This window comes from Euprymna scolopes, chromosome 6, assembly GCF_053919585.1.
Source record: "Euprymna scolopes isolate OS-2025 chromosome 6, ASM5391958v1, whole genome shotgun sequence".
Lineage (NCBI taxonomy): Eukaryota > Metazoa > Mollusca > Cephalopoda > Sepiida > Sepiolidae > Euprymna > Euprymna scolopes.
Window position 1 is genome coordinate 176,359,309 of NC_136487.1, and position 67,565 is coordinate 176,426,873.

Genomic DNA, 67,565 nt, shown 5'->3' on the forward strand with positions numbered 1-67,565 from the left:
GCATTCCAGTGTTGAATAGTGGGATTCTGATTATATTGCGATAATTTATTTACAACCCATGAAATATCGGGCCTGGTACAGGTAGAACTAAACGCAGTAGCTTCTTTAGAAAAAAATAATTTCTGTTCACATGGTGTTAGTCTGGGCTTGCAATCTAACGTATTAAAGTTTTCCATTACTTTCTCAGCATATGCCTGTTGGCTCATTTGTATTTCATCGGGTTTGATTATGAAGACTACACCAAGAAATCGAGAGATCTGACCTAAGTCTTTTATATCAAACTTTGGATTGAGTTACTCTGCCTAAGTTATTTGCGGCAATCAAGATCTCATCAATCCATACTAAAATAATAATTATTTTAGTATCATCAACTTTCACAAACATGCATGCATCAATAATGCTTTGGTTGAAATTTCATGGAGAAGTTATTTGCTTAGTAAGTTGTTCCAATTTTGATCGCTCTGTTTGGTCGATTATCAATCCATACTGCACAGAAAGTTGCGTTAGGATTCGAATAATGGTCATTTTTGTGGCGGTGCATATTCCATAATAGTCTACAACTTTTATCTGGTTGCATCCCTTGGCAACATATCTAGTTTTGTATTCATCATTATTTTTGTTATCTTTCTTAATGTATTACACCCATTTACCACCAACCACCCTTTTGTTTTCAGGGAGCATTGTCAGAGTAAAAGTATTGCTTTCCTTTAAGGAATCCATCACCTTCTCCATGGCCAATTTCCATTTGTCTGCATCTGAGCAATTAGTACTAAAAAGATTTTCAACCAGAACTAGCGCCTATACTTACAAAACTGATTAAACGTTATCTTAAGGAGAATTGCTTCTCATCACCCTGGAAAAATCTCATCAGTATGCCTTGTATTTAAGAATTCAGGTGATCGCTCATCTCCCTCTCAGTACAGGCCAATAAGTCTCCGATGTGCCATGAGTAAGTTGCTGGAATCTGTGTTAAATAGAGAAGTAATCAAACATCTCAGCAAAAATAACATTCTTAGTGACACACAATATGGTTTCCGTGCTGATAGATCTACAACAGATGTACATACAGTTATATCTCATAGTATTAGCGAATCTCTCGACAGAGGCTACTTTTCTAGGGCAATGCTCTTTACATATCAAAGGCCTTTCGTAGAGTATGGCATAAAGGTTTACTTCACAAGATCTCCAGCTACGATATATCTGGAAATGTATTCTCAATTATTAAATCATTTCTTTCTGATAGATTCATAAGAGTAGTGGTTAATGGGCAGAAATCAGAAGCTTGCGGTATTATTGCTGGAGTCCCTCAGAGGTCCATCCTGAGCCCAACTCTCTTCCTGATCTACATTAATGATCTTCCAAATCACATCCTTACATCATTCGTAGACATTTATGCTGATAACACTACTATTTATGGTAGCACATCTAAGACCGTAAACGACAATGTTCTCTCTGATACTCTCTCCTCTGATCTTGAGCAAGTGGTACAATGGGGAAAGAGGTGGCTTGTTACTTTTAATGCATCTAAAACCAAGCTTTTATCTTTACATCATCAACGCTCAGATCCCCATCTGCCATCAATTGAAATGAATGGATCTAGTCTTAGGGAGGCCTCATCTTTTGACAAGCTTCTGAGCTTGACCTTTATTCCTGAATTGAAACACATACATTAAATCCGTTACCAATGTCGCTGGAAAAATAGCGGGATCCTTCTATCGATCCAGTTGATATCTCACTGCTGATGCAATTCTTTATCTATATAAGAGGCAGGTACATCCAAAGATGGAGTACTGTTGCCACATCTGGGCAGGAGCTGCTAGAAAGGACTTATCCTGCCTTGATAGACTTCGTAACCTCATATGGGATGTGTTTTCTCTTCCCTGCAACCTCTTTCTCACAGAAGAGATGTTGCGAGTTTGTCTCTGCTTTATCGTTATTTTCATGGCAAATGCTCAACTGAGCTCCAATCTATGGTCCTCCCTCACCAAACTTTCACAAGAAACACCCGTCTAGCAGAAAACACTATTAATAATTTCCCCCACTCTTTATCTGTGTCTAAACCTAAACGTAGATTCCATGAACAAAGCTTCTTTCTTAGAACTGCACGCCTATGGAATTGTCTTCCGTTTATCTTCTTTCCAGCTGACTACAATATGGTTGTGTTCAAGTCTAACGTAAATAAGTTCTTGATGAGCCGTTCTATATAAGTTATCAAATTTACCAAATTTTCATTACTAATGATTACTATATTGTCCAATTTCTACTGTACACTCTTTAACCCTTATCCTTGAGTGGCCTCTTGGCCTTGATAATGTGGTGATGCCTATGTAAAAAGATGTAAAAATGGTTGTCTTCAAATCTAATGCAAACAACTTTTTGATGAGTCGTTCCATATAAGTTAACAAATTTACTGAATTCCATTACTAACGACTGTCTACTGTACACCCTTGTCCTCGAGTGACCCCTTGGCCTTGATATGTGGTGATGCCTATGTGAAAGAGATATTTTTATTTTACAGGAATTTATACCTTCTTCATCAATTAGGTTATTTCCTGTGACATAATTTTTTTTAATTAAGTGGGTATTTTTTTTTTGTCTCAGTGGGTACATTTGATATTTGTTTTCTCATTTCTCCTGTTAGTCTCAGCGGTTATCTGGTCCCTAAGTTGACTGTTGCTATTATCTATATCTTTCTTGTGGGAATAAGAGAGAAATTCATTTGTTCTATCCTCACCAACTGTGTGCTCACTAAATTTATTTGAGTTTATCGATGGGATTAATTTTTATTTTTTTACACAGTGGTCACCACTTATCAAGGCCCGGAAGCCACTCAAGGATAAGGGTTATTGCAAATACATTACGTTAGTGTGGAGAGTTGATGAAGTGTTTACTTAAGGGGGCGGTTCCTTAGGAATTTGTTGACGTTGGACTTGAACACATCCAAATTGTAGTCAGGTGGGAAGCAGGCAGACGGAACAGAGTTCCACAGGCGTACAGTTCTAAGAAAGAAGCTTTGTTCATGGAATCCACGTTTTGATTTAGGCACATATAAAGAGTGGGGGAATTTTTCACAGTGGATTCGGCTAGACGGGTGTTTTTCGTGAAAGATTAGCGAGAGGGGACCAGAGACTGGAGTTCAGACGAGCACCTGCCATGGAAATAACGATAAAACAAGGATAGGCTCGCAACGTCTCTTCTGTGGGAGAGAGGTTGCAGTGTAGAGAAAAGGGCATCCCCCACTAAGCCACGAAGTCTATTTTTACTCTGTTAAGGCAGGATAGGCTGTTTTTAGCAGCTCCTGCCCAGATATGGCAGCAGTATTCCATCCTTGGACGTACTTGGCTTTTATATAGATAGTGAATTGTATCAGCAGTGAGATATCTTCTGGAGCGGTAGAAGGATCCCACCATCTTTCCAGCGACCTTGGCAACAGACTTGATGTACGTGTTCCATTTCAGATCAGGAGTAAAGGTCAAACTCAGAAGCTTGTCAAAACACGGAGCCTCTCCCAGACGAGAGCCATCCATCCCAATTAATGCCAGGTGGGGATCAGAGCGTTGATGATGTAAGGATAGGAGTTTGGTTTTAGATGCATTAAAGTTAAAGTATTGAAGTTATATATTTTTTTATAATCTGGGATAATCTGAGTGGTCTCCCTTGCATTGTCATTTTTTTGTGAACATCACTATTTTTTACGTATATCTTTTCATTGAAATATACGAACTAGGCTGGATTGTATTTGTCGTATCCTACGAAAATCCCCTTTTCCGACCGGGGATTTAATTTTGTTTTATATTGCACATAAGCATAAACTCTTGTGCCAAAAAAGTTCATATTTTCAACATATGTTTTTTTTTCTTTTAATACGTTATAAGATGTTGATTTCATTTGGTGATTGTAACATTTATTTCGGATATAAATGTTACATTAACCGCTGTCCTTTATCATGTAAGTAAGAAGGTAAACTAGATAAGTGAAAATGATAGTAAGATGAGGTTAGAATCGAACCCTGTAGGCAAGTGTTAAAGATAATAGAAAAATGAAATATTAAAAATTCAGTCTATTGTTAATCCTATTAGAAATAATTAAATACTGTTTATATCGAAAAAAGAGTCGATTGTCTATTCTTTAGAAATCTAGAGGTTAAAAATGTCAGTTAAATGAATTCACAATGCGAGATAAATTATATTGTTTAAAATATGTTAGAAAGATTTGAGGATTCTTTTGTTTGCCAAAAATGTGCTTGGACAAACATATGTAAAGCCACGTGAAAATTAGTCACGTTTGAAAAACACACTTCTGACGCCATGAACATATGAATTTTTCAATATAGGAATCTTAGGGTTCGGAGTTAGGGTCAGTTGATCAGAAGAGTTGATCAGACAGAGTTAAAAGTCGAAAGTTGATGTAGAGAGTTCAGGAGAGAAATTCAGTTGGAGCGGGATCCCCTTAGAGGAGAAGAGTAGAACGTTAGACCATGTAGATCCAAGTTTGAATTCCTGACGTCATCGACCGGCCGACCAGATAAATAAAGAAATCACCATTTATGTTTTGTAAGTGTTGACTTGTGTCGTCATCCTTTACGACAGAAAAGCTTAATGTGTTTTATCATCATCTTGTAACGAACACTTGTACAACCCTTTCAAATAATGGGTCCTTGCTACCATCATAATAAGTGAAGAATCTCCATCTCCTCTCTATATGTGTATAAGAACTGTTGTATCATATATATCATGCAGTCCGTATTAATATGAAACCTCCAAGAATTGTCACAGCATCGTCATGGTGTAATATATATGTTTTCTCATCAGAATTGTCATCCCCATCCATCCGTTATATGCATCCCCGTATTAACCCGTTATAAAGTCCCAAATATGAGCCCCTGATACACATAATATTCGTTGATTTGAGTGCCGTGATTATTTTATTCTGCAAGAATAAAAATCGAAACTCGGTAATGCTCTTGAACACAACTAAGGGTCCTTTGAAATGAAAAAACAAACAGACAGACAAAAACAACGTGAAGTAAAAACTGCTAGACGAAACTCACACATAAACACGAGAATCAAGAAGAAAAAAAGGAGAAAGAGAAACACACCCACAGTATTAGCAAATGTATATACTTTAAAAGAAAAAGTCACAAAATACGGTCCTTAAAACATAGGAAAAAAGGCTCGACCATTTATCGTACACACACACAATGTAAAAAGAGAGAAAAAATGAAAAGAATCATATACTTACACACGAAAAAGTGTACTAAAAAAGAGGTGATATTCCACAAAGAAAAAACAGCAATTATAGAATAAATAAAACGAAAAACACACACACGAATATCTATTAGAAAGGTACGAAAAAATGTTAGACACAAGCACGTTCACAAAACGAACAAGTATAGTAAAGCGATTGGGGTCATTCATTATTGTTTCGAAATTGTATTGTAAATAGAAATTGTTGAATTAAGGTTGTCAATCAAAGGATTTTTCACAAAGTCGCATGTACTTTTAAAACAGCGTGTGTGAAGGCATATTTATCGAAAAAGAATTTCGTGTTTATAGTTGACTTTTTCAGATGTTTTTTGTTGTTTTCCTTTTTTTTTAAGAAAAGAGGGGCAATAGAAAAAAAAAGAAAAAAGAGGGGGACAATATTGAATTACGAAATTTTTTTGTGTATTCCAGTATTTTAACAGACTTTTGTTGTTATTGTTGTTGATTACAGAAAAAAAGTTGTTTTTTTTAGAAAAAGTTGTAACTGGAACGTTTTGTTTTCGTCGTAGTTAAATGTGTTATGCATGAGTAAATGCAATACACTAATGTATTTTGTTTTGTCGTCAGTAATTCAAGCCATAATTAAGTAGATAAACTAAAATGAACAAAAAAGTCATAACGATAATTAAGACAAATGGTTGGCCTAGAAATAAATTAGAATTTTAGAGGAGGAACAAGAGAAAATTACGTAAACGGGTGTTTTGAGAGTTTTTCGGATGTGATAAGCCAAAAGAGAGAATTTTTCTTTTCGTTTTTTTTAATGCCCATAACATGTTTCACAAGAAGAGTAACTTGCTAGGGACAGCATTAGATATGCTCCTGTTAGGAAAATATAGATGAGAACCTGCGATATTCTGTGCTTTTAAAGCATGCTGCACGTAACAGCTTCAAGCTGAATTATAAGTCTCGGCACACTAAATTAAAAATACAGGCGTGGGAAAAGATACGAGAATTAGCTTACCAAAGGACTATAAGAGTCAGTACAACGGGCAAATCACATATAGTAATAAGAAGGAACAACAGTAAAATATGGCGTAAGTATGTAGGAAGAAAAGATATAATCTCCTACTTTTTTTTTTAGATGTGTATGAAATCGGGATATCTCTGTTTGGGATCTTGGATGCTCTAATGAAAAAAAAAACAAAAAAAAAAAAACAAGAAAAATTGCAGAAATCTGGGCCATAGTTAGAATTCAGTGCGAAAATAGGAATTTTGGCGCAAGGGTTAGGGGTTATTTAGTTAAGAGTGATGTTTTCTAAGTCTTTATCTAGTTTGTTCGAACATGTTTTTCCTCACATACACACACCCACATGTACGCACGCACATACGCACACATACGCACGTATATACACATCTACGCACACACACACATGCACGCTCGTGCGCGCAAACATCCACACAGTGGTGACGTCACTTCCTTTTAAGTGAAATCCAGACATGCGCAATCAGAACACTGATCCCAGTATAAAAGTCAACAACAAACGTTCAACTTCCAACTTCCTCTTTCTTTCCTTTTGCTTTGGTTCGTCAACCAGACAAGTTCGCGTCCACAGCTTGTAGCCTGAAAACACTTCCACGTGGCCGACTACTACCATTCACGCGCGGTTTTACTGAGGTCAGACCTCTATCTCTCTTTCTTTTTCTACATGCTGGACTGCTATTTCCCTTTCTCCTACTTTATTCTGCTTTTTCCATGCGCGTAGTCGTCAACAACTGAATGAACACGCGTTCCACCTAAACCATTTATTTTCTACAGATAATAAACATGTTTATTTTATTCAGCAATTGAGGTTTTTTTTTCTCCTATCCAATCGTTTCATTATTTTCTTTTGTAGCGAGTTAGGATTATTATATCCTGGTCCGCAACAAGTTCCAGGAGTCCAAGCAAGGAAATCCGAGTGAATCAGTGTGATGAAAAGGTATATCTTAATAATTAGAAGCCAACCACAAAGTTTTAAGTAAATGAGTTTTGATGTATATCCAAAAAAATAAAGTAAAATAGTTAGAAAATTAGACAAAGCTCTAATTAGTAGAACAACCATGCGGAAGAAAGGATCAGAACACATTTGGACGAATTGTAGAAGAGGTAAAATGGAACCTCGGTGACGGCATAAGGGTGGCTAGATGGAACAGCTGATCTGGATCATAGGAGGTACTCTCCTACACCCAAAAAGGAATGTGAGAGAGATCAAATAGAGATTCGGGTTTAAATAAAATTATGGAGTCAGTTGGAAAAGGGCTGACTAAAGAAGGTTTTGGGGGGTGAGTCTGATCTTTTTCAGCCAAGTAGTTGAACGGATATAAAGTAAAAATGTACTAGAATTTAAAAATGCGTACATTTTTCTTAATTAGGAAAGAAAGGAGTGTGGTATATGCGAAAGGGGGAAAAAGTGCCGTTTAAGGCTAGGTTATGGTTAGAAACAAAAACAAGAAAAATAAATAATATACGACGTACTGGGCGTATCTGCATCGCTCTTTGGGAAAGAAGAATGAAAAGATTGCTAGCTCATTTATATAAACGAAAGGCATCTTGAGAAAGCAATGTATAATGGGAGAAGCTTTTTTTGTTGTTGTCTCTTCCTTATTATATTTATTTATTTTTTTGATAGGAGGATATAAAAGCCGGGAAAAATTCCTTGCTAAGAACACAAAAGGAAAGAGTCGTGAACATCTTATCTTGAAAGGTATTCCGTGTTGCTGGCGTTCAGATTGTGCAGTGTGACATTGGTGGCGAGAGGCCAGGTGTGGTCGATTGGAAAAGAAGAGGGCAGAAACGTGTTGTCGAGAAAGTGACTCCCTCCTTCTCGAACCCCAGAACCGAATCCTGATCGTAACCTCACAGTTACATGAAGGGCAGTCCCTTATCATGTAAGAAGATATACAATATAAGTGAAAATGGGATTAGGATAAGGTTAGAATCGAACCCTGTAGGCAAGTGTTAAAGATAATGGAAATTGGAATGTTAGAAATTCAGTCTATTGTTAATTCTATTAGAAATAATTAAATATTGTTTATATCAAAAAGAGTCGATTGTCTATTCTTTAGAAACCTAGAGGTTAAAAATGTCAGTTAAATGAATTCACAATGCGAGCTAAATTATATTGTTTAAAAATATGTTAGAAAGAATTGAGGATTCTTTTGTTTGCCAAAAATGTGCTTGGACAAACATATGTAAAGCCACGAGAAAATTAGTCATGTTTGAAAAATACACTTCTTACGTCATAAACGAAGGAGATTTCTCAATATAGGAATCTGAGAATTCGGAGTTAGGATCAGTTGATCAGAAGAGTTGATCAGACAGAGTTAAAAGTCGAAAGTTGATGTAGAGAGTTCAGGAGAAAGATTCAGTTGGAGCGGGATCCTCTTAGAGGAGAAGAGTAGAACATTATACCATGTTGATCCAAGTTTGAATTCCTGACGTCATCGACCGGCCGATCAGATGAATAAAGAAATCACCATTTATGTTTTGTAAGTGTTGACTTGTGTCGTCATCCTTTACGACAGAAAAGCTAAATGTGTTTTATCATCATCTTGTAACGAACACTTGTACAACCCTTTCAAATAATGGGTCCTTGCTACCATCATAATAAGTGAAGAATCTCCATCTCCTCTCTATATGTGTATAAGAACTGTTGTATCATATATATCATGCAGTTCGTATTAATATGAAACCTCCAAGAATTGTCACAGCATCGTCATGGTGTAATATATATGTTTTCTCATCAGAATTGTCATCCCCATCCGTTATATGCATCCCCGTATTAACCCGTTATAAAGTCCCAAATATGAGCCCCTGTTACACAAAATATTTGTTGATTTGAGTGCCGTGAGTTGAAAGTCGAAAGTTGATGCGGAGAGTTGAGGAGAGAGAATCAGTTGGAGCGGGGTCCCATTAGAGGAGAAGAGTAGAACATTAGACCATGTAGATCCAAGTTTGAATTCCTGACGTCATCGACCGGCCGATCAGATGAATAAAGAAATCACCATTTATGTTTTGTAAGTGTTGACTTGTGTCGTCATCCTTTACGACAGAAAAGCTAAATGTGTTTTATCATCTTGTAACGAAATTTGTACAACGCTTTCAAGTATTATGTGTCCCCACCCCCACCATCATAAGTGAAGTATCTCCTCCTCTCTATATGTGTATAAGAACTATTGTGTCATATATATCACGCAGTCCGTATTAAGATGAAACCTCCAAGAATTGTCACCGTCGTCGTCATGATGTAATATATATAAATGTCTTCCCATCAAAATTGCCATCCCCATCCGTTATACGTATCCCCGTATTACATGGACCCGTTATAAAGTCCCACATATGAGCCCCTGCTACACAACATAAATAGCACAGAAAAGCGTATGGCCAAAGCCCGTGAGTTTAATTAGACTTAATTAGCATGCATCTAAACATTTCAAATAGTGTTCTCCATCCCCGTTCTTCACTTCCATTTTGGTGTGGAGAATATGGCACTGACGTTTTGTGTTGGATTTTATTTTGGACAAGAAATGATTTTAATTCTCTTGATGTGAATTCTAAACGATTACTTCTTAATCTTCACTACTCCTGTAAGGAGCACTATCGACCAAGAATTGTTTTGTAGCGTCCACTGTGTTACTTTTCTTCTAGAGAAAATACGCCATCACATAGCCTGAATAGTCGCCAGTGAATGTTATGACAAATTTAATCCATCCATACTAACAGGTTTTATTCCGCAATCACAATGTCTTAGTTCAAAGGAAACCTAGCCCTCTCGTCTGGTTACATTTTTCATTTTCGCAAGAATACAAGTTTCACACGGTGGTATGGTATTGTCTTTTTCAGTAATGGTCATTCCTCAACAATGGTCGGCATTTTTCAATATTTAATGTTGGAAATATTACAATGGTCGAAAATTTTAAGTCATGTGTTCAGGTTGTGTTTTGTGTCAACAACATTTGTTAATACCTGTTTAGATTATACGGTTTCCCATTTTTCTTTATTTTAAATTTAACACCGTCTGTAGTGGTTAGCATAGCATGAATTTTGGAGAATTTAACCTTACAGCCTTTACCTACAACAACTTGCACAGATAATATATTTTGCGTAAATTCCGGTATAATTAAAAAATCTTTTTTTTGAATGAACATTGTCTCTTATTATTTGTATTGTGCAACGTTATTCTTGCGGTTCCGTTCTTTAGTGCTATATTAATGTTATTGTAACAGTCATCTTTTTGGGTACGGGCAAAAATGGTGGAATAAAGATAGAAGGACATAATTTTGAAAATCGATTTATCATAATTTTTTGTAGGTTTCCGACTACTTTTTGATTGTATTTGAAAGATTAAAAACTAAAGTTAATTTCCAAAAGGAAAAACATATTTTTACACGTGAAAAAAAAAACAGTTATGAAAAATATTTTAATGGCGAGCTAACTAATTAAGCTAAATTTAAATAAATTAATTGTAAAAATCCTTTGAAAGATAAAGATTATTTTTCTGGGTCTATTTCAAAGAAAATTAGTAAAGTCCTAAGATACTGAATTAAATAATTTACCAAATTATACCTGCACTATTATCTAAAATAGGTAAAATAATTTACCAAATTTTACCTGCACTATTATCTGAACGCAGAATATAATTTACTCAGAAAATAATTTACCAAATTATAACTGCACTAAAATAATTTACCAAATTATACCTGCACTAAAATAATTTACCAAATTATACCTGCACTATTATCTGCACTCAGAATATAATTTACTCAGAAAATAATTTACCAAATTATAACTGCACTAAAATAATTTACCAAATTATACCTGCACTAAAATAATTTACCAAATTATAACTGCACTAAAATAATTTATCAAATTATAACTGCACTAAAATAATTTACCAAATTATAACTGCACTAAAATAATTTACCAAATTATACCTGCACTAAAATAATTTACCAAATTATACCTGCACTAAAATAATTTATCAAATTATACCTGCACTAAAATAATTTGCCAAATTATACCTGCACTAAAATAATTTACCAATTTATATCTGCACTAAAATAATTTACCGAATTATACCTGCACTAAAATAATTTACCAAATCATACCTGCACTAAAATAATTTACCAAATTATAACTGCACTAAATAATTTACCAAATTATACCTGCACTAAAATAATTTACCAAATTATACCTGCACTAAAATAATTTACCAAATTATACCTGCACTAAAATAATTAACCAAATTATAACTGCACTAAAATAATTTACCAAATTATAACTGCACTAAAATAATTTACCAAATTATACCTGCACTAAAATAATTTACCAAATTATACTTGCACTAAAATAATTTACCAAATTATACCTGCACTAAAATAATTTACCAAATTATACCTGCACTAAAATAATTTACCAAATTATACCTGCACTAAAATAATTTACCAAATTATAACTGCACTAAAATAATTTACCAAATTATACCTGCACTAAAATAATTTACCAAATTATACCTGCACTAAAATAATTTACCAAATTATACCTGCACTAAAATAATTTACCAAATTATACCCGCATAAAATAATTTACCAAATCATACCTGCACTATTATCTGAACACAGAAATACGCGGCTTTTTTTCTGTAGAGTATGCATTACCTTTAGCTAGTCTAAACTTAATACGTAACCCTAAAGGTATTACTCTTAACCAGTTTTTTTAAAACAAGTTCTTCAAATGTAAATTATTAGAAAATAACCAGACTTTCCAATTTGATAAAAGTTCCATTATAGCATATTTAATATGGGGTGGAGCTGGAATGCTCGAACGTTCTAGCTCGAGGTAGATAAAAGTGTTGAATTAAAAGAAATAAATAAAAATACAGAACCCACCAATATTCCCCCATTACCACCGCCGCCACCCCACATATCCTTTAAGTACCGGAATAAAACCAGACTGGCTGGCTAGCATCTCCTTTTTACGCTATGAACTCAAGAAGGCAAAGTCAAACTCCGCAGACCCAAAGCTAAGAAATGTTTTTATCCGTAACTTTTGAAGTTTACTAACCTAAAATTCACTAACATCTGTATATTGCAAACATCTTGTTTTATTTTTCCTCGTTCCAGCTTTGACTTTAATCCTGAACATTTTAAGTATACTTGTCTTGTTTTCTTTTTATTTATCTTTTTTTTCCTAAATCTTCTTGTCAAATATATTATTATTAACCAATACTTTTTCTTATATTTAAAACAAAAAGTGTCCCATGAAAATGAACATTTACCAAATTATACTAACTTAGTATAAGTTCGTTGCCCCATTCCCAGTTTAGGATAGTACTTGAAGATAGTCTCCCCTCCCATATTAATGCATGGAAATTTTTTTTCCTTTATCTACCTCGAGCTAGAATGTTTGACCATTCCAGCTCCACCCCATAATAAATATGCTATAATGGGACTTTTATCAAATTGGAAAGTCTGGTTATTTTCTATTAATTTACATTTGAAGAACTTGTTTAAAAAACTGCTATACGTAACCCTAAAGGTATTACTCTTAACCAGTTTTTTAAACGAGTTCTTCAAATGTACATTAATAGAAAATAACCAGACTTTCCAATTTGATAAAAGTTCCATTATAGCATATTTATTATGGGGTGGAGCTGGAATGGTCGAACATTCCTAGCTCGAGGTAGATAAAGGCAAAAAGTATCCATCCATTAATATGGGAGGGGAGACTATCTTCAAGTACTATCCTAAACTGTGAATGGGGCAACAGACTTATACTAAGTAGATATAAATAAGTCCTCTCACCTTTTTTTTTTAATGGAGAGTAGATAATGCATGTGGATGTGTTATCGGCAGCCCCAGTAACTCTCGCTTGTCCTTTTTTGTCCTTCAGTCCTCATTTCCAATGAGTGATTTTTCTGACAAAGGGTAAAGAAAAAGCTGTTTTACAGGTCGGTAGTACTTCGTTAACAGTAGCTTAAGATGTCGGAAATTTTCTGTTTCTATGTCTATCCTTATGGTCATGTCATTAGTAAGGGTGCTGGAGGTAAAAGTTTCCTCTGGGCTGACGCTATCCGCCTGATAGTCAGGGACCCGAACCTTGGATTAACCACTAAGGAAGCTGTCCTATCAGCAGGGGCAAAGTACCGGGGCTGCTGTATTGCCATTTGGTGAATGGATTCTGAACTATGGAGTAGTTTCTAGTAGGGCCTCTCGATGTCATACTAGTGGGTAATTGTTACGGCTTTACCTTATCATGTGCTGCAAAAAAAAAAACATTCCTGTCTTTTTCTCTCTTACTTTCCCTCTCTGTCCTGCTCCAAGCAAGTCTATCGACCTGTTCCACAAATCCTAAACCTCAACATGACAAATCTCCAGAAAAAAAAAACACGAATAAACCTAGAACCCCATCCTCCAACGTAGACCCCTACTACCATGTCTCCTTCTCCAACATCAGGAGTCTACGTTCCAACCTTCCGGAGGTTGAAACACAATTACAGGGGACGAAACCGGACATATATCTTTTTCAGTGAAACTGGCATAGGGCCGACCACTTCGCTAAATGAGTTCATAATTAAAGTATACTCTAACTTAACATCTAAATCTGACCCCCAAGATCGCCATGGGTATGGAGTGTGTGCCTACATTAAAGATGGCTTTTTATGTGGTAGGGATATCTCCAGAGAAGAACCTAATTTACCTTATATGTGCTTCCAGGTTGCACAAGCTTACACCACTGCATTTATATTTGCCCTCTATCGACCCCACAACAGTGGGGATACTATCTGAAATGGAACACGTACATCAGGTCTGTTTCCAAGGACGCTGGGAAAATGGTGGGATCCTTCTACCGCTCCAGAAGATATCTCACTACTGATGCATGTCTCTATTTATATAAAAGCCAAGTACGTCCACGGATGGAATACTGCTGCCACATCTGGGCAGGAGCTGCCAAAAACAGCCTATCATGCCTTGACAGAGTATAAAATAGACTTCATGGCTTAGTGGAGGATGCCCTTTTCTCTTCCCTGCAGACTCTCTCCCACAGAAGAGACGTTGCAAGCCTGTCTTTGTTTTATCGTTATTTCCATGGCAAGTGCTCGTCTAAGCTCCAATCTCTGGTCCCCCTCGCCAATATTTTATGAAAAACACCCGTCTAACTGAAACTACTGTCAATAATTTTCCCCACTCTTTATCTGTGCCTAAATCCAAACGTAGATTCCATGAGCAGAGCTTCTTTCTCAGAAGTGCATGACTGTGGAACTCTCTTCCGTTTACCTGTTTCCCACCTGACTACAACTTGGATGTCTTCAAGTCCAACATAAACAAATTTCTTACAAACCACTCTCTTAAGTAAGACACCCTATCAAATATCCAATACTAATGATTACTACGATACTATGTCATTGATTATGGTACACACAATAACTCGAGTGGCTTCCGGGTCTTGATAAGTGGTGACCTTCATGTAAAATAAATAAATAAATAAAAAACTTTTTTGTACAAAAATAGTTTAATTAGCTCCTAAAAGCGAGAGATTTTCGCTTCGTTCAACCGAACGAAAACAAAGTCCTCATCCCATGGATTATACGGAAGCCTAAAATTTCAGAGTCGAAAGGTTGTCTGAAAATGACGTCAGGTAGTTAAAGGGAGGTACGGAGTGCTGTTTTTCTTTTTTCTTCCAGATGTGTATTCGTACATTCATATCATAAACATTTGTCTAATTTCTACTATTTTTGATATATAAACACGTCAAAATATCAAGAAAGGTCCACACAATATAGCAAACATAAATAGCAAACAGGAGCTTGAACAGAAGTGTGCATTCTATCCCACCTATCATCAATGGACCTGAGGTCATCTCGTCAGCATCAGACAAGGCCAGACTATTTGCCAAGAACTTTGCAGCTTATTCTACCCTATGCGACAATGACCATCAACTCCCTGTATTTCCTCCTATAACAGACAACATGCTATGCAACATACAAATATCTGTGCGTGAGGTCGCCAAGCTAATCAAGAACCTTGATTCTAGTAAAGCAACTGGCCCTGATGGCATTCCAGTTATAGTGCTGAAAAAGCTCCAACCAGAACTTGCCCCCATACTTACAAAACTGTTTAAGCGTTGCCTTAAGGAGAAGTGCTTTCCAACACCCTGGAAAACCTCATCAGTATGCCCTGTATTTAAGAATTCAGGTGAAAAGTCATCTCCCTCTCAGTACAGACCAATAAGTCTCCTCTGTGTTATGAGTAAGTTGTTGGAATCCATATTAAATAAAGAAGTAGTCAACCACCTCAACAGAAACAACCTTCTTAGTGACACACAATATGGTTTCCGCTCTGCAAGATCTACAGCAGATGTGCTGATGGTTATATCACACAGGATTAGTGAATCTCTTGACAAAGGTTTCCTTTCCAGGGCAATTTCTCTTGACATATCGTAGGCCTTCGATAAGATATGGCATAAGAGCCTACTACACAAGATTTCCAGCTACGGTATTACTGGAAATGTTTTCTCAATCATTAAATCATTTCTCTCCGATAGGTTCATAAGAGTAGTGGTTGATGGGCAGAAATCAGAGATCCACAGTATTAATGCTGGAGTCTCTCAGGGGTCCATCCTGGGTCCAACTGTTTTCCTGATCTACATCAATGATCTCTCAAAACACATACTTAAATCATTCGTTGACATCTATGCTGATGACACGACCATCTATGGCAACACATCAAAGGCCGTAAATGACAAAGTTCTCTCTAATTCTCTCTCCTCTGATCTTGAGCGCATGGTTCAATGGGGGAAGAGGTGGCTGGTCACTTTTAATGCATCTAAAACCAAGCTTCTATCTTTACATCATCAACGCTCTAATCCCCATCTAGCATCAATTGAAATGGATGGCTCTCGTCTTAGAGAGGCTCCATGTTTTGATAAGCTTCTGGGTTTGACATTTACTCCTGATCTGAAATGGAATACGTACATCAGGTCTGTTGCCAGGGACGCTGGGAAAATGGTGGGATCCTTCTACCGCTCCAGAAGATATCTCACTACTGATGCAAGTCTCTATCTGTATAAAAGCCAAGTACGTCCAAGGATGGAGTACTGCTGCCACATCTGGGCAGGAGCTGCTAAAAGCAGCCTATCTTGCCTTGAAAGAGTACAAAATAGACTTCGTGGCTTAGTGGGGGATGCCCTTTTCTCTTCCCTGCAACCTCTCTCCCACAGAAGAGACGTTGCAAGCTTGTCTTTATTTTATCGCTATTTCCATGGCAGGTGCTCGTCTGAGCTCCAACAATCACTCATCCCCCCTTGCCAATCTCTCACGAAAAACACCCGTCTGGCTGAAACTACTGTCAATAATTTTCCCCACTCTTTATCTGTGCCTAAATCCAAATCTAGATTCCATGAACAAAGCTTCTTTCTTAGAATTGCACGCCAGTGGAACTCTTTGCCGCTTGCCTGTTTCCCACCTGACTACAACTTGGACGTCTTCAAGTCCAACATAAACAAACTCCTGACAAACCGCCCCCTTAAATAAGGCACTCTATCAAAACCCCCAATACTAATTATTACTACAATACTATCTCATCGATTACTGTACACGCAATAACCCTTATCCCTGAGTGGCCTTCGGGCCTTGATAAGTGGTGACTCTCATGTAAAAAAAAAAAAAAACACAATGGGAGATAGGTTTTTCACGTTTTTATTTTCTGACAGTTAATCAAAAAGAGAACGAATAAGACTTCAAAAGAAAGAGACTTCCAAATAAGAGGACATCACTCAGGATATCCACAGTTTGCCCTTAACATATTAAAACAACTTTATGGTGGACATACATGAAAGAGCAGAAAAATACAAATAGAAAAGGAAGTTACACCAGTACCAATACAACCCATCATTTTAGAGGAGACTGAAATAGTGGTTTTCTGATGATCGTGGTACTTGATCCAATTGTGGAGGTGGTAGCTGATGGGCACTATGGATGCTGCTGACAAATTACTGTCTGGAATACAGGCATGTAGTTTAAAACAAAAACAATTTGGTCTGACGCGATTCATTTAAAAGAAAGACACACTGGAAAAAAACGAATCTGAAGGAAAACATTTATTAGAGACATTTTTATTGAAGTTTATGACATATTTCCTTATTTTTCAAGTAAGACTGTGGAAAAGTGAATATTGTTCACATTTTTTTTCCTATTATTTTTTCAATCATTCTAAACATTCATATGAACAATTAATGTTTGCAATGATTGCGATTAAAATCAATTGTAGAGAGAGACACATTTATGTGTTAAAACGGTCTTATTTCTATTAAGGTACTTCTTTTTATTATAATCTTTGGTTAATGAATTTAATCGTCCTTTAGGAAACAAACTCAGGTGTTAGGATATTCTTTGTTAAATAGCAATAAAACTATTTAGATAACTTTTATTCCCATCTATTGTTTTATATTCTTGTTCTTAACACGAATTTTGATAATAAATTGTATGCCTCTTTTCATGAATTATTTTCAACATATGACAACAGGTTGGTCCATCTTCAGCAATGGATTTGAACACATAACTTTGTCAGTTTGATTTTTGAGAAAAGGTTAGAACATCTACTTTACATAAAATAAGTTTTTCTTTCAATTTTATTGTTATAGTTAAGGATGATGCATGTTTCCTATGCCAAACATTTAACTTATATATTCCGACTAAGAGAATCTTATTTTAAGATTCTAAGTGAAATTATTTGTATCTCTTTTGTTTCACTAGGTATATTTAGCAAAAAAGTTTTTTTTTTTATTTCTGTTTCATGAGGCCGATTGCTTCTTTAATTACCAAAATGATGGAGATTCCAGTTTCTATCATGCAAGTAATGTTTTCTTATACCTTTTCGGTATTGAACATTTTCTCATTACTCTTGTAACAATTACTGTAAATAAATGCATACAGGTTGTAAATTATAATCTCGGTGCATTCGTGTATTCATTCTTAGCCGACCATTATAAATTATTCCTCTACACACCAGGGGATCAGTAACTCAGAACCACAAGAAGTGCAATTATTTAGTTTTTTTGCCAATGTGTGTTAAGTTATGTCTTTTTAAGTTTGATTTATTTGAAAATCTTGAATCACACACGTCACAAGAATAACGTTTCTCCCCAGAGTGTGTAAGCATGTGGCGTGTTAAACTTGTTCGGTGTGTAAATGTTGAACTACACACTTGACACAAATAAGGTTTATCACCCGAGTGTGTTAGCATATGACTTTTTAAGAGAGTGTTTTGTGAAAATGTTGAAGCGCATATTCCACACGAATATGGCTTTTCATCAAGGTGTGTGTACATATGTGTTTTTAATGTTGATTTGTGTGAAAATTTTGAATGACACTTTTCACACGAATATGGCTTTTCACCCGTGTGTGTAAAGCAATGAATTTTAAAATGAGATTTTTGTGAAAATGTTGAACCACAAATTTCACATGAATAAGGTTTTTCTCCAGTGTGTGTGAGTCTGTGACGTTTTAAACTTGCTTTTTGTGAAAATGTTGAATTGCAGACATCACACGAATATGGCTTTACAGCAGCATGTGTGAACATATGCGTTCGTAAATTTGATTTTTGAGAAAATGTTGAACCACACACTTCACATGAATAAGGTTTTTCTGTAGTGTGTGTAAACATTTTATGTTTTACTTTTTAAATTATAATTCTGCGGAAAAGTTTAAGGCAACACTGCACATGTATACGATTTGTCACGTTTCTCACCTGAATTTATTTTTATGTCCCTGTTAAAAATGCGGAATGACACACTTTATATGAATAAAATATGTTTTTATTAAGAATGCTGAATAGAAATTATTTATTTGTCAGGATCTATTATTGCAAAATAAATAAAAAAAGATAAAATGCCACATTACCAGTTAATAGTAGCACAAGTAAATTTTATATGTCCCTGCTGAAATGCGCTTTGTAAGAAATTGCACACGTTTAATGAGTTTTTGCTTTTTTATTTGTTGTTTTATTAATTAGTCACCAACTATAAGTATGTTTTTTTTATTCTTAGTCACTGGATGGGTACCATGTGCACTTTTACATTTGACCTGTTTAAAAGCCAAACCCAAATTTACTTTTTATTGTCATATTTAACTCCTTTTTTTACAAAGTAGAAAAAAAGATGAAATGGCACGTTACCAGTTGAGAGTGTAACAAGTATATTTTATCTTTTTCTTTTTAGGCTTTAGTTAAAGTCAAATTATAGTTATTTCTAAATGATTTTTTGGGCATAATTTGATCGAAGTAAGATTAAATTTATGTATATATAAATAGCCAGTACCAGATAGGTGACCATTTTGGAAGGCTAGGTGCTGTATGTACTAAGAAATTCCCTGGTTGGTATCTGAGGGCGCATTAATTCATGCACTTCCAGTCTTTGTTAAGACATGCATCTAGAAGAAAAATTTTTATGTAAAAATGCTCTACTGTACTAGTGGACTACTGTATGCTCTGTCTTCTGGCAGTCATCTGCACCGACAAAGATTAGCAGTAATAACAAAGCCTTCACCACTATAAACAAATCATCTGTATGGATTTCCAAACTTAGTTGTTGTAGCAGAACCTCATTTGTTGAATTCAATGGAAAAGTGTCCATTATATATATATATATACACATATATATATATATATATATATATATATATATATATATATATATATATATATATATATATTATCCCAATCAAAGTGAATTCATCATTTTTCCAGTTGCAACCTGAAAACAAAAGGATATTTTAATTGTATCGCTTCAAAGAAATTTGAATCAGCACACACATATATTAAATAGTTATACACATCAAGCCTAATTGTAGTTGCTTTCAAATTAAGAAATCTTTAAAATTATTTGAAAACCAGAAAATGCCAAGGAAAATTTTATTAAATAATTAAATCATTTTTATTTTTAATTTTTGTTAAATAAAAGCAAGTATTACGTTGATAAAAGTGTGTTAACATTAAACATCTCACACAAAAAAAAGATGATTAAAAAAAGATTTTATCATTTAATAAAATTTTTCTTTGGCATTTTCTGGTTTTCAAATAATTTTTAATTTACCTACGAAATATCTTTTAAGATTTGACAACATGTCTCTTATTTAAGAAATGTTTGCTCCAGATGTCATCAGAATACAACAGAAAGAGAAATATATGTCACGGTAACATATATTGGTGGCTTTCTAACAGTATTTTGTATAATTTTTAAGTCATCAAAACTTTAAATATTTAGGTGTCAATTCAAAGTCAATTTTCTTGTTCTCACCTAATGCTAGACACTGTGTTTTTCGTATTGAATAAATGTTTAAACGTGAGTAAAACCACTAAAAACTTTTCTAGATAGGTAGAAGAGTAACTTAACATTGTTATATATTTATAATTTTGCCACATTTTCGTAAAACAAACACCAAAAATGATTTTTTGCTTTAATTTAATTATTTTTACTGCGCAATAATTTATATCAGTCGATTACTAAATTTTAAAAACTATTTTTTTCATAGTTTTTTCAAGTTAAATTTAGTTTTTACAACATTTTGTTTCTTACATTTTTTACGTAATTTGCTGGACTAACTTTTTAAATTTAGTAATCAAGTAAAAATGATGTTTGTTTTACTTTAATTTTTTTTTTATTGTGCAATAATTTAATATTAGTTTGAAATAAGTTAAACATAAAAAATATATTGTTAATGACCGCTTTCGTACAAAAACAATCCATTGATGCTGGCCCACTGTTACGAATTTAGAATAGGGGCATGTGAGTGAGGAAAAGCGAAAGCACAATCAGGGAGACAATAACCACATGAGAATTTTTTTTATAGAAAATCATTTCTTTTACGTTTTTTTTAGCAATTTTTATCATCATCATCATTAACATTAATTTGAGAAATAATTTCTTTTGTGTTACTTTCTTGGCTCAAATTTCATTTAATTCAGAATCTCCAAACTGTAATAATTTCAGCTTTTAATTTTCCACATAAATATATATTTTAAATCATGCACCGATGTTTAGTACTTTTGCATAAACTAAATGTGTTTTTAATTGGCACAAAATAGTACATTTTCACTAAGATTAAGAAAGACACTTATTTGTAATTTGAGCAAAATTCAGAAAATCGAAATAATGAATTTCAAGTAAAACTAATGGCATCTATTTGTCATGTCGCAGTAATGAACATATCCAAAAATTACAAAAAACGATAAGGTTGTTATGTCAGCAGTTATTCTGCACTAGTGAGAGTTGTCTCCCTTTGTTTAACATGTTTAATGTAAACTCACGCCTATCGTGAATAAAATGGAACAGCAGTTAGCCATTTTGATCTGAACCTATATGTTTTGTCTTATCCTATTTTCCCAATAAAAATAAAACAAAACAAGGGATTTATGAACGAATGTGAACAAAATACAGGGACAGAGGCAAACTAAGCATCGAGCTCAAAAGTCGTACAAAAAAAGTAAATTCCATAAAAAAAACAATATGACCATCCATGTGATCCTGTCAGAACCCTTGCCGTTTGACCAATCTGAGTTATGGGAAAAATGGATCTGATAGGTCAGCCGTTACCAGACAGTGTTTAGACTTGATGAAAAACCAAGCCCTTGTAAGGTGGACACTTTGATATATTGCATGGGTGATAAAGCTGAAGACATTGTCGTCACATGTAAGCTTTCATCTGAGGAAGACTAAAACTCTATAGTGGTATCAAGATTTAAAGGCATCACAAATTATTTATCTGTGTATAAATTCTGGAAAATTAACTTTCATTTTGATCAATGTCAAGATTCTTTCGAGCTCCCAAAAAATACTTTATGATAACAACTTTTATAGGTTTCTAATATCCATCTCCACAGCTTTGTGTAAAATGTTAGCGTTTTACATAATAACAGCAACATCATCATTTCGTGTGTTTTCTATTTTCTGTGTAAATTTCTATGGATGGGTATTGGCTCTATAATGGTTAATGGAAGTAACGTTTTTCTTTTGCTATATTGTTTATATTGTAAAACAAATAGATTTTTATTAATAAACTATACAGATGAAAGAAAATAAAATAAATTTTAACGTCTTCTGTTGGCACTTATGTATTTAAAGATAGTGTTGCTTAAAGGCCTCCATACTTTTTTTGAAAAGGGCGCAAAAAAATAAAGTTCACCCTCTATCAATTGAAATAGTTACATCAAAACGAATTTTTTTAGGCCGATTTTGGATTTGCAATTTTTTTATCTCAAGAGCCATATATTCAATTATATGAATATATTTTTTTTATTATGGGAAACCTGTTATAAAAAAAATCTTTGTTTAAACTACATATCACGTAATATTTGAATTTAATACCATTTAAAGCTTTTTAAAAATAATTATTTTTTAAAATTCTGTTTTTTTTTTGTTGTTGTAATTTAAATAATTATACAATAAAATCAGACAACCACGCAAACAAAACCAATACGCCTCCACCTTTGAGGCTTGTTTTCACAAATATCCGTGGGCTTAGAGGTAATCTAGATGATGTAGAGTCTTACCATTTAGTAAACTCCTCGGATATCTTAGCATTAAGTAAAATAAATTTACACTCTTTAATCCCCTCTAACTACTTTAACATCACAGGATACCTCCCTCTTTGCTGTAAGAACTCAGATAGATATATGCACGGGCTTGGAGTCTATATCTGTAGAACCCTCCCTTTTAAAAATCTTGAATTGGATGAACAGGCTTTTATGTGCTTTCGACTAACATTTCATCACTGCATTAGTTACTTATATTTTATCGACCGTTCTCCCTCATGTAAGGATTGTACCCTAATCGATCATATCTCTGATAGATGCAGAACTCTCCTTAGATAGTAATGCCCAAATACATGTGTTTGGTGACTTAAATGTCTACCATAAAAATTGGTTTGGTTTCTCAGGTTACACAGATGCAGATGGATGCTCTACTTATAGCTTCTTTATAGCCCATTCCCTCACACAGACAATGTTCCCAATCCACCTACCACATTGTGAACCTTAGCAGGCTTCACTTCTAGATCTATTTCTCATGACAGTACTTGAGAATTATGTTACTAATGCCCACAGTTCACTTGGAAATGCAGGCCACCTAGTGGTATTAGTTGACATCACATTTAAATCCCAACATTAAAGTGAGGAACCATTGCTCAAAACAACAGGGTACTACAACAGGGCTGAAAGAAAGCATGCTGAAATAATCAGGAAATGCATAGAATCGCAAAAGAAAAGAACTCGTGATTTCTGGAAAATCTAAAATAGTGTAGTGAATAAAGGACAATCAGTAATTCCTCCACTGAGCAACAACCAGAAGGTTGCATGCAGAGCAATGGAGAAGGTGGAACTGCTCACCTTCAACTCCACCTTAGAGCAAACAAACAACTCCTTCCCAAATTTCCCTATGCAGACTGAAACCACATTAAAAGATGTAAAAATCACCCCTTCTCATGTCCGCGATATCATAAAAAACTTAGACACCTGAAAAGCCTATGGGCCTGATCTCATCTGTTATGCTAATTACGAAATTTTCAGCCAAGCTAGCCCCCATACTTTCCAAGCTCTACAATAAATGCCTTGCTGAATCTTGCTTCCCTAATAGATGGAAGATGGTCTCTGTGACACCAGTGTACAAAAATTCAATTATCGCCCCATTAGAGTAACTTGCCCAGCTTGCAACCAGCCCTCAGTGCAACCACTTTGTGTAACTCTGTTACCAGTGAAGTTTGAAGGGAATAAGTTCGTTGGTGGCTTCCATTGATTTAACTCTAACATCATTTTTCACTTCCGGTTCTCCATTGGTGCATATGCTAGGCACAAGTTGATCTGAAGTTCTGGTTGCACAAAAACATCGCTCAGCGAAATTTCGGTGAGTTTTTGACAGTATCATTTTTGCACATGCTTATATTTTCTGCCTGTACATCAACTCATCCTGTTAATGGAATGTTAGTAGAAGTGTTATTTATTCATGTGAATTATATGGAAGTGTTATTTATTCATGTGAATTATATGGAAGTGTTATTTATTCATGTGAATTATATTCATGGCAGTAAATAGCCACAGAGAGGCAGTGGTTGCACTTAGGGCATGACTGAAATCAATATTGCCCACTTGCAACCAATGTGGTTGCAGGGAGGGCAGAAGAAAATATTGCATGTCCTTTGTGCAACCAAAAGCCAGTTTGTAGTCGTTTGTAGACTCTAGTAAGTTGTTCCTGCCCCAAGAGCTCAGAAACATTATAATCTAGATCTAGATCTACCTGTATGGCAGAATTCAAATCTGCACAAGACAGGCCACCTCTGACTCATTGAGGGAGAGAGAGAGAGAGAGAGAGTGGTGTGTGTGTGCATATATGGTTAGTGTGTGGGTGTATGTGTGTGTGTGTGTGGGTCCCTGTGTGTGTCTGTTTGTCTCTGTGTGTATGTAGATCTATCTCTCTGTGTGTCTTTGTGTGTGTGTGTCTGTGTATGTATGTCTGTGTGTTTGTCTCTGTGTTTGTGTATGTGTGTATGTATGTGTGTGTGTATAAAAAAGATTTGACAAGGTCTTTTTATTTTTTCTCTCCTCTGTTTGTTTAGGTCTACAATGAAGCCAAAGTGGACCCAAGAAAACTTGCAGAATGCCCTTTAAGCAGTGAGCAATGGCATGTCAAAGAGGGAGGAAGCATCTACTTTCAACATTCCATGGGGAATATTTGCCTGTAAAATAACTGGCAGAAGAAAGATAGACACCCCAGCACCCCAGACTTATCTCACACCTCAAGAAGAGGGAGAAATCGTCAAGTTCATCAAAGACTCATCACATCATTTGAACAAACAAAACAGGAGCTAATGTTGACAGTCCAAAGCATGCTGAACGCAAGGGGGCGAACAACAAAATGGCCAGCCAACATGCCATCTGAAAAGTAGTACCGTTTATTCAAGAAAAGGTATCCAGAAGTAGTTCTGCGTACTCCTCAAAAACTTGGAAAGCAAAGAGCTCTTGTCAGAAAATCATCCATAATGAAGTGGTTTGTTGATTTCCAAGCCACCGTCACTGATATTGATGCCAGTATTTTGCTAGATCCATCAAGGATCTACAACTGTGATGAGTCTGGCTTCAGTTTAGACGCTTCCTCTGGGAAAGTTCTGTCTTTTGTGGGACAAAATTTGTTTATCAAGTTGGCAGTGAACAAAAGACAATGATTACCGTTCTTGTATGCTGCAGTGCGAGTGGACACTTTGTGCACCCAATGATGATCTATCCTGGCACACAGTTCAGGGGATTCAGACCACAGGAAGTGTTTGATGATTCATTCATCACAAAGTCCAAAAATGGATTGACAAATCAGTCCATCTTCCTGGACTGGTTGCAACAGGTCTTCCACCCCCAAACAGCCCATGTGAAGCGGTTCATCCTCCTTCTGGTCGATGGACATATCAGTCACCAGTCCATTGAAGCAGCGACTTTTTGCAAGGACAATGGCATCATCCTGTATGCCTCCACATGCATCCCACCTTATGTAGCCATTGGATGTTGGGGTTTTCAAGACAATGAAAGCGGAATGGCGGAAATCCGTCAAAAAACAAAATGAACTGGAAATTGTCACCAAGCACACATTCGCACTTGTTTTCAAAGAGGCATATGAAACTACCATCAAGTGAGATCTGGCCCCACAAGCTTCCAGGAACAGTGGCATATATCCACTGGATCCAAACAACATTGAGTGGCAGAAGATATTGCCAGACATCACAGCAGAGGATCAAACCAGTGCTTCAGTTCCACAATTTCCTGCTGTGTCATCTTCATCATCAGTGCCAGCACCTGCATTGCCAGCGCCAGCATCATCTTCACCATCTTCCCTACCAATGCCAACACCTGCACCACCAGCAGCATCTTCATCATCAACACCTGCATCGTTTTCATCATCAGTGGCAGCATCTGTATTGCCAGCTCCCGCATCATCTTCATTATCTTCCTTGCCGATGCCAACAGGAACATCATCTTCATTGTCAGTTCCAGCACCCAACCTCACAGCAAGCACAAGTGCATGTTCTGATGAAAGATCAAATTTGTCTTCAATTGTGAGGAAATACTCAATGATCTGTGCCAAGATTGGCGAAACAACATTGAACTTGTATTTCAAAAGACTTGAAGAAGGCCATGATTGCCCAAACAGCATCTTTTCCTTGTGGAAGCAATACCATTCGGTCATTGTGAGCCACTCTGTTCATGTGACCACATGGAATCCTCAGAGTCAAACCACCATCAGTAAACAGGCCTACTGAAGACCCGCTTACTGTGCCAACCATCAAAAAAGGCACTGTGAAGCGGAAAGTACAACAGCTGCCTTCATTGATAAGTGGAAACAAGTTCATTGAACACTTGAAGACCAAAGACAGGATGGAAAAAGAGGAAAGGGAAAGAAAGGAAAAAAGAAAACTGGATATGGAGAGGAAGAGACAAGAAAAAGCAAAAGAAAATGAAGAAAAGAAAAAGAAAAGAGAAGAACTTGCTAAACTGAGACTTGAGTGAAAGAAAGAGAAAGAAGTGGAAATTCAAAGACGAAAGGAAAGCAGGAAGAGACAGATGGAGGCAAAAGGAGCTCAAGAACGAAATGTGGATTGAACCAAGAAAAGAAAAGTCATAAGAAAGAAGGTCATTGAAGAGAGTGACACTAGTGCAGATGAATCTGAAATGGTTTTAGATGGCAATTCAGACTTCGACTTCATTGATGAACGTTTTGACAACCTTTTGGAAGATGACACTTTGGAAATAGAGAAAGCAATCACAGAGGCAGAATCCACGGACATTGTCGTTGACGAATCAACAACCACTGGAAACAAGAAAATAACTTGTGACAAATCACTTTGGGAAGCATTCTCTGTACAAACTGGAACTGGAAGCGAACATGTTTAGACCCAAAATTTGATGCATACAATACAATCTTGTTCCTTTTTGTCTTCAGCCCGGTTACATTCTGAATGATAGGTCTAGCCTCAGCAGCTGACTACTTTGTATTTGGGGATTTAAATTCAAAATATACAATTTTGTTGAACACAACAGCTGTGTTTCAATATATTTCAAGCTTGTATCCAGATGTCTTGTATATTTTTGGGGGTCATTGGCCCATGTGGTTGCACTGTAGGCACACACGTGGTTGCAACCAGGGCACGTGGTGGCAGGGAGGGTCGCTAAGTTGTTGCAAAGAGGGCATCTCTCTGACAAGTCATTTTACTTCTTAAATTTTTACTAATGTTGTGCGAGTCTCTGCTGGCCCCAGCATGCCCTCAGTGAAACCATTTTGCCCTTGTGCAACCACTTGGAAATATTTTATTGGACCACACGGAGATACAATTTAGACTTTTTTGCTCGTGGTTGCCAGTGGGCGTGTTACTCTAGTCTCCTCCCCCTCTTTGCTAAAATATTTGAGACCTTAATTAATCAAGCACTAGTTCACCACCTTGCAAAAGCAAATCTTCTTTCTGACAAACAGTATGGTTACAGGCAATGTCGTTCTACTGCAGATATTTTAACAGTCATCTCTGAATACATTTACCATGTACTGGATAAGGCAGGCAAAACCAGGGCTGTGGCCCTTGATATATCCAAGGGCTTTGACAAAGTCTGACACAAAGGGCTGCTAATGACAATTAAATTGTACGATATAACTGGACGTATACTAAATATAATTAGATCCTTCTTAGACAATAGAAGCATATAGGTTGTCATTGATGGACGTACATTCAAGTAGCCTAACATTAATGTGAGAGTGCCTCAGGTGTTGATTCATGAACCATTATTATTCCTGATATTCATAAACAACCTCCCTGATAATATTGTATTGCTGTTGACACAATGCTCTATAACATGCATGAAGGAAGAAAAGATGTATAAAAATCTAAGACAATGGCAGAATCATTAGAAAATAACCTCCAGACTTTTTTTTTTTCAATTTTCACCCCAAACAAGGCACAGTGCCACTTTGAAGTAGGGGGCTACTATTGGGGACATAAGTTGCAGGCGTATTATGAAGGGAGATGAGTAGCAAGATGTCTGTTCACATTACACTTGAACTTCTGCATGTCAGTACAGTTGGGAAAATAGAATCCTGGAAGGGAATTCCAAAGTCTAGCAGTTCTGAGGAAGGCCTTCTAACACCAAGGGATCTCTACTGTGAAGTGGTTAGCGGTTTGTTGGGGGTATTCACATCTAGGGAGAACAAGTGTTTGTAGTTCATCAGAGCATTCACCATTAAAGTACTTGTAGAACAGACTATAGTGGAATGGGGCCGCAAATGTATGGTAACATTTAATGCTAGTAAATCTAAGCTACTCTCCTTTAACAACCTCTCCAGCCGCCTATATCCATGACAAATAACACCCTAACTGAGAATTCTACCTTTTAACTCCTCGGAAGTTAGAAGGATGTCGAAAACTGACAAAATAAACTTTGTTTTCGTCCTTTTTATTGCGGACAATATAAACAGGAACAAATACATAGAAGACATTGCAAAGGCTGCTGCAAAGAAGATGGGTTCCCTCTATCGAGCTAGAAAACTACTCACACCTGAGAGTATCCTGTACCTCTACAAGGCCACCATTCACCCATGCATGGAGTATTGTGGCAACATCTGGGCTGGTGCATCAACCACTTTTCTCTCCCTCTTAGATAAAGTCCAAAAAAGTTGTCAATCTAATCAGTCCCACATTATCAACAAATATCCATCTCCTGTCCCATCGCCGCAATGTTGCATCACTGTGCCTGTTTTACAAATATTTTAATAGAATGTGTTCTGATGAACTTGTTTCACTTGTACCCCTCGATGTACATATCCCCAACAAACCTGCTTAACAATAAAATCTCACCCCTTCACTGTTGAGGTCCCTAAATGCCAGAAAGCTTTCTATTCTAATAGTTTCTTCCCTCGAACAGCTAGACTTTGGAATTCCATTCCTGCTGCCTGCTTTCCTGGCTGTACTGATATGCAGAAGTTTAAATGTAACATAAACAAATATCTTGATAATCTTTCCTAGACATGGCCCCAAATAGTAGCCCCTTACGTCCAAGTGGCGATATGCTTTGTAAGGGATAAACAGGAGTAAAAAAAAAAAATTATATAATTGAGAAAAGAAAATATCAAGAAAAAGTGCTTATTTATTTTTAATATAATAACAATGATTTTATATCCAATTTTATTTACAACTTTAAGGTAAGTGAAATAAATAACGGGATTATATATATATATATATATATATATATATATAAAACAATTTTTAAATAATTTGATCTTTTTAGCTTTAAAAAATGTTGTAATTTTTATGAACCTACATTTATTTTGCTTAGTTTTCGGAACAATGAAATATAGGGGGGGGGAGAACACCTAAAAAAATTCTCTAATATATTGAATGAAACCTACTTTTATTATGTAAGTTTATTTAATAATGAATAAATATCGAAAATTTCAGGAAAATAAGACTATTATTTACTAGATTTTTAAAACATGAGTATGTTTATGGCTTCAAAAACGTCACTACATTGGAACGTTGTTTTAAAGCGTCGATATAGTAAACACGATTTTAGTCTCGCATTTTCATCATTTTTTATGCTGTAAAAATGTTTTGTTTTTTTTTAATATTAGCAGTTTATTTGAAGCTTCTTTTAAATGACAAAAAAAAAGCTAGGATGATAATATTAAATTAAATTACAGTTACATCATGTAACATATAGGGGAGTTAAAACTGTCGCGTGCGTTGGCGGTACGTAGTTTTCAGGTATGCTGAAAATAAATACTGCATTTAAATTTGCCGCAAACAAGTAGCTTTCCGGATATTAAGCAATGTAATTCCTTATGTTATCAGTGGTAGCAATTGTTGTACACACATACGCACTCATAATTTTTGACGCGCGCCGCCGCTGCGGCGCGTACAATGGCAACACTGCTAACATAAGGAATTACATTGTTTAATAATAAAGCGCTTTGCGGCAAATTTAAATGCGGTATTCATTTTTAGTATACTGAAACCCTATAAAAGCCGTCATGTAAATTTTTTTCGGAGTTGGAAAGAATTTTGACATTGACCATTATTAGTTCTTTTTTTTTTTTTGGTGCTAGTGCAGAGAGTGATCCGCGCTATTTTTAAAATCGTATTTCCAAGTTTAATGATATATTTTTTTATTCAATTGTAAGGTTGAAACATCCCCATGTTAAGAATGGCTTTTTAAATAATAACGTTATTATTTACGTCCGGATCACTCTCTGCACGAGTACCTTTTTTTTTTAAATACAATTTTTGTCTCACAGTAAAAATGACCCCATTTTACCCCCCCCCCTTTTTAAAACCTAACCTTTTGTTTTACTTTGACCTAAAAATACATAATGTCATGAATTACAATAAAATCGATGAAAATCTAATTTAAAGGATTATCGATTATATTTTAAGGAGACAACGAACAAGAAAACAACAACTTACTGGGAAGAAAGAAACTTATGTATTGTTCGTTCGTAGAAAAATAAATCGTTGATCTAACGATTCCCGCTCAACCGCTAGCGTTTTTCTTTTTCTATATATGGATGACGAAAACTGACAAAATAAACTTTGTTTTCGTCCTTTTCATTGTATGATAAAATCGTGTAAGTTCCATAAACTCGAATTTCATTTCGTTCAGAATCTTAAAACTAATAATTTACCCTATATTTTGAAATAAAATTTAAAACAACATATTTATCCGGGCCGTAATTCATTTAAATAAAATTTAGTGTCTCTGTGAATGCATGTGATGTGTTTTTGTTTTTGTTTTTGTTTTTCGCATTTACGTGACGCACGCGTTCGATTCTATTTGTTACTAGATCGATTTTTATTTTTCTTCTTGAAATTAAAATGAAATATTGTAAAATACTAAAACGGATTTTTAGAAAGGCTACGTAAAAATTAAGTATTAAATGAAATAAATCAAAATGCATTCCGATTTATTCTGAAACAAGTCAGCCATTTTGCTGTTTTTAAGTATGACACTAATTGTCGACACCCTGTTTTTAAAGAATCTATTATCGACACCCATAAAAAAAATACAAGTAAAAACTAATAAAATGGAATTAAACCATCGTAATTTTTACTATATAAAGAAGAGAAGATCAGGGTTTAAATCGCATATAAACTTTGAGAATTTAATTTTATTAGTAGTAAATGTGTAGTTTAGCGGCGTAAATTATTTGACAGACAAAAATTATTTTAAAAAAAAACTATTTATTTTCATATAAAACACATTATTAGATTCCAAGGCTGAAATAAAACTGGGGGGGGGGAATTTCATTTTTATTATTTTTTCATTATTTTTATTAGACTAAATGTACGACATTTGAGGCCACCATATTGCTTTTAAAATTTGGCTCTTCTATGGTTTGTCATTGAGATTGTGAGGTAGAGCTCTGGTCATATACAAGCAACAGTATGAAGCAGAAAGTAGATGCAGAACAGATCAATCAGGGCCTTATAATTGCATATGCTACTAATGTATTTAATGCATATGACCAGTTTGTCACTTGGCAACTTCACCCTGATGAGACGGTAGATGAGTTTTTTGTTGAACTGCGATGTCTGGCCAGTTGGTTGGGGGACCATTGCCCAAATGTTGATTAACATGCGCATTAATTTCTGGACTATCAAAACATATCAGACATATATTATAGGCTTCATCCAGAATGGAAACAATGAGTGCAGAACAACTGTTGACCTGAACGAGAGCTGTTATGACTGACAACGAAGGCTCTGCAGAATTGGCTGTGGCTGCCTCCACCTGATAAACACCTTCAGAATCAAAAGTGCAAATGAGGGAAGAAAATTTGTTTGCTACATGTGTGGTGGTTCCAACCACTTGGCAAAAGAACTGCTTACAGAATTGCCAAGAGAGACCGGACAGTTGTATGCGCAAAGTCCATCGTGAGATATGTTGCTCCAGATGCACTGGCTTTGGATGTATAGCATTCCAGTGACAAGAAAACGCCAAAGAGGAGGAGGCATTAACATTAGTCTCCTCTCCGACCAACTGAACTCTAAGAAGCTCCCCTCCATGAAAGTACATGTAGATTGGCAAGAGTGCATGGCGTTGATTAATTCCAGGTGTTCGCAGACTCTAGTGAGTAAAGCCATGTGTTGCTTTTGGAAGCGGAAGTCAGCAGGAGTACTAACAGCTGAGAGAAAGACATTAGATTACTGAGGATATGGCAGAATAAATGTAGAGGTTGGCAAAGTTCCAGATGTTGACATTGAGGCGTTGGGCTTCAATCAACTGTTGGGGATTGATGCAATCAAGAAACTTGGAGTTTATTTCACGGAATCAGGAGAAGCACGTTTCGGACTTTAGCGTGACTAAAGATCACAGTAACAAAGATTAGACTGCATCGTGGAAATGGGCAAATGGTCAGTCTCCCAGTGAACTGAGTAACAGTGTGCAAGAATACACAGTACCTTGTTCTGCCAGCGATGTGTATGAAAATAAGATCCATGCTGATTAGCGGCAAAGCCCCACTTCTAAACTATGGAGGTTCTTGGAAGCAAAAAGATTCTGTATTCTACTAATAGTTTCTTTTTTAGGAGCGTTTGTCTTTGAAATTATCCCCCTGTTTCCTTTTTACTCAACTATACCAAAATGCAGACATTTAAATGTAATGTGAATAAGCACCTTGCTTCTCAACTTCAGTTTGCCCTAGGCATTTATTTGAATGTTATTAGTCTTCCTTTGTATTTCTGTAGAAATGAGTAACTTAGATTTTCCACCGAGCATAGACATAAAAAAATTGGGTTGGTTTCAGCACTCAAGGATTTCAGCAGAATTAAGTTTATTTTTGGAACTTGTTTGAGAATGGTAAAAATAATGGAAACAAATTATGTTTTTCCAATATTCGCACTAATAGTCATATAAAATAACGTAAAAAAAAAAAGAAGAAAGAAGACCTCTCAAACTGGAAAGTTTAAAATATGAAAAAGAAAGAAAAACGTATCAATTAATATAGAAAGAAAACGACTCATTATGGAAATAGACTAAAAAATTATTTTTAAATTCATTTAAGATGGTAAGTGGGAGAGTCTGATTTGCTAATTGTTTTCTGCTTTCTTAGAAACATTCAAAATGCTTTTGGCCGGTAGTTTTTTTACTCATTAAATTTTGTGTGACGGGATGGTTGATATATTTATTTACATATTAAATATAAATAGATACACATTCTTTATTATTTGTATGAAGTTGAGTATTTTTATTTAAATAAATATATAAAATATCTCGTCAGACATAAGTTAGTGAGTACTGATGTGTCATTTTCTATCCTCTGTACAAAAGTGGTGAGGGGGAGTGGGAAAGCAAATAATAACTCAGACAACGCCATGCTGTCTGCAATGAATTCAGAAAGTGCGATGAAAGTGCAATGAAAGTGCGATGAAAGTGTAATGAAAGTGCGATGAAAGTGTGATGAAAAAGCTCAAGTTTGAAAAATACTTGAAAAAAGCTTGTTACTCCTTTTGTTATCTGAACGAAATTTATTCTAAAGAAAATGGAATTTTTTTGTCTTTGTGTCATCGGAAGTGATAATAATTTATATATGAAAAAGTAAATTACCCACAAAAGTCGATGATTTTATATGAAAATTATTGTGGAGAATTGTTTTCTGTCATTTTTAGCAAATGGGTCTGTACGAATAATGATAACAATAAATCAATGACGCCAAGCAGCTGCAGACAAGAATATAGAAAGAATATCACACAAGCCCAAGAGAAATGAAACTGCTTGAAATCTCATAAATTGATATCTGTAGCAGACGAACATTATAACAACAGCAGGAGCGAATTCTCGTAGCTGGAGATTTTGAAATCAATTCCTTCCTAGCTTGTCCAATCAAAGGCCAGCTCAGTCACATAACCAAGTGGATAAAACGTTTAATAGACCACAGACTTTCTCTCTTTCTTCCCAGCTCTTGCTGACAGCACACTCCTTGGTTGGAGCGCGACATTGCCTGGGCTATTCGGCCCCGGGCTAGCATGAATACAAACATGGATATTTCTACATGTGATACAAACACAAACTTTCTTTCTTATGCTACAGAACTGCCCTCGTCCATACATGTACACACGCTCCTACTACCAACTTTAACACGTATACAATGGACTTTTCTCTCTTCCACACGAGAACACGTTTAACGACTAACCCATTTCTTTCTTATATTCTTACTAATGAAGATAACCAATAAAGTTGCTTTTAAATGTTAGAATGATATTTTAACATTGGTGACCCTGGAATATGAAGCCTTTGGTGACTTTGGTTATCTTTGTTTTTCTTAGCCTCTTAAAAAAACTTTCATTACCACTGATTTTTGTTTCTGCAGGATTTTTTACTTTAAAAAATTTGGTTTAACTGCATCCTCGTCACAAAGAAAATAAGAACGTTTAAATAAACAGGCATACTTTTCACAGAAAAGCAAAAACATTCTATTAAATACTTGTCACAAAAAAGGCGCATGTTTCAAAAACAAAAAACGTACACACTTTTCACTGAAAAGCGAAAACATTTTCAAACGTCACTTACTCATCACTGAGAAGTCTCTAGAATGTGGTTCTACTACTGGATATTCTTTTCACCAAAAAGAAAAACAGAACATTATCGCCAAATACTTTAAACTTCAAAACCTGATACATTTTCAAACAGACACTTGTCACAAAAAAAAACTAAAAACGTTTTAGCTGAAAAACATTTCACTAGAAATGCTGAAACACATTTCAAGCAGATATATTTCCCAGAAATGAACAAAACAAAGAAAAAAACATCTATTCTTTCACAACAGCTAAAAAAGCTAAAAAAAAAAAAAAAAAATTAACGTTTTCTTCAAGTATAAAAACACTAATTCCTGGCCTGGACTTTCGCTGTTTTCATGCTGCCTCTATTCTGTTACAATCTCCCTGCCATAAATGCGCACCTCAGATATTTAAACAAACGAACAAACAAAAATTGGTCAACTCAATGCCTTTAAATGCACGTGGTGTAAATATCCATGACAATAAAGCAATCTTCCTGTATAAACTTAACTCCAGAGAATATTTAAAAAGAAAAATGGGTCTTCTTGATACCATTAAACATATGTGGCATGCATATTCTCTTTGATAAGAAGCCCTTCCTTTGCCAACTAACTGAACAAAAAAATTCTTTTCACTGAAAAGCAGCAATTCTTCTTTTTCACAGAAAAAATAAATAACTGTTTACTAAGCAATTGAGTCAAACCACAAATTCATTACTGGCAACTAGCCATTTAAAATAACCTTCACTGAAGGACAACTTGAAAGATTTATTTTTTCACAACCTCCACCGGAGGTAATTTCTGAAGTAAACTTGTCAACGAAACAATTTGTAACCGTTATTTAACAAGCAACAGCAACTTAACGACTTTAAATTCCACAGGAATAGTTCTAATTTAAAGAAATTTTATACAATTCTACAAAACAAATTTGCACATGGTCACAAACAAGAAGGCTCGACAAAAGCAGATTTTACAAGTAACTGTCACAGACGGACATACTCAAAATCCTCACTACTTCACATTTTCTAATATACAACTTATCACAGATGGACACACGTAAAAGTGATGCATTCCCCAGCGCTCTCTGGTCAAAAACAGATGCTAACAACTTGTAGAAAAAATAAGTGTCTTTATTCTTTTTTTCAAAATGCTGCAACTACTAAATTCAATGGTTGCATGTAACAGTGAGAAACTTAGCAGCGATGTAGTACAGGGGGTGTGTGTCGGTAGACAAGCGAGCGGTGTCCTTAACAACTGGGCGCATGTCTGTTTCTCCTTCTGCCTGACAAGCTATCCTCTTTTGTTTATATATCAGAGTTGCGTTTCCTGCTACACCTGCAATGTCAATGACTTTAATCTGTGACCCCATCAATGATCACATCCGGCCTCTGCTGCCATTGACAGTTCATACCTGCAGTCTTCCGCACAATACACTGTGCAACAAAAGAACCTTTCTTTTATTTTTATAAACATTTTTGGTTTTTGCCCGAAAACCAATCCAAACAAGGGGGTATTTGTAGCAGACAAAAATTACAAAAAACAATAGCAGGAGCGAGTTCTCATGGCTGGAGATTTCGAAATTCAGTTCCTTCCTGGCTTGCCCAATTAGAGACCAGTTCTCAGTCACGTGACCGAGTGTTTAAAATGTTTAACGACCACAGACTTTCTCTTTTTCTTCCCGACTCTTGCTGGCAGCACACTCCTTGGAGCGCGACATTGCCTGTGTCATTTGGCCCCAGGCTAGCATGAATACAAACATGGCCATTTCCACATGTGAGGATGCATACACAAACTTTCCTCACATGGACGTACGCTCCTACTACCAACTTCAACACGTATACATTGAACTCTTCTCTCTTTCAACAGGCCTGTCTAATATTTGATCTACGTTTCCACAAAAGAACACTTTCAGCTACTAACCCGTTTCTTTATTATATTCTTACTAACGAAAACCAATAAAGTTGTTTTTAAATGTTAGAACAACACTTTTTGTCGTCATTTTTACATTGGTAACCCCTCCCTCCCAACGCACACACACAAAATAAGACAAACAGGTTAGGGTTAGTACTGCAGAAAGAGATCATAAAGGGTCGTTACCAGTGAGAAATCCAAAGTAAACGGCTGATGCAATAACGCAAAATAATTTGCAGTGATTATTAAGAGTTGGGGAGTGCTGAAAATATGGGCAGACTTGTTGTCTTTATGAAATATTTATTTGTTTTGAAAAATAGATTGTTTTCACTGTTTTAAATTTGTTTTTATTATTAGAAAAATATATTAATTTATGAAATGTTTACTGATTTCCTATTTTTTTCGAAAAATAGAATACAATATTTAAAAACAATAGAATTAAACGTTTTTTTTTTATTTTTAAAACATATTATTTTTCCAATAAATAATTGATAAAGTAATATACTTCTATAATAATAAAAGCAAATTTAAAAAGAAGAAAACAATAACATTCTATTTATTTTATGCAAGAAACAATAATGTATTTTTTTTAATGCAAGTATAAAAATAGAAGTTTTATTTAAACGGTCTTTAAACTTTTATAACAAATTATAACCTTAATAATAAAATGCTTATTAACTGTTTTTTTTATATTTATGAACTATTTTTTTCCAACAAGATTTAAAATAAAATATATATTATATACTAGGGCTATGACAAGAGAATATTCTTTTCATTATTTTGACTCTCGAGTATATATCAGTTAATATCTTATGTTTTTAGATAAAATGATGTGGTTCTCAATTGATTAACTGTGTCTATGTGCCATTATATCTTAGTGCCCCGATTTTAGTGGTTGTTAGCACCCCCTCCCCTGCATGACCGGGATTTGGCCGTAGGCGAAGGGATACACCAAAATGCATCCCATAATTCCCTTCCTTTTTCCTCCGGACAACATGGGGTAAACACGTGTTATTTTCCATTTCTGTAAACGAGAGGGGGGGGGGCATCCTCTCTCTTTCAACACTAGTTAAGGTTAGTTAGTTTTAAAGAAGTAATGGTGAAAATGAATAGTATGATCTGTAAATTGTATGTTAATATTGTAATATATATATACTAGCAAAGATACCCGTGCTTCGCACGGAGCTTTGTTGCGCACTCGGGTACCAAAATCTGTGGGCACCTTTCCAGTAAGTTGATGTTGTAAGAGCAACGATTGCATAAGGTGATTAACATTTTAACTACCTCTTGTAGTGACTGAAATTCAATCAGGAACTTCACAAAACATTTTCATCAAAAAGGAAGGTTACTTGATGTTACATAGTAAATTTTTCATTGAAGTCATTTTCAACTCTTGCTTAAATTTTATCTTGCACATTCAATACTAAAAACTTACCACAATCAGATCATGTCAGTTTTTCCTCATATCCATTTCTCGAACTTTTCACTAAAGAGCCTCAGGGTAAACTACATTTCTGCTGCTTTGATTTGGAGCCAGAATGTAGAGTTTTTCTGAACTTCCTGTCCGGCTGATGGAGACGTAGAACATACCGTGACTGAAGCAGTCTGATGTCAAGTCTACGCCAATGGTGTTAAATGTCTGACCTTGACTTTTGTTTATGCTCATTGCAAAACACACCTTCACAGGAAATTGGAGTCTCCGGAATTTAAATGGAAGTACTGAGTCCGATGGAATTAAGGGGATCCTTGGCAGTAGAACGGTTTCGCCTTTGTAGGGACCACAGGAAATGGTGGCCTCAAGTACATTGGTGTGCAATCTGGTGATAACACATCTGGTTCCGTTTGTTATTTTTGGCGGTTCCAAGGATCGAAGAATCATGATTGGCGATCCAATTTTGAGATTTAAAATGTGTGGAGGCATTCCAGATATCTCCAAAGAGTTTAAAAACTCCACAGGGTAGTGAACAGCTTCATATTCATTAGTAGCTGAATCAACTGACTTGTATTGCTTTGTGTCTCCTGGAAATTCATCCATTATTGAATTGTTCAAATGATTCACATTGCTGTTTAATGGCGAAATAATAGCCCTCTCAGCAAGCCAATCCGGTGATTTTCCATTGTTTTGCAGGTCTGGGTACACTTTGTCTTTCAGTTGCTTCTGATTACCGACACATTTACCAAGCGCAGTTGGAATCTTAATTGTGTCAGGTGAAGAAGTGATAGGAAACTGACCATTACCGATTTGGAGAAGCAATTTTGAGAAGTCTGCTGCAGCTGTGTTATCAGAGATATAGGCTCTCATATTAGTAGTCAGTCTCTTCACTATAACGTGCCTCCAGAGATAGGATTGTTTCAAACTTGCATTGACAATGTTAGCCCTTGTGCCATTTTTAACCACTGGGAGGATTTGACGGAAATCACCGCAAAATAAGGTTGGAATGCCACCCATGGGATTCTTGTTTCCTGTGATGTCTTGCAGTGTTCGGTCAATTGCTTCATAAGCACTCTTGTGCGTCATTGGGGCTTCGTCTACAATGATTGCAGAGGTGTCTCTAATTACATTTGCCAAAGCTGAGTTACCAGTAATTTTGCAAACTGGCTGATCCATTCGATGAGTATCCAAGGGTACTTTAAAAGTGCTGTGAAGAGTGTGGCCACCTTGTAGTAGAGTAGCAGCAATGCCACTGAATGCTGTTGCAAGCACAATCTTTCTCATCGTTCTAATCTTTGCAAGGATCAAATTGATTACAAAAGTCTTGCCCGTACCACCTGGAGCATCAAGAAACATCATGTTTTTGTTCATTTCACCTTGTGCTTCCAACATTGCCATGAATGAATTGTAAACTTCTCTTTGAGAATCGGTTAGTTTTTCTTGCATATTTTCTGCTTGTAGGGAAGTTCTTCAAGATTATAAGTAACTTCACGTTGATACTCTCTCGCGAGTCTTTCATCTCTCCCTTGCATTGGTGCAGGTAATCCATAGCTTGCCAATGGTTGACCGCACATAAGGAGAACTTTTTCTTCAATTAGACAAAGAGTTTTATTGTAGATGTCCTCATTAAAATCTGCTTCTGGATTGTTAACTTCTTGCCTGTATCTGTGAAGAATGTCTTCAGATATTACATCACGAAAAGCCATCCAGATCTCAAGAGGATTTCTTGGCTCACAGGCTGTTAAAATTATCACAAATAGGCTTCGCAAATTTGAAGGTGATTGAGTGGCACTTGCCTCTCCTACTGCTTGATGCAAGTGATGGTCATTTTCTAGATGGCCTCGAGCAAGACACGCTGCTCTGTATGTTTCAAACACCTGACCATTGTATGCTCGCAAATTTTGAAATGAAGTTGGACCAGCAACCTCATTGAGCAACAGGCGTAAGAAATAACACTCCCCTGCTTTTGGACTAATCGTGTAGATTCTCCCAATGCATGGTGCCTTCCATACATCATCATTTTCAGTACCTTCAACTTGTACCCCACGCATTCTTCTCATCCATTTCTTTGTCGATTTGTTCCAAGTGTAAAACTCAGGGACTTCTACGTATTTGAGACCCCTTGCAAAGTCATCCTCATGGCAGAGTTGAAAAAATGCTGTCAAAGTTGTGGCAGGCGGTGGACCTTGGGCTCGTTCCAGAGCAGTATCAGCTGAGAACATGACACGCTGCCCATTTTCAAGATGAACAGAAAGTTGTACAATTGGGGGGAAATGTTCATGGATGGGATGTTCCAATATCCTCCAGGCTGCCTCTGAACTGCCGACATACCTTGCATTCTGGAACTGCTGGATCTCATCCACAATGTGACTTTGTACTTGGCCTTGTTGGTTAGCTGCTCCATCAGTTCTTTGTAGTTCAAACACTGCTTGATCACATCCTTTATTCACGTATTTGAGGACATATTTGATGCTTTGGATCGAGCTGCAAATTTCTACGTTAATGTGAGTGTTGAACTGCTGAAGGAGGACCTTGTTGTACGGAACAATCCACTGGTTTGTTATTTCTTGATTAACATACCGACCATTTCTCTCTACATCCTTATTGTACCAGTCTGGCCTCCATCTTCTGGTTTTCTTCGCCTGTACTTGGGGTAAGAGTCTTGGCCTTGCTTGGTACACTGAAGAAATTCTTTGGGGTATTTTTTGGAACATTTGTTGTCAATCATACATGGACAATTTGGATTAAATGGTCCACAAGGTCCATGCACCATATGTGCCATCACTTTAGCATGAAGATCAGGATCTTCCTCTTTGTCAGGGATCTCTGCAGATATGCAGAGATCCATTTTTTCTGGTAGAAGTTTGTCCTCTGGGGCCTGCCAGGTGAGGATGTGTGCATGCGGCAGTCCTCTTTTTTGATATTCAATACTGTACAGGAAAGCCCTCAACCTGCCAAATCCTCCCTTTTTAATAAATTCAAGTAACTTTTTTAGCTTCTGCCTGAAAACCCTGGCAACAATATCTGGACGATCCTGAGGGTCTTGCCCTTGAAGACAATTTTCTGTAATTTCTGTCCACTTTGGATTTGTTGTGAACATGATGAAGAGGTCGGCTCGGCCCATTCGCCGAACATATGCCATGGCATCACTTTGACGCTCAAACATGTATCGAGGGCCTCCTGTATAAGTTGCCGGAAGTACAACTCGTTGACCAAACTGTTCTGGATTCCCATCCTCCCTAAGAATTGAATCTCTCAAGTTGCTATAATTGTCAGCTCTCAGGGTCTGTTGCTCACGCCTCAGGAACTGTAAACGTTCTGTTTCAATCTTGCAGTACACATCCACCAGCCATTGTTGAAATAGCCTTCGGTACCAGAGAAAATAGTTTCCAGGCCGAGTCATTAAATGGTACGAATAAAATTGCTGTTGGGTAACTTTTCGCCCATTGGATGCCTTCATGTAGATGTTGTAAGATGGAGAACCATAGGGGTACATTAACGGGTACATTAAAGTATCGTAGAGGGGATGTAGTTCGGAGATCCATTTTAATGTATCATTTCTAAAACGCAAGACAATATCCCGGTTAGCTGTTACGTTGTTGTTGGAGCATTGAATCGCCGTGGATGCTCTTCTTGCGGCCTTCGGTCTTCCCTTATGACAACTTTATGTTCTACCAAGTGTTCTTCTTCAATCCTCTCCTTTGTTGTTTTCAGCTGACAAATAAAGCTGTTGTTCTCATGTAAAAATTCAGTCAGACTTTGGAGAATGTCTCTATTGAGTCTACTGTCACGTCCCCGATTATGTAGTTCCTCTTCCAGACTATCCAAGAAGTAGACTTGAATAAACTTTGCTGTTTCATCTTCAGGTGGTAAAAGACTCCCAATCTGGTGGCAAACCTGGCCTCGAATTCTAAAAGAAGGATTCCACCCATGTACTGCCGCAATTTTGTGACCAAATGATGTCATTGCAAAACAATTGTTATAACTGCATAGATTTTGCAGAAAATCTTTAGAGATGGGACCATTGCCGGAGAGCAAATCTTGAAGCAACTGAGGCAGTGGTGGAAAGCTATCAAGCACAACTTTGCCAGAAGAACAACAACAACCAGGGGTTTCTCCTTTAAATTTTACAGCTGAGCAATGTTGACATACTTTGTCCATTTTTCCTATATCAGCTGTAGTGAGAGAGTCATTTTTGTTGTAGAGCAATCCTTTTCTATTGCAGTGTTCTATTTCATGGTGTCTCAAAGCAGTCATTCGTTGTCTAGCTGCCTCGTTTTCTGTCAATTGCTGGGGCAAAGTCATACTCTCTCTCCATGCAGCCTCTCGTTGTTGCCCTTGGAATCGGCGAAAGCTTCGTTGGGTTTCCGATTCATTCTGATGTCGTTGAGCCACTCTCAACTGACCTTGTGTACGTCTACTTACCTCATATAATTCATTCGATCGTAATATTGCTTCTCTTTCCAGTGCATATCTTTGCCTTTCTTGAATTTCATCTTGTGATGAATTTAACCGCCTTACAGCATGTCTAGTTCTGTCAGCTTCACGTTGGGTTTCTCTTTCCAAATCTGACAGTCTTGCTCTCCTTTCTCTTTGACGTATCCTGTTAAGTTCTAGACGTCTTTCTCTATCTGAATTGTTTTCATTGGAGCGAATTGCAGCAACTCTTAGTCTATTAGCTTCCAATCTTTCCATTCTTTCTTCCTCACTTTCGTTTCTACTTCGTTTGGGTGGCATAATTTCGGTTTTAAACGGAATTGTTTAACGATATTAATGATTGTAAATTAATTAAGCATAAAGGAAATGTATACTAACTGAAATGGACGAACTATAAATAATATTTCTGAATAGTACAATTATAAACAATTATGCCTCCCCACGGGACAGAGTTAGACACCAGGGTCGTTTTTTAACGTAGAGAAAAGGTACAAAAATAAAAATTGTCTCAGTCGTGAAGGATTTCTCCTCCACCGAAAGAGAACAAGAAAATGAAGTGCAGCATCTGAAGAACAGATACTACACTTTGATCTTGACCAAAAGGAATGAATAAAAGCGACCTACGTGTGACTCATTACTTCCGGGTGTAAACGTCACAGTCTAAAAGTAATAATTAAAAAAAAAAGTAAATGTAAAATAAATGTAATACCAACTTAGGTTAACTAAGTAAACAGTACAATTAAAACAGTTCTATTAAAACAAATAATTACTAAGATCTAGGTAATTGTTAGTCTCATTGTTATGGTTTTAAAGAAAAAAATGTGTAAAAAAAAGTTCTGCTTTTGTGAGTACGTGTATTTCTTTTAAATTACATAACCTTTTTATTTTATTATTTATATCTCTTTTAAATTTATATATTTTGTTAGTAAACTGGAAGAAATTCAGTTGAATAAAACCTTGTTCGTGTTCTTTACGTTAAACTCATATTTTTATAAAAGGTTCATCCGGTTTAAAGAAAGCACTAAGTTTAAATAAGACTGGAAATAACTAATTCAATATATAAATAGAAAAATGAAATAAATATAAGCTTTAAGTCTTAAGATAGTAATAATCAAAATGTAATAAATTATTTGTAGTTCAAATCTATGATAAACAGGCTTTCGAAATAGGCTCGACCAGAAAGATTAAATTGGAACGAAATTATAATCTCCGTGCCATTTTCAAAACAACCCCACAAAAGTAACGGTATCCTGCAGTTGGTTAAAATGACAACGTTGGTTGTAAGAAAAATGTAAAAGAAAATGCGCTTATCTGTTTATTTTGACCTGTTTTATTTAATTAAAAAAAAATTGGCTATAACTGGAAGAGAGCGTTATGTTTTGGGGGTTGTTTAAAAAATAGAATGGAAATAAAGTTAGTTCCGTTTTAATTGTCTTTAATTGCGGCAAGCGCTAACAAAATCGAAAAATCACTGTTTACATTCGAAATGTTAACTTTTATAGGTTTACAGGTTTGCTGACAAGGCTGGGGGTGTTTAATACAATTATTTTACTAAATTGATTTTTTTCATTTAAAAATAAAATTATTTCTTTTTTAATAAAGTTTTATTTTAAAATATTTGTTTTTGTTTATTTATATAAAATTACGATAGTTGAATTGTATTCTTTCAATTATATTGGCAAGTAAAATATAAAAGATTAAAACGGAACGAAATTGAAATTTCCATTACATTTTCAATACAATCCCAAAACATAAAGCTTTGCTCGCCAATGAATTGTTTTGATAATATACGTAAAGTGAAATAAATCGAATATAAAATTAAATGAAAATATATTAAATAATTAAATGTTAAATAGATTTTGTAAAGAGTACAGTTGAAATGATTAGAATAATTCCAATACGTAATAAGGTCGAGGTAATTAGTTAAAGAGATTTAATATAATGTGATATGCAAATGAGCATAAGTCATTCGATATGGGGGTGGTTTGTAGACTAGTATATAAAGAAATTAGGCATAGATTCTTATGTCTCCTATAACAGAAACATCCTAAAATGGGTTCTAATGTTTCTCTACCAGGAGAGATCTACCCTCTTACCTCCTTTATATTTCGTTGATGATGGAGAGCTGTACACACAGACAGAAACACACGAACCCTATTACTTTATAAAAATATAGATTTTATACATTTTATAAAATAAATAGTTAATTATATTTCTCATATATATTGCGACCCGTGTTGTGTGTTTTTGTGTGTCTGTCATAAATGTCTTAAGTCGAATGAGGCGGCCCTGAGGACAAGGAAGGTTCCAGTCAGAATGCCATCAGAGATCAAGACGTTTTCCTGGGAGAAAAAGAAGCCACACACTCACATCCAACATCTCAGGTATGCTTTTCCTCTTGATATTCAGGCCCTAATGACTGGCCCATCATCGCATCATCAGTGGACCGTTTCTAAGACATTTAGTGTAACACATGGGTCGGTCACACACCAGTGACCAATTGATAGTGCCACAACTGTGTCGCATATTGTGGGGAAAATAGAGGAGGTTTACCGCAAAAACGTGCTTGTGTCTGTCGTGCGAGCTGAGAAGGAAAAATGAAAAGATCCAAGATGGTGATCGTGATCTTTTAATGCCCACAGTCTCAAACAGTTCTTGAAAAATCACGTCCACACATGATTTTGAGATACACCCGGGCATCAGAAAAGCAGATTTCGGGGGGGGGGTAGGCAGAAGCGTTCAGACCTGTGTAGAGTGAACATCGGCAGACTTTTCCGAACTTGTTTACATTGGACTTGAAGACAACAATGTTGTAGTCGGCAAGAAGCAAGCCAGCAAAACAGTGTTCAATAGGGTGGCAGTTCTAAGAAAGAAGCGTTCAGACCTGTGTTGAGTGACTATCGTTGTGCGACTCAGACTTTTCCGATTCAGATATATACGCGAGAGTCCAAACAATGAAAAGAATATTCTCTTGTCATAACCCTATATATAACAACTTTTAATTGGAGTTCCAATCAAAGACAATTATTTTGGAAATATTCTTATTAGATACGTTTCTTTATGATTTTCGATTTAAAAAATTATAAAAATTACAAACATCTCTGTTTGAAAAACAGTTCATAATATATATTTCATTATAAAAGTTCTATTTTTATGTTTGACTAAAAAAAAAAAACGTTTATAAACATTATTAGACAAAAAAAAAACAGTTAAATATAATAAAAAACACTGTTTATAAATATTTTGTTTATAACAGTTCTATTTTTATATTTGAGGTAAAACAAAAAATATCAATACCTCTGATATTTAGAAAACAGGCTATAGCATATTTTTTATTATTATATTAAAAAAAAAACAGTTCATAAACATTTTATAATAAAAACTGTTTGAATAAAACTATTTTTATACCTGCATTTAAATAAATAAATAAATAAATTAAAATGCATTATATACAGTTTGGGTCATCCGTATATAAAAATTTGTTTGGTGTCACTTCTGTCGAATGAATTTGTAAACAAAGAAGTGCCAATCTAAACGAAAACAGGGAATCCGATTTAGTAAGCGAGCGAAACATTTTTATATGCAACGGTGCAAAACGCTGGGTTTGTATTACTGTTACACATAGATTCGAAAAAGTTGTCCAAAAACAAATATATAACATTTATTTGTTATATATTTATTTTTTTGACAACTTTTTCGAATCTATGTGTACAGTAATACAACCCGCATTTTTTTTTCTATCTTACACAATTTGCTGCGCCGCGCTGTGCGGTCTTCAAATCGCCTATTTTTCTGATTCACTAAATAATTATCTCCCTCTTATGACCCTAAATTTTCTCCATTATAATCTAGATTCTGTGTTTGTTCTAATTCTAAAGCGCCAGAGAAACTCCTACAGTTTTCTTTTACCCCAACTTGAAAACTTATTTTTGACTAAGCGGAGCATTTTTATATCGATGCAAAGTTTTTATCTGACACTGTTTCCAGTGGACGTCGAGTCGCCTATTCTTCTGGTTGATTCCCTCTACAAATACATTAGTTTTCATTCGGAATATCCGTCTTTTGAAGAAACTAGAACTTACCAATTGAGTCGGTCTAAAATTTGAACTGTGTGTACGCAAAAGGTGTGCTAATGTGTTAAGAATTATCTCCCTTGTAACTCGTTCTTCAAAGAAATTACTGGTGACATTTTAGAAATATATGCAGCAATTGCAGCAATGCAGCATTGCAGCAATTCCTGCAAATATCATTTTTACACGAAAAACTTTAATACCAAAGTATTATTATTCGAACTGTTTGCTTCTTTTCTCTTTAATTTATATTGAAATCAAGAAAAATAGCATAAAAACGTAAGTAACCTTATTTGTTTTATTCCGTTTTTTTTTTTTTTTGTTAGGAAATTTATTTTGTAAATATAAATATTTCAACATTAAGAAATATTGACTACCTTATCTTTGAGGGATTGATTATTCGTATTATTTGGAGTCTTAGGACTACTGCTCTCATTTTGAGTGCTATTTTCACAACGTTAAGCTCAATGTAACCTAGGTACGGGCAAAAATAGAGGGACCTAGTTTTAAAAGCCGATTTATCATAATTTTTTTGCAGGTTTCTGACTACTTTTTGATTGTATTTGAAAGATTAAAAACTAAAGTTAATTTCCTAAAGGAAAAAAAAATATTTGTACACGTGAAAAAAAGTTATGAAAAATGTTTTCACTGCGAGCTAACCATTGGTTAGCCTAACCAATGAAGCCAAATTTTGAAGTTAAACAAATTCATTGTAAAAATCCTTTAAAAGATAAATATTAGTTTTCTGGGTCTATTTCAAAGATAATTAGTAAAGTAAAATCATGAGATATTGAATTAAATTAAAAAGAAAACAACAAAAAAAATACCTTGTTTATGCAAAAAAACAAAAAACAAACTTAATTAGCCCTCAACAAACAAGTAATTTACCGTTCGCTGAAAACGCAACAAACTAAAAAAATGTAAACACGATTATAAGGAGGTCCAAAATTTCAGCCAATCGAAACGCTGTTTCAAAATGAAGTCATGATAGTAAAAGGAGGTAGGGGTGTCAGATTTTTTTGATTTTTTTCCCCAGACGTGCATCCACACATTCCTATTCTGAACGTTTGTATCAAGTTTTATCATTTTTTAATTTAATTATTTTGTATGTTCCTGTTTTTAAATTAATTTTTTTTAATTATTGTTCGAGATTATATCAAAAATGATGTGACGCCGAAAGTTTCACGTTCTTGCAAGCAAGGAAATTATTAAAATCTTGCATATTAAAATTATGCGAAATCTGTAATTTTAAAAAAAAGTAGAAATATTTTTGCTATTATAATTTTGGGGTGTGTGAAAATATTAAATAAACAATGCTTGATTCAATGGTAATATCGGTAGTTCGAGAAATTCATTTTTCTTTGAGTTATATCAAATTCATTAATACGGAGTTTGGGGGCTTTTTTTTTTAATGTTCTGTTAAAAAAACTTTTTATTGTTCCTATTTACAATGCCTCCCCACGGGACAGAGTTAGACACCAGGATCGTTTTTTAATGTGGAGAAAAGGAACAAAAATTAAAATTGTCTCAGTCGTGAAGGATTTCTCCTCCACTGACTGAGAACAAGAAATTGAAGTGCAGCATCTGAAGAACAGATACTACACTTTGATCTTGTATGTGGATGAGCATATATATATTTATATAAAAAAAGCAAAAATAAATTTTTGCGTTTTTTATTTACTACTGAAAACCATAACTTTAGTAAATGTATTTTTTTTGTTTAAACAAAATAATACATTTCCACTCAGATTTAAATAAAAATAATTAGTTCATTATATTTCGCGATCATTATTTGATAAATACTGAAAATTTAATTAAAATTGCTTAATTTCCTGATTTTTGGTGAATTTTTAAGTAAAGGGGAGGGGTCAAAATGTTTATACAATTTGGACATCAGCATTCATTTTGCCTGTACCTAATGTAACCTCTGACCTTCTTCGAGTGTAGCTTATTGAACTTGGAAACCTCTCTGTCAAACATCGGGAATCTGCACGGAATTTCGAGGGGATCCCTTTATGTAATCCACAGAGGTAGTATACTCCCATTCCATCAGCCATGACAAGGTGCAAAGTAATTTGCAATATTATTCTGATGAGGGAACCTGCAACTTTCAGAAGAGTGTAACTTACAACTGAATTTTACCAAGTACTTTAGCCATTACGCGGAGAATTCTAATATGAATTTTAGGATCCTTAAAAGTAAGCGTTGTAAAAATAAAACTTAAGATGAGAACAGTAGCCCAAAGAATCCAAATATTATTATTATTGGTAAATATACACCTCGAGTGTGTAATTTATTTAATCTGCATAAAACCATGAAAAGCGTTTTTCTTTGATATTTACATTATTATTATCATTATTATTTCATTTATCCATATAAAACTTTATAAAGAGATATAATATTTGATGTATTTTTTCTTAGTATTTACTTGAACAGTACTCAGTACATAAGTAAAACTAGATAGTAAGTTATAAAAATATATATTCGACTCAGCTACATAGAATTTTCTGCATTTCATCTCCATAAAAACATCTAGTAACATGAATTCCATGCGTTCTAAACTGACTAGTTCTTAGGCAAATGAAATGCATATATATATATTTTGATAAACATTTTTTCCAATGTACTATTTAATGGATTTCAGTGACTGTCATCATTCTTAACATAGAAAGGGTGTTTTATAACATGCATGCGCATTAGTACTTGTTCAGTTGGAAAACATGGCTGCCAGTGAAAACATAAGGGATTATATTTGATAATAAAGGTCTTAATAGCAAGAAAACTACTTGTCTACCCGAAATTTAACTGATATTCGTTTGAACCCTACACGAAGACCTGTGAAAGTCACCAATTTAACAGTGATTTTTGAGTTGTAGTTAAAGTAAAAAATACCAAGCAGTTACTTTAAAAAGTTGAAACTTAAAAAGCAGTTTCATGTTTTTTAAGAACTTGTGTTAAGATAGTGTACTTATGCAAAAAGTGTATGCTTTCTTTTTGTGTATATTAAATAGATTTGAATTCTGGAAGGTTCATTGAGTCAATTATATTTTAATATCAAAGAATTTTTTGTTGTGCATACACAATTTTTTGTATCGCAACCTGTCTCTCCCAATAATTTCAACATTTATTATAATCCTCCTTATCCTGGGTTGGGCATATTAGGAAGTGATATACAAACTATCATTAGCGGATTAAGCGAAGCTCTTTGTGTAAACAAATTGAGCCTAGGCATTTGGACGGTGTCAAAACATTGTTAATTCACTACACAGCAGCAGCTGAATAGCGTAATTGTAAGAAGTCTTGACTTTCATTTGGGTGGTCGGGTTTCGATCCTGGCTTGAGGTAGTTACTTGTCTAACTGTACTGATGAGCTGTGATACAGCGGAATTGTATTGTATGTGGATGAGCATATATATATATATATATATATATATATATATATATATATATATATATATATATAATGTGCTTGTGTGTGGGTGTGTTCATTCATAGAATCCAGAAAGGCAAGGAGGATGCTGTCGTTTCACCTTATCTCATACCTAGAACCATAATAAATTTATGATTCTAATGGGAAGCATCAGCGTTTGGTCAGAAGTTTCCGCTTATCTGTATACATCTGTTCATCAGTCTCTATCTGTGTGTGTGTGTGTGTGTATTCTGTGTGTATGTACGGGTACATGTAGAAGCATGTGTGGTAATGTATGGCTGTACATGCATGTATGTTTAGATATGCAAGTGTGTATGTGGGGTGCGTGGGTGTGAAATTCAACATTTTATGAAAGACTTGGTTTTGAATAGAGGCCACACAAGTGGTTGACGATTCCAAGTAAAAAATATTGGAATGGTTGTATTCAGATAGATCTTAACCTCAATAGCTATACCCGTTCCCCACCTGCTGCTGGCCCTGTCCACTCTGCACTCATGTTTCCATAATTCACACTGAAGAAAACCGAAGTATCGGTCGAAAATTATGTGCTCTTGAAAGAAATTTTTCCATTTTTTTTCAAAAGACTTTTTATATTCCTACATGTAATAAAATAAGAAATAAATACAGAAAATGTATAAACATTTATATATTTTTCGTATTGATTTTTATCCATATATATATATATATATATATATATATATAAAATTTTGTTAATTGAAATAAGTTTTCCAATTTAGTGATTTAGTATTCAAATATAGATGAAATAACTCAAGTTTTTTTTAAAGTACATTCATTGTGCAATACTTGGGATATATATATATATATATATATATATATATATATATATATATAAGCGATGCCCTTTGTGTAAACAAATCGAGCTTAGCTATTTTGGACGATGTCAAAACATCATTAATTCACAACTCACACAGCAGCCGCCGATTAGCGTAATGGCTTGAGGTAGTTGCCTGTCTAGCCCCACTGATGAGTTGTGAAACAGCAAAACAGTACTACATGTGGATGAATATATATATATATATATATATATATATACAGGGTGTCCACAAAGTCTGTCTACATTATGTAGTCAGACTTTGTGGAAGCATCCAGTAGATTATGTAGCCAGACTTTGTGGGAACCCACAATATATATATATATATATATATATATATATATATATATATATATACAGGGTGCCCACAAAGTCTGGCTACATAATCTACAGGATGCTTCCACAAAGTCTGGCTACATAATGTAGCCAGACTTTGTGGATACCCTGTATATATATATATATATATATATATATATATATATATATATATATATATATATATTGTAACATGAATTCTAGTGTAAAATGTACTATATTCAATTTATATTGTATTATTTATTATGCAACACTGCTTCTTCAGCTGACTAGCTTGAACCTAAGGATGTTTTATCATGATAGTGTTTGATATGTTGTTGCAAGGGGATGAATGGTATTACTGTTTCTATTTATTGATATAGTTTTTTCTAATGTGATGTAATTGCATGTTTGTTTAATATTAGTGGTTTAGCAGTGCATCTATCATTCGTTTATTGTTTTTGAAGGTAAATTAGCTCATTAATGCCTAACCATAGGTTATAGTTGTTTTCAGAAAACACACACACACACATTATTAAATATTTTTTGTCCAAAAATTTAATATATTAAAGTATATCAACGATTGGCAATGTACATATACCAATAACAATTAAGTCAAAGTTAATTGACTCAAATATTAAGCTTCATGATTATTAGGTTTTGTAATCGAGCATTCATATAAAGTTTTCAAAACCAACACAACAACAAAAAATTTTTAGCATTCTGGTGTATACTTTTCACGAATTTTACAATTATTTTGACTCCATTCCGACAATTTCAAACTTTGTTATTCAAAAATATTCCAAAATAGCATCTCATCAGACAGTTTGAAAAAAAACCACTGAATTAATACATATCTAAACAGATTTCAATCTTGTTATTTACGGTACCAAGCAGTTGAATCTACCTTCCTCTCCTCGTGTTTTTTGTTCAATCATTATCTGATAAGCATGAAATTTATGGATCACCCTATTTTCGTATTCCAATGTCTTAGATTTAAATTTCGGCTAATTGTTTAGCTTTATATTACCTTGGTTCTCCATGTGTTTCTAGCTTAATTAAATTTTTTTTTGCTAAATTATTTATTTAATTTATTAATTTTCAAAGTACTGGATGGCATTTTTAAATCCTTGATTAAATTTATGTGTCTCATCTATATTCTGTTCAATCTTAAAAAGTTTCGTATCTTTGGATTTTATCCACGATTTTCTAATTGATTTTACTAATTGTTTTATTTTGTGTGAATGGATTTTTATGAAGTTTATTCTAACAGAGTTATTTTTTAATAAATTAAAAAGAAACCTACATTCCATACTTATTAAGTCAAGAATTTAAAATTAAAAAATTATTTTTGTAACTTTATTGTTGTCTTATAAATCCAATACTAATTTCCTTTGTTGATCTTTTCGAAAACAATTATCAAAATTACCGTGTTTAAAGGGGGATAACTCTGGATATCTAATTCTTATTGATTCACCAAAATCTTAAGTTTCAAGTTTTCAGATTTCCATATTTTTACTTTATTATTTATTAATCATCTTTATTTAATTTTTTAAAACAAAAATTATATTACTAACCTTACATTCACGATACCCATTCCAGTTATATTACTCATTTATTTTCAATATCATATATTACTAAGAATTAATTTTACTTCTTCTGAGCTAGTCTATGCCAGTATCTTGCATTTGATTACTCCTAGAAATTTTTTCTCCTTTCTTGTGCTGTTGAAGTTACTAGGGTTGAATTTCATTATCCATAACTATTATTAAGATTAAAACTATTTCTTCCTATTAAGGTTATAAATATTTTATTTCCAGTATGTGAAGTTGAAGATCTACTAAATTATTTATATATTTTACCATTCTAAATTTTAACGTTAAATTTATAGGTTCTGATCATACTTTACTATTAGTATATTATGTGGATTTTCCTTTATAATTTCAGCCAGGTTTTAGGCATGAAAGCAGGAATTTATTTCTCTGAAGACAACTTTGTATAACATCCCATTTTTTGTTTAAAATTTCTTCTTTAAAATTTACTATGTAATAAGCTTCAAGTAGGCACAGATTATATTGTTTAGATTTACTTGGTTTATATTTTCTACCTTTATCCAATACTGACCAGTTTAGTTTGAATTCTCTATTATTTTTACGTAGTTCCCTTACCCAATTACCTAATGCAATTGTGTTCTTTTTATTTTTAATAAGTCTTCTGAATTCCAGTGCGAATATAAAAAAGATATCTATCTTTTTTATGGTAGTTTCTGCTTCTTATTGTAAATACAAGCATACAAATGCCACCATTCTGTCTTTGTCTATTATGTTGAATGAGGGTGTATACCAAATATTTTCCCTGCTTCTATTTTCCTTCTATTATTTTTAATTGTTTTTATTGTAATATCTTATTTTAGTATTAACATAATTTTAAAATAATCCTGTGATTCTCATTTTTCATTTTGTATTATTCTTTGCTTATTTCCAGCTAAATAATCACTTGTTTTATCAATGCAAACTATAACACTAAGAAAAAAAGCTGAATAATCACTTGTTTTATCAATGCAAACTATAACACTAAGAAAAAAAGCTAAATAATCACTTGTTTTATCAATGCAAACTATAACACTAAGAAAAAAAGCTAAATAATCACTTGTTTTATCAATGCAAACTATAACACTAAGAAAAAAAGCTAAATAATCACTTGTTTTATCAATGCAAACTATAACACTAAGAAAAAAAGCTAAATAATCACTTGTTTTATCAATGCAAACTATAAAAAAACTAAGAAAAAAAGCTAAATAATCACTTGTTTTATCAATGCAAACTATAACACTAAGAAAAAAAGCTAAATAATCACTTGTTTTATCAATGCAAACTATAACACTAAGAAAAAAAGCTAAATAATCACTTGTTTTATCAATGCAAACTATAACACTAAGAAAAAAAGCTAAATAATCACTTGTTTTATCAATGCAAACTATAACACTAAGAAAAAAAGCTAAATAATCACTTGTTTTATCAATGCAAACTATAACACTAAGAAAAAAAGCTAAATAATCACTTGTTTTATCAATGCCAACTATAAGAAACTAAGAAAAAAAGCTAAATAATCACTTGTTTTATCAATGCAAACTAAGAAAAAAAGCTAAATAATCACTTGTTTTATCAATGCAAACTAAGAAAAAAAGCTAAATAATCACTTGTTTTATCAATGCAAACTAAGAAAAAAAGCTAAATAATCACTTGTTTTATCAATGCAAACTATAAAAACACTAAGAAAAAAAGCTGCTGAATTTCCTGCATTCTTTAATTGATTTTATTCATGTTCACCCTAAACAAGACATATTGCCATTTTGGCGTAAGAGGTTTCTAGTATGAATGAATGCTGTCACTGTTATTGATGAAAAGAATTGCTTAACCAAATACATCTAAAGATCCTGGGTTCATTCCTGGGTTTTTTGTATAAAACACAGTTGAATCATCCAAATTTCTGTAAAACATAAACATTTATATAATATTTTATTCTTTATTTTACGTTTCTACTTCATATAATAAAAATGTGTCCTGGTGATGTAAGTTTCTCTTCATGTGCAAGGCACAGTTTGATCAAATTGAGCAAATCGGTTTAAAACCAGCTCTTATGATAATAGCCGTCCAGACTAGCAATAAAATACACCCTAAGGAAACATATCTATTAATTAATATTGTAAAAAGAAAAAAGCTTGAAGGTCGACACTCAGAAAGTGAGCAGGCAATGGTTGGGGTTACAAAAAAGAAATGCTGTTTAACTGACCCACCCAACAGGATTTGCTAACAATAAGTACCAGATTTTTTGATGGAGTAAATAACCAATGGTTTGGTTTCCTCGAGAACAAAAAAAACAGAACCGGAATAGGCTTGTAATCATCTCCCACCAACCTCCTCCTTCCATTCCTGGCCATGGAATGGAATAAAATGGAAACAGCACTAACCCTATGCGTGTTTAACCAGCTTACTCCAAAGGAGACAGTTCCATAGGAGTATGAAATTCCAAAGCAGTCCCCAGTCGAATATATATCCCCATTAGGGGAAATGACAATGTAAGGTTTTTGCAACTTTTGCAGGGATGTGTTGACGTTCTCCTACATACAGTGTCTGGAATTCCCAAATTGGTCACCCATCTGGTACTGACCAGGCTCAATGTTGCTTAACTTTGGTGATTTAATGATAACTGGTGTGTCAATGTGATTATGTCATACATATTCCTGACCATAGATACCATTTGCTCATCTTCACTGGAAATATCCCTCGAAGGCTAAATTCACAAGATGTAAGTGTAGGAAAAATTGTGGCTTACCATTAAAGTATCTATGTATCATGTGGAGTCTAGCTGTCTGGGGAAGGGAGGAAAGAATCAAGATGGCAGCACCCACAGCTTTTATAACTGGGCAGTCTCTCAAAATAGCGGTCAGTTTTGCTGCTCATGTGCAAAATCTCCCCACTCAGCTACATAAAGGAGGCTGCGGGGAGAACACGAAAAGATGGTGACGAGAATCCCGGGAGACTTGTTGCGTGTTACTGATTGTCTTGCCATTTTTTTTAATTATCTCCCTTCATTCCTTTTTTGTGTTACAGTAAGTATCACTTTTATCTTTTATTTTGTCACCATACAAAATGTTGAATTCATTTACATATATATATATATTTCAGATTCCAATAGTGAGGAACAGGAAAGAAATTTCTGTGGGAACAAACACAAATGGTGGAAATGAAGAAATTGAATGTTATTATATGAAAAATGTTTAAAAAAAGACATAAAAAACACCAAAAGATTGAATAGAAAGACTCTCACTTCTGATTGTTGTTATTGTTAGGTGAAAATCTTACCTCATGAATGTTTGGCCTACATGACCTGTATGACATACATTTTGTTAGATGCAGCTTTAGTTAATATGTGTGTTTATATGTGTTTACCTGTTGCATTGTGGACAGCAAAGCTCAGCAGTTGGGAATGCTTGGCTCAGAAGACACAAAAGAAATTGCATAGAAGCAACATTACCACTTTCCTTGATTTGTAGTTCTGTGCATGACAAATTTTACACAGATGCAGAGATGACCAAACGACAAAATTAACTTGTTTTGAACTTTTTTCAGAGTACTACTATGTTGTCATTGGCCCTACAAGTTAGGCGTTTGAGCATGATTGAAGGGAAATAAATCGGAATTGTGTAGAAAAAATATAGCATAGGGTATCTAACATATAAGTTTATCTTGTTGAATTTTTTCAAACTGTAACCCAGATAATAGCATTTATGGTGGTCAATCAAATTTTGCTTCTGACTAACCGGCAGTATAATAATGAACACAGACAAAATTTATTTAAAAATTTCTTAATCCAACTAAGATGACTGCTAATATGAGACATTTTTAAAAACTCATTTAATAAAAATCAACAGGGAGGATAACTCATTTTTTAATACAAAAATATAACTTAAAATTAAAAAAAGAAAATTTTAAAGTTAAAATGATGCTTTTGATTTTGGTCTAAACATGAGGCAGAGTTAAAGAAATGGGTGTAGTATGCAATGCCAGAGAAAAATGGTTTTGACTTGAAGAGAAAGGAGAAATAATTCATGTTTCAGGAAAACTACGAATTATGCAGAGAAACCAGTTGATTATTGTTAAGATTATTTGAGTAGTTTTTCTTTGCTTATTTCCACTAATAAAGAAACTCATACTTATAAAAAAAACAATCTTGAAAGACTTTAATTTAAGACAAACAAGAGTTGAGTTAACTATTTTACCAATCCTGACTTCAATTTAAGTTCTACTTCAGAAATGGGGAGTCGACTGAAAAACATCAAACTGTCAGATTGTTTTAAAAAAATACAGTTCAACTTTTAGCTCCAACTTCATATTTATCCTTTGACCGATTTCTGTATAATTATTTCTTTTATTTAACTCGTTCCAGATCAGGTGTGAAACTACTTGATGTAAGAAGCTACACATTAAAAAAAATCTTGATAATTTAATTTAGGAAAAAACAAATGTAAGGCGATTTAAATATATCTGACTTCTAATTTCTTTTAATAATTCTGACTCCAACTTCAATTCTACCTCAACAGTAGGGGAGTCAGTTGAAAACTTTCAAATACTGATTCGTTTAAGTGAGTTCATATCTGTACTGAAACATAAGCAATGTTTATATATACAAATATGCCTTTTAAGAAGAATTCTCATGAAAAAATAAAACGGCAATCTCAAGCTGATAAGATTCTTAATTCATCAGAAAAGCCCGGTGCAAAAAGTATAAAAAGAGACATGCTAAACCAGATTGATGCAAAAAAAAAAAAAAAGATTTAGATAAATTCTACTATTCGATATTTTTGCAGAGTATGAATTTTGAAACACTTATAAAAGATGGAAAACAAATATCCAAGTCAACTGCAGGATTCACCTTTTTCATACTTAAAAAAACACATTGAAACAAACACTGGCACAAAACTACATATATGGAGTGTATGTGGATTGGAATTTATATGGGAATTTAAGCAACAATCTTACCCCTTCACTGTTGAGGTCCCAAATGCCATAAAACTTTTTACTCTAATAGTTTCTTCCCTCGAACAGCTAGACTTTGGAATTTCCTTCCTGCTATATGCTTCCTTGACTGTACTGATATGCAGAAGTTTAAATGTAATGTAAACCAACATCTTGTTAATTATTCCTAGGCATGGTCTCAAATAGTAACCCCTAACATCCAACTAGTGATATGCCTTGTTAGGGGTGAACGTGAGTAAAAAAAAAAAATCAGCCTTAACCATGCATGCTCAAATCCATACAGCCATGAAACCGACTTCATTTGAAGTTTATAACAATCGAAGCTTAGCAGAGAAATCATGTTTAGAAAAACACGTCCAAAAAATTTCAGGAGGAAAAAGATTTCGTTGTGAAGTGTGTGGTACAGATTTTTCCCAGAGAGCTTATTTGATATCCCACAGTCGAACACACACTGGAGAAAAACCATATTTATGTGAAGTGTGTGGTTCAGCATTTTCATGGCGGTCACGCCTAAAGCTGCACCTACGAACACACTCTGGCCACAAGCCGCATCATTGCAAAGTGTGTGGCACTGCATTTTCACAGAATGCCAATCTAAAACGTCACATCCAAATACACACGGGTGAGAAAGCATTTGCATGTGAAGTGTGTGGCTCTAAATTCTCAAGAAAATCGGATTTAGAAAAGCACACACGCACACACACTTCCGAGAGACCGTACTCATGTGGCGTTTGTGGCTCAGCATTTTCACAAAGTTCAGCGTTACGAAGACATGCACGCACACACACTGGTGAGAAACCATATTCGTGTGATGTGTGTCATTCAGCATTTTCTAGGAAATCGGCCTTACGAAGACATTTGCAAAAACACAGTGACAAATTAGACTTATGACTTACACACCTGACTAGCTACAACAAGAATACACGGTATGCTCTAAAAAGATCTTTAAATGCAAATTATGGCCCAAAACAAAATAACTACAATAAACCAACTTGCAATCCCCATCTCATATGGTTTTAGGATTATTGACTAGCCTCAATGTAATGTCGATAGGTTTGATACAAAAACCATGAAACTGCTATCTATACATAGGATAATATACCAAAACTAATGTATGGACAGGATATACCTATCACAAAAAGGAAGTCTACGCCTCACTGAAATAAACCATGAATACTGAGCCACCATAGTAAGCATGGTGCAGTACATCAAAAGCTCAACAGATATGACAGTGGAAATAGTGAGGGACCACCATAAACACCTTCCCCAAGAAACCTCAATCACAAAGCTTGCTGAGAAATTTTTTGGGTGTCATACCGGAAAATACTACTGAGGTATAATATGAACTAGCAACACAGATTGCAAAAAAGAATAGAAATACACGGAAATCGAGATAGACACAAGAAAACTGGGCTGGAAACAACATAAAAGAGCAAGAAAGTTCATGATGGAGTTTAAATAAGAGTATATAATCAGGGGTGCTTTACTCCAATGGATCAAGAGTGGGAGTCTTCTATTTGATGAGGGAAGATCAATTGTAGCCATCCAAGATCAGGGCTTACTCACAAATGGATTTAAAAATATGGCTAGCCTACAAGCAAATGGCCTGTGCAGGTTTAGCCACTCAATAATTGAGAGCCAAGTTACCCAATATCTGCCACAACAAAGTATGTAAATGCTTCCATTGAAAGATCTGTGGAGAGATGCAGCTTGACAGATCGTCAAACGTTTGGCAACATTAACCATCACTGATAACATCAAACAGAAAAGTGACAGTGTTCTTTAACAAAGACATACAGGTGAGCAGATGCATAAAAGACCATTAAACCAGATATTGTAATATGGAACAAATCCGAAAGAACTGCATTCATTATTCATGTCACTGTCCCAAATAACTATGACCTAAATAGAGCTGACTGCAAAAAACTTTCAAGATCTAAAATATGATTTTAAAACGACAGGGTATCTGAAAGAAATACATATTAAATTGTTTGTGATAAGAGCAACTGGCCTGACAAAAGAAAATGAATAAGTACTTAATGAAATACAGTTGACAGCCATAAAGGGAAGACCGTCTATTCTTTAAAAACCTCCTTGAATACGAATAAAAATTTTAATGAAATAAAGTGTTAGCTCCAATAGGGAAGGTTTGACCTTTTGAAAGTAACTGAAGTAAATTAAAAAAAGACAAGTAAAACTCATGACTGACACACTCGACTAACTACAGTCACTATCATTAAATTCACTTAGTCTCTATTTGTGCCTAAAACTAAACAAAAATTCTATAAGTAGAGCTTTTATCCTATACATACATATATATATATATATATTAATATATATATAAATATATATATATATTACTATATATATATTAATATATATATGTATATTAATATATATATATATTAATATATATATACATATATAAAATAAATACTTTTGCATGCCAAATCCGATCCTGCATTTTGCTAATTCCTACCCTCTGATGAGAAGGAAAGTATTTCTTCGAAATTCCGCGAATTACGGACTATCCACTTATCAGGTGTTTTTTTTTTCAGATTAAATATGTTTTTAACTCTTTTTCAAAGTGTTTTTAACATGTTTTATTAACCGTTTGATCGTATATATATATCTATTAATAGATATATATATACATATATATGTATATTAATATATATATATATATATATTAATATATATATATATTAATATATATATATTAATATATATATATTAATATATATATATATTAATATATATATATTAATATATATAATAGTATATATATATATATTAATATATATATTTATATATATATTTATATATATTAATATATATATATTTATATATATATTTATATATATATATTAATATATATTTATATATATATTAATATATATTAATATATATATATTTATATATATATTAATATATATTAATATATATATTTATATATATATATTAATATATATAAATATATTTATGTATATATTTATATATATATTAATATATATTAAAATATATATTTATATATATTAATATATATATATATATTAATATATATATTAATATATATAAAGATATAAATATATATATAAAGATATAAATATATATATTAATATATATATATAAAGATATAAATATATATATATATATATATATAAAGATATAAATATATATATTAATATATATATATAAAGATATAAATATATATATATAAAGATATAAATATATATATTAATATATATATATAAAGATATAAATATATATATATATATATAAAGATATAAATATATATGTTAATATATATATATAAAGATATAAATATATATATTAATATATATATATAAAGATATAAATATATATATTAATATATATATATAAAGATATATATATATATGTATAAAGATATAAATATATATATTAATATATATATAAAGATATAAATATATATATATATTAATATATATATAAAGATATAAATATATATATTAATATATATATATAAAGATATAAATATATATATTAATATATATATAAAAAGATATAAATATATATATTAATATATATATATAAATATATATATTAATATATATATAAAAAGATATAAATATATATATTAATATATATATAAAGATATAAATATATATATTAATATGTATATATAACGATATAAATATATATATTAATATGTATATATAAAGATATAAATATATATATTAATATGTATATATAAAGATATAAATATATATATTAATATGTATATATAAAGATATAAATATATATATACTAATATATATATAAAGAAATATATATATATATTAGTATATATATATAAAGATATATATATATTGATATATATATAAAGATATATATATATTGATATATATATTGATATATATATATAAAGATATATATATATTGATATATATATATAAAGATATATATATATATATTAATATATATAAATATATATATATTAGTATATATATGTATTAATATATATATCAATATATATATATATATTTATCTATATATATTAATATATATATATTAATATATATATATTAATACATATATATATATATATTAATTCATATATATCCATATATATATTAATATTTTAAAAGCGAAGTTGGACATTTTTTAAACTTTATAAAAAAAGATCAACTAAAAAGAAACAAAGTAAGAATATTATACAATATAGTTGATCTTTTTTTATAAGGTTTTAAAAAAATCCCCCTTCCCTTTTAAACTATTACAATTCTGTTGTACTTCGAATTTGATATATATTTATACAATTTTATATCATATCGAACCCCCCCCAAAAAAAAAACTGCTTTTCATACTAATATTTGATTTCTCCCTTATAAAAATTTAATCCAAGTATAAAATAAAAAATGTAAGTAGTATTTTTCATACTATTTTACCCCTTTTACGATTCAACCAATTCAAAATCATTTAATTGTATCACGTAGACATACATCTAATATTAATCAAATAAACAAAAGATTTTACTTTTTTATTCTAGGTTCACAAACTATATTTACTTCAATAAGCTGGTTAAAATATGGTGTCTTCTCTCCTCCCTCCTCTTCCATTTATACTTATGATGAAGGAGACTGTATCCACAAGTACTTTTCTTATTTCTCGATGGTTTTATTTGTAATTATCGAATCAATAAAAGGATATCGTTTCTGAAACGATCGTAGATATAAGTTTGATTTTTTTATGTTTCCTCATATGAAAACTTAATTTATAATTTCACAATTTTTAATCCCTCACCCTTTTATATATATATATATATATATACTAGCAAAAGTATCAGTCATTGACTGGGTTCAAAAACAGCCTACAGAAAATGGACTCTGATTTATGAAAGTATGATAGGTTATGAAAAGAAAGGGCTGTAAATTTGGGTTGAATTTGGGGGTATCAAAACCAAAGCAAAATATGATGAAAGTAAAAATAAAATAGATAAACCCCATAATTTATTATACCATACCTGTTCACACTGAAACACTTATCACAATATTCTGTGGATCTATATTAAAAAAACCTTGTTAAATTTTGTGACATATTTCCATTCTATGTAGGTCAGGTGCGAACGAACACCCCATAATTTTATTATACCATATTTCTTCAAACTGAAACATAATTATCAAAATATACTTACGCAGATAGATATGAAAAGTCTTTATTAAAGTTTGTGCCTATTTCCATTCTATGGAGACCAGGCGCGAACACAGACCCACAATTTTATTATACCATCCCCATTTAAGTTAAAACATACTTATCAAAATATTCTTATGTACATCTATATCAAAAACACTTGTAAACGTTTTTTTTTTTAATTTTTTATTTCCATACTTTGTAGATCAGGCGCGAACGCAGACCCCCACAATTTTAATGAACCACCGTTCTGCCAGATCAAACATACCCATTCCTGTGTCTCGATACATCTATCATTATATGTAATCAGTTTTTTAAAATAGTCAACCATATAGGAGCCTATTCGTGACCATACACACACACACACACACTATATATATATATATATATATATATATATATATATATATATATATATATATATATATATATATTATAAGGGATGTGGGTCCTTAGCTTTTTTAGTATAATTTCCCTTCTTTTTATTCAGAAATATCTTAACACCTTGATTTCACATTTTTCTGGATGATTAACATCTGATTGTCATCAATTACTGTTGCTACCATTACTGTCTTTCCTAGCATGACTTTGTAAATGACCTTGAAGACCAACCTTTGACTTTCAAGGGGGTAAAGATAGGTGACAAATAAAAGCAATAGCTTCAGCAGGATTGCTTTGTAAAATTTAATTCTTGTGTACTGATGTGTGCCTTTAATGACCCTAATCTTTAAATGATTAACATACTCATCCTTTGATAGAAGAATACAGTTAATCTGCTCTTCAGTATTTCATGGTCTATTCAGTTATTTTCAAAAATTGCACAAACTTTCATGTCTGTTCTGCATGATACTCGTATGTTTCCAAATTCTTAAAATTCATCCATAGTCTATTCAGGTTTTCTTCAATAGAGTTGTACCGAAAAGTTAACAGAGTCTAAGTCATTCTTGTATTGACCTTTTCCCTGTTGACTGCTGTGTATTTCTGGACTAGTGCAGTTCTAGTCAGCCCTAAACCCTACCAGTCTTTGCCTTCTTTAGGAAGGATTAGTTTATTGCTCATCACACCTTGAGTTGGAACAATTACATTGAAGGCATTGCCAGGGCCACTGCAAGAAAGGTGGGCTCTCTCTACCGTGCTAGAAAACTACTAACACCCGAAAGTATCCTGTACCTCTATAAGGCCACCATTCGCCCATGTATGGAGTATTGCTGCCACATCTGGGCTGGTGCATCTGCTACTAGTCTCTCGCTCCTTGACAAGGTTCAAAAGAGAGTCGCAAACCTGATAGGCCCTGAACTGGCATCTAAGCTTCAGCCTCTGTCCCATCGACGAAATGTTGCATCCCTCTGCCTTTTCTACAAGTATTTTAGTGGCGAATGCTCTGACGAACTGCAATCACTTGTGCCCCCACGACGTGAGCACCCTCGACAAACCCGACAGGCTGCTAAATCCCACCCCCACACTGTAGAGATCCCTAGATGTAAAAGATCTTTTTACTCCAATAGTTTCTTCCCCAGAACCGCTAGACTTTGGAATTCCATTCCAGGTCCCTGCTTCCCCAACAGTACTGACGTGCAGAAGTTCAAGTGTAACGTGAACCGACACCTTGCTGCTCAAATACCTACATAGTACCCCAGTAGTTGTTGCCCCTGATAGTAGCCCCTTACACCAAAGTGGCAATGTGCCTTGTTTGGGGTGAAAATGTAATAAAGAAAAAAAAAAAAAACACCTACCGAGGAATGCAGACGGGGCTGCCCAAGCATCTTTTGCAGATTAGAGTTCTTTTCTGGAGCACTGACTCTTCAATTTCACTTTTTGATTTGATGTGATATTTCTCACCATGGAAAAGAGATACTGAGTCTTTTTATCTTATGTTGCAGTACTTCCCCACCTGCAGATGATCGTTAAACAGCTGTTTAGGACTTCTATCATTGTCCACGCAAACGATATCACATGCCAACAACTTCACTGAAAGGTGTTTTACTTTGCCATTGATGCTAAATATGTACCTCAAGCATTTTTGAAAAACACGTTCAAGCCACTCAAGATGTCTATGGTGAACGGCCCACATTTCATATAAATACAACAAAGCTTTATTGAGGCCTTTGTAAATAGAACACCTACTTACTGAAAAAAGACGTCATGTCTAAAGTCCAAGAAAGCAAGATCTATCAAACAATCAGACTTGATAATGAATGAAAGTTTTTCACAGAAACATTTAAAAACTTGCATCAAAAACGAGAAAATTAACAAACAATATATACTAAAATTGAACTTATTCAATATTAATTATTAAAAAAATGAGAATTAATTCAAAGGACAAATGTTTATGCAAAAAATATTCTGTAAATAAACATCGTTTAAAAACTGAAAAATTAAAATTTAATTTTCAACTTTCTATTATTTCCTAATTTCTTAGATCCTTATAAGAAAATATACATTTAAAAGAAAACGAATTCAACATTGCTCGCTGTATAAAAAATTTTTTGATAAAGAGAAGAATTGTAAAAAAAATTAATTTAAAACTTATTTGAAAACAAGTGCAGTTTTAATGTAAAATTAAAGTCATGTGTGACTTGAATTTTAAACTTTTAAAAAATATAAAACTTCACAGTATTTTCCCGGCAAAAATACTTCCTCTTAATTGCATGTGTTCAAATGTAAAATAATAATTTATTTTTCTAAAAATACAGTCACTTTTGGACCAGTTTTATAAATCCCTCTGCAATTTCTTTGAGAATTGAAGCAGAAAATAACCCCCCCTTTGTGATAGTCGGTACTGTATGTCTATAAACGTTTGACTTAACTTATGACATTAGCAGTCATGTGATTTTTATTGAAATGGCCTCCTATTTAGGAGGTCGTGCATGTACATGCAGAGCTTGGTCTGTGTAAACTTGTTTCTCAAGGTTTGCAACGGCACCAGAGGCTTTAAGCTGCAAGAATAAAAAAAAAAAATCACTATATTCATTAAACTGCCCTAGACCGAAATATTTGTCTCAATGTTTGGTTCACCAAGTACCAGTATAAAAATGACTTTCGTCTTTTTCACACTAATTTTAAGATCAAACACTACGTGAGGCAGAAAATAGATGCATAATGTGTTTCATGGTTTCGCCAATGTGAATAAGAATGTCAACAACATAGAAAAGTTACTGGTTTAGACTTTGAAATACTTTTTACTTTAAGTTAAACCATCGTTAATTGAAAACGTTTCCAGTAGTTTTAAATTTAAAAAGATCATTTTGTCACAGTTGTGGAATGTATGCGGAAGCTTAGCAGCAGAGAATATGGAAGAAGGCATTCGTGCCTGAATGTTGCCTGCTTTACCCCCACTTTCTATCGGAATATCCTCAGACAATTTTCTGTAAAAATTTACTTGAACTTTTATGTCCACATGCATCTGCCTAAGCATGCTCAGGAAAAGAAGTGGATATCCGACTTTCCAAAAAATCATCAACATAACATGACAGTTGACAAAGATCGATATATTTCACTTGACTGTAACGAGTACTGAATATAATGTGAATGATTTTTATGCTAAAACTACAACTACACTGTGATCCAGTAGTAGTTAGAGTAATAACTTCCATCAGTTTGTTTAACAGAAGTTTAGCAAAGACTTTACCGACAGCTTATAGGAGTATGATACGTTGATAGTAATCGCAAATATCCTTTCCTTCTTTGCCCAAATACAGAGACACTAAGATACCATCTACCCAGTCTTTGGGTATACAGTTGCTATGCCATGTCTTAGTGATAAGATTAAATATTGCATAGGTAATATTTTCACTGTCTGTCTTAAGAAGTTCAACAGGTAGTTCATCCTGACCATGTGCCTGGCAAGTGTTAATTTCTTTGAGGAAGATTTCTTCTTTACAACATGTTAATCGATCCATTCCAAACTTTACAACACATTGTAGAAGATGTTCTATCTCATCCATATTCAATATTGAATAAATATTCTGTTAATGTTGTCTTTTTTGCCATAAAATCTGTTGTTCTTTGATAACATCTATATTGTCTTTCGACTATAGAAGAATTGTGACGTGATCCCTGGCTTTGGTAGAGACTATCTTGGGGCATCTTTGCATATAGCCAAGAATCACACTGACATTTAGTATGAGTTCGGATAAAAAGTTTTTTTAGTGAAGGAAGAAAATGAACAGATAAAAATTTAAGACTGTAAAAATATATATTTCAACCATTTATTGTTTCGACAGGATACTTAAATAAGATATATTGAAATTTCCTTAATCCGCAAAGTTTCAAAGAAATGCGTTCTTCTTATCAGAGGAAAGATATTAACAAGTGAATATAATAATAAATGAATATAATAATATAAACTAATTTTCATAAAATGCTGTTTCAATTGACACCAGTACCAGCAAATTCATAGCTTAGCTATAATATTCATTGCTAATTTCTTTTCTCTGATGAGAAGAACGCATTTCTTTGAAACTCTGCGGATTAAGGAAATTTCAATAGATCTTATTTGAGTATCCAGTCGAACAATAGATTAATGCAAAATATATTTTACAATCAAATTTTTTCTTCTATAACAAGCTGTTTCCTATCTTGGTTTGTTACAAGAACAAGTCGTCTGTTCTTGTAAGTGAGTAAATATGAGATAGGATAGCCA

At 33.7% G+C, this 67,565-nt stretch overlaps 1 protein-coding gene across 1 annotated transcript; it reads left to right on the forward strand.

Annotated features, from left to right (window-relative positions):
* Positions 1-382: 382 nt before the first annotated feature.
* On the forward strand, positions 383-25,909 carry LOC145277443 (uncharacterized). Its single transcript, XM_080128803.1, is given in 3 exon segments — positions 383-436; positions 25,369-25,742; positions 25,744-25,909. Coding segments are annotated over 3 exon segments (594 nt in total).
* The last annotated feature ends 41,656 nt before the right edge of the window (positions 25,910-67,565 follow it).